This window comes from Meles meles, chromosome 11, assembly GCF_922984935.1.
Source record: "Meles meles chromosome 11, mMelMel3.1 paternal haplotype, whole genome shotgun sequence".
NCBI lineage: Eukaryota > Metazoa > Chordata > Mammalia > Carnivora > Mustelidae > Meles > Meles meles.
Genome location: NC_060076.1, coordinates 85,072,468 through 85,144,556, shown reverse-complemented (window position 1 = coordinate 85,144,556; position 72,089 = coordinate 85,072,468). Strand labels below are relative to the sequence as shown.

Here is a 72,089-nt window from a genome sequence, read left to right as displayed (position 1 = left end):
GAGCCTAGTGGCAACATTCATCCAGACAGAGAATACAGGATGAGGAGCAGATTTCAGAGGAACATAATGAGCCCTTTTTTTAGCTCTTTGTGAATGTTCAGAAATGGCAGCTGGTGTTGCATAATTGCAAAATTGGGGTTTAGCTAGTTATTGGCTTCTAAGAATATAAACGCATTCCTTCTTTCCTCTGGCCTACTCTTGGAAAAATGACACCAAGGGGTGGGGGGGTCTAAGGGTGTTTTTTGAGTAAGAGCCTATATGTAAATTTCTTTACATCTTTATCTTCTCTGCCCCTTTTCAATGTTTTGGTTGGCTGTTCTTATTATATAGGTAATCCACAATCATGGCAAAAGTTCAAACAAAAGGAAAATTTAGCAAGTAGAGAATAAAACCCTTAAAAACCTGTCCCAAAGATAACCAGTACTAATAGTTTGGTCTACAGTCTTCCATATTGTTTTAATGTTATATTCTTTTATTTAATCACTCATTATATTTTATGGGATCTTACTACAATACTGCTTTTTAATTCATTTACTCTATTTTTAATTTGGAAAATTTCAAATATTCATACAAGTAGAGAAAATAACATAACACCTAAATACTCAGCTCTTAGATTTAAGAGAAATTAGCATGCTGCCAAATCTCTTTTTTTTTGTAAGTAAAATTTCAGTTACAGCCAAATCACCCAATTCCTATCACTTCTCTCTCCCTCCTACCCCTACCCACACACTCTTTCTCTCTGCCTTTCTGTATTCCAGAGGTTTGCACTATCTTGAAGTTGGTGTGAATCAGCCCTATGCATGTTTGTTTTTGGGAATAATTTTCTCCATATGTATCTATCCAGAAAAAAATATATAGTAATATTTTCTATTAGCCTATCATTTTCATTAAATGTTTACACTCATGGTATCCCACTGGACCTATCATTTTTCAGTCTTTGAGATTTATCATATTGCTCCATGTAGATTGTTTACTTTTTAAAAATCTACTCTATGATACACAACCCCATGTTTCTTAGTATTATCAATAGTGCTATAAAGTGTATCCTCGAACATCTGGCCTTGTATACATATGAAAGTCTTTCATAAATGTGGGACTATGTGGTGTTTCCACACTCTACTAGAGATTGACAAATGGCTTTCCAAACAGGTGATACCATCTTATATTCCCACAAGCAATTTGTATACTCTTCTGATTCTTTTCTCACTTTGCCAATGCTTACTTTTTTTACATGAAAAATTTGGAGTTTTGAAATAGTATCTATGAGGTTAATTTTATGTGCTCACTTGACTGGGCCACGGGGTGCCCAGATATTTGGTTAGACGTTATTCTGAATGTGTCTGGGAAAGGGTTTCTGGATGATCTTAACATTTGATTTGATAGTAAATTGCCCCCCCCCCCCATTGGGGTGGGCCTCATCCAATCCGTTGAAGAAAGAATAAGGGAGAATCCTCTTTCCATGCCTCACTGTCTTCCAATGGGGACCTTGGTCTTGTCTTGCCTTCATAATAGTACTTGGGCTAGGAGTTATACTCTCAGTTATACTCTCAGGCCTTCTGACTTGGACTGGAACTGACCATTAGCTCTTCTGTGTCTCTAGCCTGTTGACTACAGTGCTTGGAACATCTCAGCATCTACAACTACATGAACCAATTCCTTTATAATGTATTTATATCTATGTCTAGCTACATATTTCTATATGTTCTATTTCTCCAGAGAACCCAGACTATTAAAATATCTCATTATTGTTTAAATAGACATTTCCCTTGGTAACTAGTAGGGTTGAACATCTTTTCCACATGTTTACTAGCAGTTTGGATTTCTTCTCATGAATGTTCTGCTCATCATTTTTTACCCACTTTGTATGTGTCTAGTCAGAGCCCCTCCAATCGTTCTTTTTCTCAGATACTTCACTCTGGGGATATCTGCTTCACCTTTATACCCCTCTGCCCAGAATTTTAAATGTCATATCTGTTTAAATATGAATTGCAGAAAATGAAGGCTAATTCAGAATAAAGAAGGGTTATGTAGACAGATGGGCAGTGTGTCCTCCTGTAAATAGGGGTTTTAGAGTAAGAGGAGGTAGAATGAATGTACCACCTCAAACTACCACCCATGGATGGTCTCATAGTACTTGACGACACTGGCAGGCCGTGCCAGCGTTCCTACCCACCACAGGGACCCAGACTGAAGGACAAAGGGGAAGCTATTGCTAAGGCCTGTGTGTAGACCTTGGAAGAGAACATACCTCACTTAAAGCCATTGAGAAAGCAGGTAATAGCCTCCCGAAGTGGCTGGTCTTTTGCTCCTTTGTATGGTTTACAAGGAACCTAAATATTTCTCAGAAAAAAAAAAATGTCACTCATTTCAACTCCCTTTAATGAGGATTTCTGTTTCTGCAACATTTTAGTGGTATTTATGTTGAAAGCTTACTTTTCAGACCTTCCCTCTTTTTCTATTTCTCTCTCTTTCATTTTTTTTTTCTTGTTTTGATTTGGCTATCGTCATGCTCTGTGCTTCATCTGGGTGTTCCTTGGCTACAAGGCAATTTTGAGATGACAGATTGGCGACCAGTTAGAGGAACAGGAAGAACTGTGAGCAGGGTCTTCTCCAGTACAGATGGTGGAGAAAAGGAGATAGGAGAGTGTGTTGAGAGATATTCATTCCCTGGGTGCCCAAGCTGCTGAGTGCTCCAGTGTGAGTGGCTGTCCCGATGGACCCTTGGCTCAGAACCATCACGGCGCCAACAGAGATGCGGAGCAATGACCTAAGCATCGTCGCAGAGACGGCTCCCACCGCAGAGGCCACGGTCCTTCACACTGCTCTCTTGCTGAAAATTCTCCTTTGCCACGGGCTCAACCCAGATGTAGTCGATAAGCCCTTTGCAAGCAATGGTTCTTTTAACAAAAGCACTTTCCTATCACTCTTTCCTCCAAGAAAAAAGGAATCACCCGGGCGCCTGGGTGGCTCAGTGGGTTAAAGCCTCTGCCTCAGCTCAGGTCATGATCCCAGCGTCCTGGGATGGAGCCCCACATTGGGTTCTCTCCTTGGCCAGGAGCCTGCTTCCTCCTCTCTCTCTGCCTGCCTCTCTGCCTACTTGTGATCTCTATCTGTCAAAAGAATAAATAAAATCTTAAAAAAAAAGAAATCACTGATGAAACTTGACAGGAAAGCTTATCAATTCACAGGTGGATTGTCAAAGGTCACATGCTAACCGTAGGCAGCCTGGACTGGTGCACGGTGCCAAGTGAATCCAAGGTAGAGAATGGTTATTTTCTCATCACTTTCTAGACCCATTCTTGCTCTGTGGTGGAAGTCATGAGACTCGTGAGGGACACCAAAGGTGAAACTGTATAAGTCATCTCCTCTGAGAAGGATTCTCTGACCACTCACCCCTGCTACAGTCCCTACATATTCTCCCACATCTCCCTATGCGTTAGTCAGGGTTTCATGGAGAAATAGAACCAATAGGATATATTGAGATATATAAGAGAAGATTTATTTTAAGAGTTGGCTCATGCAATGACAGAGACCAAGAAGTGAACCAAGAAAGCCAGTGGTGTAATTCAGCCAGAGTCTGAAGGCCCAAGAACCAGGAGAGCTGAGGTTTGAGGGCAGAAGATGGATATTTCAGCTCAAACAGATAAATCAAATTCACCGTTCCTCAGCTTTTTGTTCTACCGAGGCCTTCAACAGGTTGGATAATGCCCACCTTTCCTGGGAAGGGCGGCATTCTTTACTCAATCTACCAGTCTGCAATGAGCAAATGCTGATTTTTTCCAGAAACACCTCCACAGTATACCCAGAAATAATGATTTACCGTCTCTGTGGGAATTTCGTAGCCCAGACAAGTTCATACATAGGATTAACGCTCACATTGTGTTCACCTCCCATTGCTGGAATTAACGCGCTCACTGAGATTGTTCACTTATCTGTCTCCACCATAAAGCTTAGACCCCTAGAAAGATAGGACCAGTGCTGTTTGGTCCCTTCAAACTAGCACAGTGACCCCATGTACTTGTGGAATGATTTTGGAGTTGGGTGTAGTGAAAGGAGCCTCTGCCAACTGCGATGAGGCTCTAGAACTTCTTTGGGCCAGCCTCTCCCTCCCAGCCCCCACCCTGACCTCACTTTCACCTCCATCTCTTTACATGGAAGGAGATAAATAGTAACACACTTACACAATGGGTTTACATGCATTGTCTCGCTTACGTTATTATTCCACAATAGTAGATGAGGTTTAAAAACTCAATACCATGCTCTTAAATTTGCAAATCTTTGGAACAAGAATTGGGAACAATGGCAACATTCCGAGCTTCCCAGAAGGTAACAACGATGGGGATTTTTGTGGACATCTGAGAGAAGCACATGCACAGATGGTTTGCCTTTTATTGGCCCATTCTTGCCCAGAAGGCAACAACTCACTGAAACAAAGGAGCCTTATATTAGAAGGGTGTGGGGGTCATAGCAGCCTTCAGGGTGGTCCTTGTCCTTGCTCTGGTCTCTTTCTGGCCTGTCCTGTATTGTTCATCTGGTGACTTCACCATCCAGGGCCTGTGACATTTTTCTCCTCTAGAGTGGAAATGACAGGCCTATCAAACATGCGTTTCTGATTGGTATCTCTGAGTCAGGCAACGGGGTGGAGGGGATTAAAACTGGACTCGCATGTCTCTTCCCATCAGCTAAACCAGAGTTTGGAAGGACAGAAAGAACTCATTAGGGGACGGTTCCCAGGAAAATGCTTTTGGTGGAAAAGTCTGCGAAAGCAAGGCAGATTTTCCTTCGTGCCTAAAGAGAGGGCGTCTCTTGAGCAGGAGGCCTGAGGCAGAATCTCCGTTAAGACATCAAAGCCGGCTGTATTAAATCACTTCTAGAAAGCATCTCAGAACCAGAAAAAAAGAAGTCCAATTTCATAAACCAAGAACTGCGATCGTATTAAGCTCCAACAACTGTAGTATGTGGCCAAGAGGGTAAAAATACACTGAAACTCTCAGAAGCCCCATAAATGTCCTGAATAATCCCATCTTGGGTGCCAAATGTATCATCTTCCTCACTCTCCTCTCTTTTTCTGCTCCTCCTCCCTTCCTTCTCCTTTCTCTCTTTCCTCTCTGACCTCTTTCTCTAGACCTTCTTCATTCTGTTCTTTCCCTTCTCAATCCTCCCTTCCCTGCTCCATCCAATGCTCGGTGCCCTTTGTGTCAACAAACATGTACAGATCTCCCATCTGGGCCAGACACTGTGCTAAGCACCACGGTGTCAAGATGAGTCAGTTCTGTTTCTTGTCCGGCAGTAAGGGGTGTTTGTTGGGCTCTTCCCGGTTCTTCTTGCCCCTCCACGTGCTGCCTTCTGGAACATGCTCTATCTACTCAGCAGCCTTGGTATTCTTTTTTTTTCCCCTTAAAGATTTTGTTTATTTTATTATTTTTTAAAAGATTTTATTTATTTATTTGTCAGAGAGAGAGAGAACAAGCACAGGCAGAAAGAGTGGCAAGCAGAGTCAGAGGGAGAAGCAGGCTCCCTGACGAGCAAAGAGCCCGATGTGGGACTCGATCCCAGGACGCTGGGATCATGACCTGAGCCGAAGGCAGCTGCTCAACCAACTGAGCCACCCAGGCGTCCCAAAGATTTTGTTTATTTATTTGAGAGCGAGAGAGAGAGAGTTAGACCATGAGCAAGGGGAGGGGCAGAGGGAGAAGCAGACTCTCCACTGAGCAGGAAGCCTGATGTGAGGCTGCATCCCAGGACCTGAGATCATGACCTGAGCAGACGCTTAACCAGTGGAGCCACCCAGCCTTGGCATTCTTAATCTGTAATATGAGCAATTCTGATTTTTCTGAATTTTACCAATATTATTCTCAGAGAAAATTTTTTTAATCCTCCTGTAGCACATCCTCTAAGGATAAACAATGTGCTTTCATGCCACCAACATTTCAAGTCCAGTCCCCCAGTACAACCTCAGACTGCTCTCTTCCAGTAACATCTCTGCCTTGTGTGCCTCCTCTTAGAAGTTCCAGAGCTGCCCTTGACCCTGCCCTCAAGTGGCTTACTACCTAGGGGAGTCACATCTAGATTAATTGCTTTAAAATTCTTTAATCACTCGAGAAGTCAATACGAAAAGTTGCACAACTGATTAGGAAACTCCCACTTCAGCAGGTGGTGGGATCTGGGCCAGAGCGGATGGGCAGGGCAGAGAACAAGAAGCCGAAAGCTCTCAGGGCTCTCTGTGCAATTGCACAGAGGACCAAGGTGTCAATTAGCATGGGGACTAGCCAGGACACTGTGTAATGCCTCCATGTCTAGTTGGATGAAAAACAGTTCACCCTGTATGTAAATAATACTTCGTCTCTGTACCCACCTGATTGAAATCAGCTAACATTTAGGCAAAGAGGACCCTCTTCCTTACTAAACCTTTTGGCAAACTTTTTTCAGCTTTGTGCGAGGGATTAGGTTAACTCTTGCAAAACTGGTTCACCAGGAACAATGACTAAGTGGATTTTTTTTTTTTTTTTTAAGCATCCGGCATATTGTGTCTGAGCAGCTATAAATATATTTACAAGCTGAAATTCCAAGGAGGGGGTATTAGCTTGCTGGAAAACAAGCCGGCTGAATGATGGGCCTTCACCCAGCCAGCATACTGTGGTTTCATATTCATCGCCTGCAATTTTATTTTCCTTCTCAAGGACTTTGACTGGGTCATTTTCTCTTTCACACTAAGAATTTCTCTCCACCCGGCTCTCGTGTGTGTGTGTGTGTGTGTGTGTGTGTGTGTGTGTGTTCTGATCTCCCCAGGGGGTGGAGAGTGCCAGGCAGGTGTGCCCCTGTTATGAAATGTACTATCTACTTGTTTAACCAGTCCAGTGATGAAAGGCGACTGCCACACAGGCCACGCTGTAAATCTGAAAGCCCACAGACATGCTCTTTCAAGCAGGAGGTGTTTTGGGAGCCTGAACGTCTCAGGTCTTCGGACACTGCAGGTTCCAGTTCCGATCTTGGTGCTGGGGCAGGGAGAGGGTGTGGCAGGCAAGGACGTTGCCGTAGGGCAGTGTTTCCGACTGCGTGTTCCCCGGAATTGGCTACAGGAGGCATGCTGCAGAAGTGTTTAGTAAAATAAGGATTTCCAGTAAGGGAGTTTTTGGAGGTACTAAGTATGTTAATATGCCTTGGGCATAGTGGAGGATGAGTTATAAGATGTGTCATTTTTCCTAGTTTTCACTTAAGTCATGTCACGTGCCGCCTTCCCTGGCCTAGCATTCTGAGAAGCACACTTGTGTGCTGCCTGAGGGCAGGGAAAGAGGAGAATAAGGCAGGTACCCCCGAAAAAACCCTCCTCTGCTCATAGCTCCTGTTGATGTGGCTCAGTGGGTCACTTTCCACTTTCCACTATTGGGACTGATCTGGGGGAGAGCAGACCCAGCCTGGGGACTGCTGTGTATGGATCTAGGGCTTCTGGCATTTTTTCGCTCCTCTTCACACCTTTGTCCTATCTTGGCCCCACTGAGAAATCAACATAATCCATTTGGTCGCAGAGCAGAGCCTTTCTCCCAGGTGAGGGGCTGTCATCACGGTATATTTAGGGTTGTTTATGATCTGTGCGTCTGCCTTTTATCGAGTTCACTCAGTTGGGTCACCTGAGCACACATGCAGAGGGGTTCTCTCCCAGGTCCCTGTTTCCTCCCCAAGGCGCTTTCTCTGATGGAACCTAACCAACCCTCTTAATGGCCCTTGCAGTCACCCTGCTGTCCTTCCAGATCCCTGTGCCACCAGTTGGTCTCTGCCGTCTAGGACTCTGCCTCAGAAATATCAGACTTTCCTGTCTGTATGCCACCAGGCTCGATCCTGGCCGCTCTCGGTCACCCAGGCACCACGCCAGCCCGTTGACTCCACTCGGTCCTTTGCCTGGAGGATGGGCCCAGAGATTTCCACTTCTCCATGGCGCCCCCGTTGATTCTGATGCCTGCCCAGGATTGAGAAACACGGCTCTTGGTTCTGGGCACGCGGAGCCCTGTCCTTTTTCCTGGAGCCCCGCCTGGGTCAGGATTCCGGTTCCCCAACCTCTGCCTTCAGAGAGGGGGGGAAACAGAAGTATTTGTAAGGTCCCTATTGGGTCTCAGGTGCTTTAAATATGTTCTTTCATTTCGTCTTCACAACGCTCTTATGCAGTACACATTGTTATCTTTATTTAGGGAGGGAAAACCAATATTCAGAGAGTCTGGATTATTTTCCCAAAGGCTCACGAGCCGGCGATGGCAGCCCAGGGGTTCAGCGTCCAATCTGCCAGCGTCCAGAGTCCTCTTACTTGAAAAAGTGTGGTCCCTGGGCCAACAGAATCAGCCTGACCTGGGACCTGTTAGAAATGCAAGTACTTGGGTGTCATCTCAGACCTACCCAGTTTCTTTGGGGGTGGGGTCCAGAGATATTTTATCAAGTCCCCCCAAATGATTCTGAGGCACCCTGAAGACTAAGACTATGTATTCCCCTGCTCTATTGTCTTGTCTCTTTTCCTTATGTTTTAGTTTGGAAGAATTGCCATATTTCTTTCCCAGAAATCCCACTATCAGCTCACTATGCCGTTCCTCTTGTATCTTTCTCAACCAGTAGTTTCATTGTGCACACTCTGCTCATTTCCTTAGTGGCATTCATGGTATCTGCACAAGCAAGGGGCTCTAACCTAGCTTCAGGCTTTGCACCATCTTACCTCCGTCTCTTAAATCTTCCTTTGCACATTTTAAGACATTGAAGACACTGATTTCCAGCCCCTTTTTAAACTTGGGAGTACACTTGTATGTGGCAGCGATGGGGAGGTGAGGGACAGAAGACACACACCTGGAGTGAAGTTTGATCACACCAGCTTTTCATTACATGATACCCACCAGGGTTTGCAAATCCCTTCCTGTGGTCTGCTCTGAGTTCGGATTCGCAGGTAAAGGAGTACAAACATCCAGCGGCCTTGGGAAGTTTCATTTAGCATTGAACTGTATCTCTTTAAAGTGAAGCAAGAGCGGGGAGCTTCTGGAACATGGATCTGCGGATTACATGCCCCCTGCCCCCCACAAACTATACTCTCATTCAGGGTTGGATGATGTCCAAGTCAAACCAGAAACGCCCCCAGGCCACTCTTGCCAGAAGATTTGGGTTGGCCAACACCTCTCGCTGACTCTGCCTCTCTCTGGACATGCAGAAAGTCCAGGTTGCTCAGCAAAAACCTGATTACTCCGTACACCAGTTTGATCCCGTCTTCAAAAGAATTTCTGCTATTTGGGCGACATTTGAGAAATGAATTTATTCCATTATCTTACCTTCATACATAATGCATAATGACTGGTGCAGGACTGGTGACGGGTTAGCATTTTGGAGTTCAAAACACCAAAGTTTCTTTGGGTGGCCGAGGCATGGTTGTTAAATAGAATAAGGAGAAACAGAAGGTTGACAAGGGGAACTTAGTTTAGGGGTATTGATTGATTGATTGACTGAATGATTTTTTCCTATTGCATTTAGCTTTCCTGATTTATTCTTCAATGCCCTCTCTTACCAGAATATTCCATGAATAAATATTAGGTTCTATTCCTAGGCCATCTGTAGCGGTCATATTATTCTGTTCCGTGGCACACTCATGGGATTGTAGCTTAACTAGCATTACAGTTGGTAGAGAGAGATGTATTAGATCCATTTATATCTTTCTCTTCTTTTCTAAATGTATTCTCCCAGGATTAGAGTTCCTAGCTGTGAGTACTGTTGGGTCAGCTAAATACCAAAAAAAGAATTATAGATTCACCGTACAGTGACCTTGCAAGAAGTATCAGGGCGGCTTAGTTTCAAATTCTGCTTGAATTTCCAATATATTCTTGATACATTTTGCTTGGCAGTTGATTTTTCTTCTCATCACCCCTGTTTTCCCGGAGTAACAGCGCAGAACTCTATCAATAGAAGCCAATAATGGGGAGGGACTCAAAAGTCTAGCTGTTTTCATTAGTAAACTATTTGGGGGTAAACAGTTCACATTTTACATTCTCGTGCTCACAACACTGTACATAAATCTGACCCCCACCCCTCGGGTTCAAGAGAATATTTTAGAGATGATTGGCAGAAAATAGAATTAGCAAAACAGTGCTATCAATTTTCATGTTGATAAGATTTAGAAGGAATGATGGCATCTTATACTTAACAATGAACATACAGGGATTTCTAGAAGTTGGCAAACTGTAAGAAAAACACATTTAGAAAAGTGTACTATGATTTAATGTTCTGGCTCTACAGCTGATTCGCTTGTGTTTTTTTGTTCTGTTTTGTTTTTTTGTTTTTGTTTTCCCCTAAATATTTAAAATGAAATTTAAAGCACAGTTGATCTTGGCTTGAATAGGCAGCCTGGATATTAACTGGGGATTTAGTTAATATCTAGAAGTTGATCTACTTCTGATGGTGGGAGCCAAATAGCCCCCTTGGCAGTTTCCAAGGATGTTGACTGGTCTTTTTTAATCCCTCTTCCTGCCTTCCTGTTAGTCTCTACCTGCTCTAGTTGTATGCTAATTTGCCACACAGGATTCTGGTTTTATGGAATTGCTACTTCAATGTATATGGGGAAAACAAAATTTAATAAAACCCTTGATTTTTAAGATCTTGAGTTTTTCATATTAGATTTTTGGAGGTGAAGCATCATCTTAATTTATTTCTATTTTAATAATCTCCAAGGCTCAGGTGCCTGGGCAGCTCAGTCGTTAAGCATCTGCCTTTGGCTCGGGTTATGGTCTCAGGGTCCTGGGATCGAGCCCCATGTCAGGCTCACTGCCTGACATGGGGCTCGATCCCAGGCTCAGTAAACTCAAAGGCTCGGTAATTAAATATAAGTTATGGAATGCCCCTTTCCAATATCCTACTCATTAAACGCATATTAAACCTCAAAAATATTGAGTCAGTGGTCTACAATTTCCCATTCAAAACCTCCATAAAGCAGAGATAGAAATGCCCTTATTGTTTTTACAAACAGACAAAACCAGTAACAACAACAAAACAATTTTTACACTTATTTCCAGGATGCTATGTTGGCCTTTGCGTGGGTTTTATTCATTAAGCATGTTTTAATGATTTTTGTGGTTTTTTAAAAAGATTTTATTCATTTATTTGACAGAGAGAATTATAGCGAGAGAGGGAACACAAGCAGAGGTAGTGGGAGAGGGAGAAGCAGGCCTCCCGCTGAGCAGGGAGTCTGATTTGGGGTTTGATCCCAGGACCCCAGGATCACAACCTGAGTCGAAGGCAGATGCCCAACCACTGAGCCACCCAGACACCCCATAATCTTTATTTTTTAAAAGTAGATAAAATAGCTTCACCACTTTAACCCCTTTGCCTCTGCCTTTTGCCATACGACCATTGGCAGTCCCAAGAACAAGGGATGCACCCCAAATTCCAACTGAGTCAATTGTTTGACTACTCAACACCCCCTATGAGAAGTCTTATATAAGAGCTTTTGTTTCAGAATGAAGTACCGGGAAAATTTTCCTTCACCTAAGCAATAGTTTTTTTTCCTCCCAGGCAATAAGAACCATATAATTGAACATATTTTCCTTTGTGTTTAGCTGCCAAGAATCCCAGAGCCAAACTTTCAGTCCAATTTTTTATGGCCCACATATCTGGATTCTTCCTTTCTCCTTGATATAGATCTTTGATCCTGACTTGTATTTATAGAAAATATGCCATTATTAAAGAATTGCAGAAGTCTGAATAGGCTGCCTGAAATACTTATTGGTTATAGGTAAACCAATAAGTCAAATGTTCAAAAAACAATGCATTTTGGCCAGGAGATCACTTTGCAAATGGTCTTTCGGCTCCTAACCCAACCCGCAGAAACCTCTTTCATTTCTGGACACCTTTCCTGTGCATTTCCCACGTGCCAGATAGATGTGCTCCAGGCAGGGAGGTTTACAAGTATTAACAAGGTTCGGTCTCTCAAATTCGAATAATGCGAAACAAAACGAAATAAGCAGGTGAAGTAGCAATAAAAACGACTTGATGGGGGGGAGACTGGGGAAGCAACAATTCACTCTGCAGAGACTTGAGAGATAAAGAGATTTTTCAAAGGCTGCAGTTGAGGGCAGGTCATTTCAAGCCCAGGAGGCTTCATCAAGGAAGCATAATGTCACTGAATTACGGTGAGAAGTGACGAAACAGTGCTGTCCCAGAGCATTGTTAGTAAGTAATAGATTATCATTAATATTCATCCCCAAGGAAGACAGGTTTATCTAGAGGTGAGCAATATTTTTTAAAAGGGACTTGGTGGAATTTCAACTGTTAATTTTTTTTTAAATAGAATTGTAATTTTTTTTTTTTAAAGATTTTACCTATTATTTGAACAACAGAGATCACAAGTAGGCAGAGAGGCAGGCAGAGAGAGGAGGAAGCAGGCTCCCTGCTGAGCAGAGAGCCCGATTCAGGGCTCGATCCCAGGACCCCGGGATCATGACCTGAGCCAAAGGCAGAGGCTTTAACCCACTGAGCCACCCAGGCGCCCCTCAACTGTTAATTTTTTGAGGAGCCTCCATACTGTTTTCCAGTGGCTGCACCAATTTCCACTCCCACCAACTAAGCATGAGGGTTCTTCTTCGTCCACATCCTCACCACTTCTTAGTTTTTTTGATGCTCGCCGTTTGGACAGGTGTGAGGTGATATCTCACTGTGGTTTTGATTTACGTTTCCCTGATGAGCGACGCCGGTCCCACCTTTTCATGTGTCTCTTGGCCATCTGGATGTCTTCCTAGGAAAAATATGCTTTTCCTTTTCCTGGATGGGAAAGTGTCATGGGGACTTCCTGAATGTCTCTGGATCATGAGTAGGGCTATTTCTGACTTGGCAGTCAGAATGAAGAGAGGGAGCAATGCAGAAAGGAGAAGACCAGACAAGAAGACAAGGGAAGGAAAAAGTGATGGCGGAGATGAGCTGTGTTTTCCTAAGGCGGAGAGCGTGCATGAGGGTAAATAAAGCCTTCTCAATAAAGAATTTCTCTGGATTAGATCTGACTGAACTTGGGAAGGGTGGCGTGAATAAGGCATGGAAAGTTGTCAGTGGGGGAGCTCCTGGATCAGACTGTTCTGCTGTTGGACAGGAACGCAATGGTCATTTGATGGGAACACAACTTGATACGATGAAGCCATCAAGCATTGTAACGTGTGTTGTGTAGGGGTGGAGCGGGCGGGGTGCAGGTGGGGGGGGTGGGGTAGGGGGCGTGGGGGGATGGGAGGAGTCATGGCAGACCCCGGGGCTTGGCGGTATTGATGTTGGACTTCCACCCCACCACCCTGAACTGTTTGACTCCAGGAGCTAATTTACGACCTCAAGAAGAGCTGCTTGAGCAGAACCAGAGGGAAATTTCATAAACAGTGAAGGCAGTGATTCCTACTGGCTGTGCGCTTTTGGAAACAATTTACACAAGGGCTGATTTCGACATGCACTAATATATACAGTCTAGCTGGCGTTTTATATGGAAACTTTAATAAACGGTTCTAATTGGTGCCTCATTTACATAGATTAGAGAGTGCCACAGGCCCATGTATTAGGGCTCAGGGATTGGGGTCATTTAATGGCGATGCTGGCTTTATTCAGATAAATACCAATTTTAGGGAATCCTGGTAAAGTTAACCTGTTATGAAGTAAGCAGTTTTTAAAAAATTTTTACTCTTTTGTAAAAGTCTCTATTTAAGCAGTGATGTAATAGCAAGGCTTGGAGACAACTGCAATGCCCATTGGTAAGGAACAGATTATATAAAGTAGATCTATCCATAAAATTAAATATGCTCCTTTAAAATAGTAAGGCTTGTAATGCTAAGACACACTGCCTAAGATGTATGTTTAAGCTCAGAAATATGTAAAACAATGTGTAAATATTGGTATACTAACATTTGTGTTTTTAAAAAAAGAGGGAGCTGGGGGGTGTCTGGTTCACTCAGTCGGTTTAAGTGTCTGACTCTTGATTTTGGCTCAGGTCAGGGTCTCCGGGTCACAAGATGGAGCCTTGCATGGGGCTCCGCCCTGGGCGTGGAGCCTGATGTAAGATTCTCTCTCTCCCTCTGCCACTCCCCTACCTCTCTTAAAAATAAATAAATAAATAAATAAATAAATAAATAAATAAAGGAGAAGGAGTCCTATATACACATATCACTGAATATGCCCAGTATTTCTCTGGAAGGCCACAGAAGAAACCCATGACAGTGGCTGGCCCTGGGGAGGGAATATCAGGGATCAGGAGTAGGAAGAAGGAGACTTAATTTTTTTTTTTTTTTAAGATTTTATTTATTGATTTGACAGACAGAGATCACAAGTAGGCAGAGAGGCAGGCAGAGGGAGAGAGAGGAGGAAGCAAGCTCCCTGCTGAGCAGAGAGCCCAATTCAGGGCTCGATCCCAGGACCCTGGGATCATGACCTGAGCTGAAGGCAGAGGCTTTAACCCACTGAGCCACCCAGGTGCCCTGAAGGAGACTTAATTTTTCACTGCATTTCTTTTCATTCTAGACAGTCTCAACTTGAGCTTCTTTCACTCTTGTCCAGTGGCTTGAACTTGCTTTCCACCTCTTTCCATGATTCAGGAAAAGAGAACCCCTGTGTCAACATCAGACGGGGGAGCTTTGATTTTCCTGTCCTGTTTGATGTGGATTTATCACAGATTCCCCCACAGCCTGGGTCAGGGCGGGTATTGACTGACCTTGGCATGAAGTTATGTTGTTGTTGTTTTGTTTTAAAGGCTCTTCTTTAAATAGATGAATGAGAAGAACTCCCTTCTTCTGTGTGAAAGTGGCATAGTGAACACTGTGGGATGGATCTCATTCACCACTAATCCTTGTGGTTAGGTACTGTTGTGCAGTCTGTGTACTGTGCAACCACTTGTCGTGGTCCTAAACTGAGTCAACTTGTTAGCAAGAAATGTGAGTTCCAACCCCCTCCCTTGGCATATCACTAACAGAAAGCTAGAGCTCTAGGTAGCTCTTCCGTACTTTGCCATTTGTCCTTACAGTCTTCAGGGTGACCAAGTCCAAGGAACTACTGTAAGTCAGTATGGCGAATGATAAGAGTATCATAGAGAAGTATCTATGAAAGACTTCCAAAGAACAAGGAGGAGGCCATTCACTCTGCATGGTGATGGCTGCAACAGGTGAAGTAGTCTAGGTCAGCGGTTCTCAACTAGGTCTCTACTGGATGGAGACCAGGGATGCTGTTGAACACCCTAACTAGGCACAGAACATCATGTGTCCCTCCCCCCTCCCCCACCACCCTCCTCCCCCACAGCCAAAGAATCATCTAGCTCCTGATGTCAGCAGTGCTGCTATTGAGAAACCTGGTCATATGCTGTGGAGACAAATAACTTTAAAAAAATCCCAGTGGCTTCACCCAACAACTAATCAATCTGTCCAACATGGGTTAGCAATGCAGCCCTGCTCATCCTGGTCCCTTCAGGAAGTCTGGCTGAGGGGACATTCATTTCCAAGTGGGCTTCCACCATTTCTGTGACAAGGAAGGGAACTCAGCAGGTCATACAGTATATCTTAAAGCTTCTGCCCAGAATTGGCACACACGTTTTGGAATCACATTCCATTGGCCATGATCCAGCCCATACGCCATGCCTAAATTCAGAGCAGGTGGGACATGCATTTCCATCTTAATCCAGAAGGAGGAGAGAAGGGAAATAATTGCAAACTGTCCTCAGGACTCTCACACTGTTGGTAGCGGTGCAGTGACTGGCGTGAGGATTCAAGGAAGGCTTCTGTTCTTGTCACCTGTTGCTGCCTACTGCATCACCCCAAACTTAGGCGCTGAGGACAACAATCCTTTAATTTGCTCCTGGAGCTGAAATCGGGATGGGGCTGGATGGGAACAGCTCATCTCTACACCACGCGGCGTCATCGGGGCAGCATGAAAAGCGGGGGCCAGGCACGTCTGGCAGTTGGTGCTGGCTGTGGACCATGACCTCAGCTGTGACTGTCAGCTGGACCACCTACACAGGCCCTCTACGTGCGGCTGTTTGGCTTCCTCACAACATGGTGGCTAGGTTCCAAGGCCGAGAGTCGACGCTGCCAGTTTCTTAGAGCCTGAGTCTGGCAACTGGTACAGTGTCACTTCGTATTCTGTTCATCGAGGAGTTTCTAGAGCCCGGATTTGAGGGGAAGGAACACAGACCCCGTTTCAACAGAAGGGAGGCCACAGAATCTGGGGGCCATATTGCAAAGCCGCTTCCCAGGTCGGAGTCGGGGATGAAGAGATGGGAAGGTTTCTCTAGGTGCAATTTGGGAAATGAGCATGAGCCCAGGCACATTAGAGCTGAATTTATTCAAGCTTTTCAGCTGGTCCTGCTTCATAGCTACTACACCTAGTGCTGCCATCAACCTTGTAAAAACGTCTTGCTCCAACTCTGCCATATATATCAAACACGTGGAGGTGAACTGCAGTCTGGGTTTATTCTGATTTAATTATCGATGATTAAACATCGCTCATTTTCATGCAAACAAATTATTAAAAAAAATAAGGCTCCCCAAATTGTCTTTTAGATATTTGTTTCTGTAATAATAGTTTATTTAGTTTACCCCAGTTTGGGGAGTTAGTATGTGAGTGGCATTGACTCTGCTTTGGATTCGTTTTGCTTTGAACTTCATGGTTCCATGTGGACTTCAAAGCCAACTGGACCTGACCTGAAGCACTTCTTTCGGGAACAAGATGAGGTAGGGGTGGAGGAGTAGCATGAAAGGGTCACGATCCTTCTGATGTTGAGAATGACTACCAATAGCCACGTGTGTTCCTATCTCTCCCGAGTCTATCCTAGCAGCATTGTGTCTTTCAAGGTCATCTAAGCTGAACTTCCTAATTTTGCCCAGGAGGAAGAGGAGAAAGGGAAAGTGACCTCTTAGGGTTTTGACTCACTCTGGATCAGTAGGAGGAAGGGCAGCTGGTGGAACTGGAAGGGACCCACTGATAAACTCCAGGGAATTGGATGTTTCCCCCGCGTTCGTGCCCGAGGGAGAAAAGCTTCTTAGCGTCTGCTGTTCTGTCTTCTCTTGTGACCTCTGTCATAGCCCTGGGCTGCGTCTGTCTACTCCACATCCCAAGGCCTGGACCATTCCATCTGGCCTCTGATTATGCACTGACAGCTGCCTTTCTCCTCATCCTTTGTTCTCACTCCTTTGAATCCAAGGGGAAGTTGACCCACTGATAGCATTTGAATTTAGCTCATGAAAAATTCTATAACAAGTGTACTTGACAGTTTGATCTCTAGCTTCTCCCACACATTTGCCCTTTATACCCTGAGAGCCATAAGCTTCATTTCCTTGGAGCAGATTGTGATTTCAATGGAAAGGAAGTAACTGTGTGGCCTTCAAGCTGAGCCAGTTCTAACAAGAACCAAACAAAGCTTAATCCTGAGAGAGAAAGCTCAGGCTTGGGATCCGGCACTAGAAATCTCTCCTGCTGAACAGCTTGGAGATTAGAAAATCGCTGGTCGTTCAAAACCCAGCCACGCCGTTTACCAGCTGTGTGAGCCGAACAAGATGCTTAAACTGTGTAGACTCAGTGTCCCCTTACATTAAGGAGAGCATTCATTAGTGCCCACCTCAAAGAGTTGTCCCATCAGTTAGTAAATATTTGTTAGTGCATCCTGTGTGTATGACTTCTACAGTTTACAATCCAGGGAGGAAGAAAAACAGGAGTAAAATAATCACAAATAAGTATAAAATTAAAGGTAAATAAATCCATGAGCCATAAACTCCTAGATCAGGACTTTCTGGAGTGAGATGAGACCAATCAGTATCCAGTCCACCCGGCTCTTTCCATGACAAAGGGCTTGGGAAAGACTTCCCAAGCAAAGGGATGGATGCTGGAGCTCAGATTGCAGAATGATGATGAGGAAGGTTATGGAGCAAAGGGGTAACACAGAGCAATTCTGGGCAGGACAAGAGGTACAAACGAATGTAAGTCAGGAGAAAGCATGGGCCTGCCTCGCACTGAAGTTGGACATCAGCATGGTAGAACCCAGCGGCGAGTGAGTGAGGCTTTAAATGCTGGGATGAAATCACAAACTTGCCTCTCAGGTGGCAGGAATGTGGGCTTGACCCTGGCTGGTTTTAGGTAGGCAGGACCAGATTTGCATTTGAAAAGATCAGCCTGGCTGGGAGTGGTTCTTAGTCTTGGCCTTTAAAGTGAAGCTCTCAAAGACTTAACCTGGTCCCACCCCCCAGAAATTCTGAGGTCCTTGGTTTCCTGCGGATCCCAGTAGATTACAGTACTTGTCAGGGTTGAGATTTGTCCTGAAAGGAGGCTTTCATTGGTGCAGGGAAGAAAAATTATAGAAGTGCCACAGCAGCCGGATCAGAAATGATGAAACAGGGGCGCCGGGTGGCTCAGTGGGTTAAGCCTCTGCCTTCAGCTCAGGTCATGATCCCAGGGTCCTGGGATCGAGCCCCGCATCGGGCTCTCTGCTCAGTGGGGAGACTGCTTCCTCCTCTCTCTCTGCCTGCCTCTCTGCCTACTTGTGATCTCTGTCTGTCAAATCAATAAATAAAATCTTAAAAAAAAAAAAAATGATGAAACAGGTTCCCGGCAGAGGCAGGAGGCTTGGGGGTCTCGGACAGTGGTTCTTCAAGTGTGCTGGACTGCCAGCCTCCTGGAGGGCTGGTTAACATGCAGATTTCTGGGCCCCTGGATTCAGCAGGACTGCGGTGGGGCCTGAGAATTTGCATTTCTGACAAGTTCCATGGATATGCCTGCTTGGAGACCACACTGTGAGAATCACTGATCTAAAGAAAAAAGGTCGGGGGCGCCTGGGTGGCTCAGTGGATTAAGCCGCTGCCTTCGGCTCAGGTCATGATCTCAGGGCCCTGGGATCGAGCCCCGCATCAGGCTCTCTGCTCCGTGGGGAGCCTGCTTCCTCCTCTCTCTCTCTGCCTGCCTCTCTGCCTACTTGTGATCTCTCTCTGTCAAATAAATAAATAAAATCTTTAAAAAAAAAAAAAAAAGAAAAAAGGTCGGATTTGGCGGATAAAATGGACAGGGTTGGTGGTAGATTGTTATGCAGCTAAGTGTAAAGGAGGATTCAGGAACTCTTTTCTGTTTTCTGAACTTTGCAGTGGAACGTACGGCCAAGTCCTGTTCACAGGCATTCAGGGAACAGGTGATCAAACCAGAGAAGACCATGAATTCAGCGCTGCATGTGTATTTGAGTGTGCCCTTGAAAGAACTGAGTGGATATATCCAGTAGGACGTACATATGAAACTCAGAGGGAGGGTGATTAGAGATATAAATTTGAGGGTCATTGTAGAAATGCTTCTTGAAGCCAAGGACTTACCAATGGGATCATTCAGTTCTCTTCCTTTCTTTTGTTCTAATCCTCTGTTTGAAAGCTGTGGCTTCTCTTTTTCTTGGACTTTCCTAAGTGCCATAATCCTTCCAGCCTCCGTGCCTTCTTATCTGCTGTTCTTCTGTTTGGGAGAATGCTTCCTCTTCCCCCTTTCGTAACTCTGCTCCTTTCCCTCCTTTCGGTCCCACCCCCATCCCCCTCCCCAGCTTGGTCCTGTGTGGCATTAACAATCCGGTGCCTTTGTTTCTTTCTGTAGCATAATTCGGAGTTGGTGGCTGTGTGTTTATGCGTGCGATTATTTGCTGAACGGTCATCTCTCCCACGACACTCTCAGACAACACCATCGCTACCCGAGGGCTGGGCTCAATCTCTTTCACTTAGGAAAACCCTCTGAGACACTTGATGAGTATCCGGCATGTCAGTCACGGAGACGGTAGCTGTTTTAAGCAGTGGCGATTTCTCAGGAAGAGGGAGAAACGGTGAGTTTTGTGAAGCTGTTTATTCTGTGGTAAGTTTTGCAGGACTCCGGGTATGTGAACCGGCAACTGCGCCCTCTGGTGGAAGCAAGCGAATCAACAGCTATGATCCCGCGGACGGGGCTCCTTGTTGCCTGGGAGAAAAGACTCATCTCTCACACGTAAAAAATAAGGGTAGAGGCACCTGGGTGGCTAAGTGGGTTAAGCCTCTGCCTTCGGCTCAGGTCATGATCTCGGGGTTCTAGGATCAAGCCCCACACTGGGCTCTCTGCTCAGCGGGGAGCCTTCTTCCCCCACCCCAACCCCCACCACCTGCTTGCCTGCCTCTCTGCCTACTAAGTAAATTTTACTAGAGGGAAGACAGACTCTCTCTCTCTTTAGAGATCCAGTTGGAGAAAATTGGATATTTATGGAAAATAGTGTTTATTTTTCAAGAAGAGAAGCATTGGAATCGAAAGTGGCTTATTGAAAGGACTCCTGTCGAAATAAGGAAGTTAGAGGTCTCCGCCCAAAGTCAGAATCAGAGGAAAACAGGAACAGGCCTATAGCTGGGCTTCTCAGACTGCTTTGCATTTTGTAACTGGCCATTCAGCGAGGATATTGCTCATCTCTAGCCATCTGTCTCGTAAGCCCTGCAGGGTCAGCCTAGGGTATCAGTGACTTTCTCCCTTCCTTGCTCAACCTTGGGGCAAGGGGCCCTTCCTCTGCCAGAGGCGAGGTGTCACTAACTGATTATGACAGTAATTTGGGCTGTGTAATTCGGTGGTCTGAGAATGTGTTTATTAATTTTCTTTGTTTCTAATTTCTCTTATAATCGGGAAGTAGAGGAAGGAGGGAGAGAATCTCAAGCTGAGTCACTGAGCGTGGACCCTGACCCTGACCTTGATCCCACCACCCTGAGCTCAAGACCTGAGCCAAGATCAAGAACAGGGTACTTACTGGACCAAACCACCCGGTGCCCCTAAGCCAACTATTCTTGCCACTACCATTAGACTTACTGAAGGACATGAGCCAAATGGATTGATTCTGGGCAGTCACTTCCCTGGATATGATGTCCCTATTAGACAGAGCTTTTGTATCTGGCTACTTCGTAGACCCCTGCCCAGAATATATATTGTTTGCTCAAGAGTCTGGCATGTGCTCTTCTTCCACTCAGAAATGACCATTGTTGGCATTGGGTCTCACATAGCACAGAACATAATCACTGTATCAATTAAAGTGGCTTTCATGTGAATAGGCTTAAAGGAAGTTTATTTGTTATAAACTGGAAAGTCCAGCATTAGAATAGCCTTCGGGTGAGGGCTGGAGCCAGTGGTCCAATGCTGTCAAAACCCTATTTTTTTTTTTTTTCACTTCATTATCTACAATGTTGGCTTCACCTTTTTTAAAGATCTGTTTATTTGAAAGCGAGAAAAAGCACGAGCAGGGGAGGGGCAGAGGGAGAGCGAGACGAGACAAGCAGACTCCCATTGAGCACAGAGCCCAACACGGGGCTTGATCCTAGGACCCTGAGATCATGACCTGAGCGAAATCAAGGGTTGGATGCTCAAGTGACTGCACTACCCAGGCTGTGTTGGCTTTGTCTTAAGTTTGCTCTCCCTTTAGGCTCTCCTCCAGGCCTCCCTCTCTCCCTTTGCCTAAAAACACATCTGTTTTTCTCCATTTCTTCTTTTAAGGGCCCTGGGATGCTGATGACTCAAGGCCAAAGCTTGTAATTGCTTCTTTTTCAAGTCCCATCACCCCAGAAACTGGGTAATAGTTTTTCCAATCTCTAAAAGGAGATAGTGGTCCCATTGACTGAGTCCCATTGACTGAGTCCCATTGACTGAGTCCCATTGACTGTCATTGCTTTTTTGCACATAGAAGACCCGTTAAAGAGTGGATGCTAGAATTCTCAGGAATCTCTGAAGTGGGGGCATCTCACTGGGCCAAGGGAGCAGATATGCGTTACATTTAATTATTCATGTAGGTGTTTATTTAATTTTGCCTGCTAAAGATGGAAGCTAGTTTATTTTAATGCAACATAACAAATGCAATGAAAAGCACAAATCTTAAGTGTATAGTTTGATGAGTTTTGGTGTGTACACCAGTGTAACTAATACCCACATCAGGTAAGAGAGCATTTTAGCCCTTTAAGAAGCTCCCCATGCCTCTTCCTGGTCACCCAATGCATATATCTTCCTTATATTTATCACCGAGACCCCATGATAATAAAGATTTTGCCACACAGTATTCATTGATTCCCCTTCCCTTGATGTGTGCATTAAGTATTTTAAGCAAATCCCAAATATCACATCATTCTATTTTGATATGCATCTCTGAAAACAGAGAGACTTTCTTTCTTTCTTTTTTTTAAGATTTTATTTATTTATTTGACAGAGAGATAGAGAGCACAAGTAGGCAGAGCAGCAGGCAGAGAAAGAAGGGGAAGGAGGCTCTCTGCAGAGTAGGGAGCCTGATGTGGGCCTCGATCCCAGGACCCTGGGATCATGACCTGAGCCGAAGGCAGATGCTTAACCGACTGAGCCACCCAGGCGCCCATACATACATACATAGCTATAGGTAATACTATTATCCATAACTAAATGATAAGTCCTTGGAATTATTTAACACACAATACCCTTTCCAGTCTGTCCAATTGTCTTTGTATAACTTATTTGTTTGAACTAGAATTTGATCATGATCCAAAGCAGTCATCTCTAATCTCTCTCTTTCTCTGTGTTTCTCTCTCTTTTTCTCCTTGTTATTGACTTGTTGAAGATGCTGGTGAGTTGAGCTGTAGAATATCTTACTTTCTGGATTTGTCTGTTTCCCAGAGCTGGTGTCTGACTTGGTCCTCCAGCGGCCATTCGTTTTATCAACTGGAAGTAAGCTCTAAAGGTTTAATCCAGTCCAGGTTCAGATTTTTGCAAGGGTATGATGTTGTGTCTGTCATAGTGCACCACTCCATGAACTACATCATATCTGGCTGTTCCACTTTAATGATACTGACTCTTGCATTCAGGTATTCATCACCTGATCTCCATTTCCTTATCAACCTTTTATCGAATGGTTTCTGCATTAGCTTTAAATATTTGCTCTACAAATATTTATCAGGGCTGCGACTGAGTACCTTTCCTATATGAGATACTAGGGTTTAAAAAGGTGGGCAAAAGAGGGGCGCCTGGGTGGCTCAGTGGATTAAGCCACTGCCTTCGGCTCGGGTCATGATCTCAGGGTCCTAGGATCGAGCCCCACAATTGGCTCTCTGCTCAGCGGGGAGCCTGCTTCCCCCTCTCTCTCTGCCTGCCTCTCTGCCTACTTGTGATCTCTCTCTCTGTCAAATAAATAAATAAAATCTTTAAAAAAAAAAAAGGTGGGCAAAAGAAACCGATGGCTAACAAGTATAAAGACTGTTCGTGTATCCTCAGCCTATCAGTGTACCCCCCAAGATTGGGGGTGCCTATTTTTGGAGATTTCCTCACCAGGGGAGAATGGGAATGACAAATGCAATGGGAGCCCAGTGCTTCCCTCATGTCTAATTAATCCAATTACCTTTCCTTCCTCCTCTGTTTCTCATGCTGCTCCTTTCCCTTCATTTTCCGATCACTTTGCCCTCATACTGTGTTAGACCAAGTGTTAGACATACTGTTAGACAGTTAGATCAAGGATCCATGTTGGTGGTGTGTTGCGCTCCATTATCCGTGTTTGTGTATTGTGGTGCTTCACGGTGGCTCTGGCTTCACAGCAGATCATACAACAGTCTAATTTTGTCAAAGAAAACTGAGTCACAGAAACCGGATTACCCATCTAAGTTCAGCCTGAATAAGAAATGACCACTTCATCGAAAGTACCAAGTATCACAGCTTCTGCCAAGCAGCAGAGATTCTTCTAGGAAGAAATTCAGAAACCCATAGAGGAAATCTGTACCCACCTCATAAGGAATTGTTTACACTGTCTCCTCGGGGAAACTCAGGATAATATACATTTAACAAAGTCGTTTTGGGACAGCTTGAAGTAGCTAAAAGCTATATTTCCGTAGGTCTCCTTTGCGGAGTTCAAATGCTAAGGGTTTCCTTCCACTTTGAAGAAAATACATTACTAACTGGAGAGAAATGACAGTTGAAATATTAGGGGGATGGGGCGCCTGGGTGGCTCAGTGGGTTAAGCCTCTGCCTTCGGCTCAGGTCATGATCTCAGGGTCCTGGGATCGAGCCCCGCATCGGGCTCTCTGCTCGGCAGGGAGCCTGCTTCCTCCTCTCTCTCTGCCTGCTTCTCTGCCTACTTGTGATCTCTGTCTGTCAGAGAAATAAATAAAATCTTTAAAAAAAAAAAAAAAGAAAAAAAAAAGAAATATTAGGGGGAAAAAAAAGAAGAAAGGAAAAACCACTAGAGTCTCTGGAAGGTGCTGTGTGTGAGACAGCTGACTGTCTGGGGCTTGTAAGTCTACAGCATGGAAACATCTCGTTCCTACTTCATTTTGTGCATGTCCGGCCACCAGCAACCCTGGTAAATATTTGTGGTTTCGAATTTCACAAACTCCTACACCGTCGGCTTAGCTGCTCCTGTTACAGAGCCTTGGTGACAAGGATCACAAAACTGCCATGTGGGAGCCTTCTCAGATGACAAGATGTGGGATTCCTAATCGGACAGGCCTATTAGCAAAGACTTTCGGCTGCTGCCTCTCTGGAGAAGCACGTTTTACATCTGTAACGGGCCAGACTTCTGGCCACTGAGTTTTCTTCCTGCTCAGAGAAGGAAGGACAACACAGTGGCCTTCCTGTGCGGCAAGCGAAGTGTCCTGGCCAAGCAGGTCAGCAGGACACACGAGTGCACTTCAGCTCAGAGAGACTCAACTCTGGAGCCCCCAATCTCTGTGATAGATTTTGGTTTCTGGAAAGAAAAGGACCACCTTGAGGGCATCTGCCGTTTCCCCTGCAGATTAAGACTGAAGACTGGTAGTCGCCTTGTGTAGCAACCGCATAAACGGCCACCTCTTCCAAGCTTCGCCCCACGAGGCCCTGGGGATAAAGATGGGTTAGCACTTGGTATGGGCAGAGAGAGAGAATGCACTGATGATGATACCCGGATAGAGAGGCCACCGGGCCTCTGCTGCTATTGGGATCTGTGCTGGGTGGGTTCTGTTTGGCTCCCATCATGGCCATTAACGGTGATCACAACAGCATGAGTAGTGGGGCCCAGATGTCAGTGCAGAGCCTCTGTTTTCTGTCTTCTCCGGGATCTCTCCACTTTCCCGGGGATAAATGTCACTGCAGACCTGCTTCCTCCTTTATGCTATGGCGAGAACCTACTCTGTGTTCCCGGCCTCTCATTTTCCTTCAAGGTCCCTTTTCTCTACTCCATGCTGAACCAAATGCCGTGCTTATCCCCCTTTCTTGGAATGACATGAAACTAACACCCTCATGGGGCATTTATGGGTAACAGGTTGGAGAGCACAGATGGGCTTTACAGCCTAGCAGAGCAAACATCTTAAATGGAAAATGGAAACAAAATGAAACAAAATAATCCTCAGCCTGGGCCATGTTGCTTTCTTATTATGTCTTTGTGCGCTCTTTGACGTCTATAGACTCCCCCTTGGAAATGCAAGTAGATTCCTCTGATCTCTGCTCTGGGGACCGTCCTCTTTTCCAAAGACAGGGGAGTGTGCTCTTTCTCCACGAAACCCTCTACTGTTGGTCTCCGTCTCGGTCTCCTTGTCCACCAGTCCCTGCGATTGAAAGGGGGGCAGAGGGACTTATTTTGCAGGGACATTAATTATTTCCTCTCTCTGTTCTTCCAACTTGGAAGACAGATTCAACTGTCTTCTGACTGAATGAAAAATAAGTTTGTTTCTTTTTTTCCCCCCCATGATACTAGAAGAATAACGTAATGGAGCATTGTGAGGTGTTGATTGTTCTCTGTTATCTGTTATTACTAATGTCTTTGCCTCCCAAAGGTTATTGAAAACTGCAAATATAGTGGACACAGAGCTCTGATAATAGAATTACCGAACTCCTCAAGGCCAAGGGCCTGGTTTTAGGCCATGAGATGAATCCTGGCCTTATTATTGTTCAGAAGGTCAAATGGGTTTCAGAGTCTTAATCAATGAACCGTATAGAAGGGGTTCTGGGAGGAAAGAAGATGAGGTCTTTGGGGGGAGAGCAGAATTCATAGTCTGGAAACTGTTTCTCCCTACTTTCTTCCCACGGGGAGAGGACTTGGATTTGTTCTTCTCCTTGTCCTGTACACTTGGGGATTCCAGATCCATGTTTCCTTCTCCCCGTTTGCTTGGGTTCTGACAACGATCTCTGTATAAAGTTGCTTACTGATGGACCAGCATAGTGAGGGACACTGTTTAGGCAAGGGGAAAGGGACAGCAGAGACACTGCTTAAGTAGAAGAAGGAATACCAGAGGACACCCACCATTTCATTTGCAACGATAATGGGATTTCCTCCATTAAGTGAATGCCGAGGAAGGTAGATGGGATGAAAGCTTTCTCGCAGATATCTCCCCAAAATAGAGGACCCGTGGGTGTGTGGATCTCAGTTTCAGAAACTCTGTAGATTAGGGGCACCTGGGTGGCTCAGTTGGTTGGGCATCTGCCTTCAGCCCAGCTCATGATTCCAGAGTCCTGGGATCAAGCCTCTCATCGGGCCCCCTGTTTAATGTAGAGTCTGCTCTGCTTCTGAGTAAGGGACACTCAGTGCTCAGTAGGCAGAGAGAGAGAGCTCTGTGTTCAGGCCCACAGAAAACCCCAAAATATGGAAGTGTAGGGAAACCAAATAGGGGAACAAACCCCTAGGTAGACCAGCCTGCCTTAGGCATGGGGGTGGGTGTCTTTTTTATGATAATCACCTGTGACCAGCAAAGAGTTACCAGACCCTAAAAAGGAAGTAAGCCATTGAATGTGTTATCACGAGTCTTATCACTAATCCTTGCTCAATGATGGTATCAGCAGAGATGTTAGAAGGATTTCAGGTCCCTGGCTAGCTTTCTATGAAAGAGCAACCCTGAATGCTCTCTGTGGCAACCCCTCTCACTCGGAGAGCTGTTTAGTGACAGCTTTTTCTGTATCTTCCCTTACTGAACTTCTATCGCTTTACTCACTCTCTGTTGTCCATAAGATTCATTTGACTCTGTGAGACAAGAACCTAGTTCTCCCGCTTCCCTTCTGCCCTTCCCTTCCACTCGTGCCTTCTCTCTCAAATACATAAATGAAATCTTTAAAAAAAAATAAAGGAGGAGACTCAGCCCTCACAGAACTAGCAATAGGGAACCATCAATAGATTTTTCAAGGCCGACAGTGAGGAGCTGGGTATTTAATGGGGACTGGGAAGGGTGAGGGGTGTCACTGTCATTCCATACACATCTGTCCATTATTCCCATTCACTGCAACACTGGAAATGTATCTCTTGGCTGAAGGGAAATGGCTTTAGACGCAAGATGATCCTAAACCACCGAACAAATAGGATATCTCGAACAATTTGCAACTAACTCAAGGTGTTGTGACTCCTAAGCATTAAGGCTCCAGGGAAGGAACTGGCTCAGATTGCTGGCTGGGGTGTTCCAGCCCCCCTGGGCCAAATGCTTCAGGCTGAATGATTTAGCAAGAAGAAAATAGCAGGGGCACCGAACAAAGCCAAGCTGAGAAGCGAAAGTGTCTTCTAAATGCCCATCTGAGAACTTGTGAAACGGTAGCAGGGCTGTGAGGGAAGTCAGATGGAGAGTGGGGGGGGGCTGGGAAAGGAAAATAATTACCACAATTAGGAGCCAGGATCACTGCGTCAGCCGACAGATGTGGGTCAGCTGTTTTAAACTGCTACTCCCAGCTGACTTTGCTGCTTTGACTTCAATCTTGAAGCTATAGAGCTCATGACTTAGATCCTGGGTAAAAATTGGAGTTTCAATCTACTATCAGCTAACAAATTTAGTAAGTTTGGGACCAGAATATATAGTTTTTTGTTTGTTTTTTGAAAAAATTTTTAGAAAAGGGAAAGGGCAGAGGGAGAGGGAGAATCTTAAGCAGGGTCCGTGACTCTGAGATTCCAACTTGCGCCGAAACCTAAGGGTCGGACACTTAACAGCCTGAGCTACTTAGATGGTCTGGGGTCAGGCTCTCTTAAAGAAATGCGTTTTTGTGTCTGTCAGAAGACAGTGGTGACAAATAGGATGTTCTGTCTTGGACATGGCTTCTGCTAGAGGAGGATGACACTGAAATCTTGGAAGTGGCAGAGCTTCTGGAAATTCAAAGATGTGGGTGCTTCCACGGGTGAGAGAAGCTCCATGAGATCGCTGGGCTTTCCTGGGCTGATCTCAGGCTCACACACACATCTTGCGTTTTAGACCCGTGAGAAGTCTTAATTTACTAAGTGCCTCTTTGGTGCTGGGCTTTACATCAACTGTTGGAAAAACAAAAATGAAAATGGGCTTCTCAATGTCGGTGAAAGTGAAGTACAAGTCTTGTGGAGATCCAGACATTCAAACGATTATGAACATGATGTAGAAATGACCTCCAGAGGAAGCTCAGAGTCGGGAGGGGCTGACTTCCTGCTGATGGAGGGAGGGCTCCATGGAGGTGGTGTTAACTTCAGGATTGAAGTTCAAGCCTCAGGTCGACTAGACTCCAGATTACAAAGGCTCTCACTTGCCAGATTACAAAGGCTCTGACTTGCCACGTTTAAGGGAGCCATTTAAGTATTTTAAGCTGTACAGTGACATGAGTAAATGGGCACTTTAAGGAAGTCTCTACAGGGGGCGCCTGGGTGGCTCAGTGGGTTAAGACCTCTGCCTTCAGCTCGGGTCATGATCCCAGGGTCCTGGGATCAAGCCCCACGTCGGGCTCTCTGCTTTAGTGGGGAACCTGCTTCCTCCTCTCTCTCTCTCTCTCTCTCTCTGCCTACTTGTGATCTCTGTCAAATGGATAAATAAAATCTTTAAAAAATAAAAAAAAAGTCTCTACGGTAGTATACAGGGTGAAGTGACAAAATTCTACACTTTGGTACATTTAGTTCTAAGTAGTGATTTTACCTTTAATTGTGTCTACACCTTCTTGACTCTCTTCAAGCAACAGGACTTACAGACTTAGAAACCCTGTTTTACACCCCAGCACCTGGCTCTGTCACTGACTCAGCGCATGGACTTGTACAACACTGTTTACGGAAATAATTAAGACTAATGCAGTAGGGGCGCCTGGGTGGCTCAGCGGGTTAAGCCTCTGCCTTTGGCTCGGGTCATAATCTCAGGGTCCTGGGATCCAGGCTCGCATGGGACTCCCTGCTCAGCGGGGAGCCTGCTTCTCCCTTTTTCACTCCCCCTGCTTGTCTCTCTCTCTCTGTAAAATAAATCAATAAAGTCTTCAAAAAAATTAAAAAAAAAAAAAAAAGGACTAATGCAGTAGGCTGTGTACCAGTGTACAATCTCCCGACGACCACCAACACCGTAGGCTCTCTTTCCGTTATTTATTTTTTTTAAGATTTTTAAAAATTTATTTATTTGACACACAGAGAGAGAGATCACAAGCGGGCAGAGATGCAGGCAGAGGCGGATTGGGGGTGTGGGGCTGTGGGGGGAATAGGCTCCCTGCTGAGCAGGGAGCCCAATGCGGGGCTCCATCACAGGATCATGACCCTGAGATCATGACTAGAGCCAAAGGCAGAAGCTTAACCCACTGAGCCACCCAGGTGCCTCGCTCTCCTTTCTTTTTTTTTTTTTTTTAAAGATTTTATTTATTTATTTGACAGAGAGAGATCACAAGCAGATAGAGAGGCAGGCAGAGAGAGAGAGAGAGAGAGGGAAGCATGCGGGACTCGATCCCAGGACCCCGAGATCATGACCTGAGCCGAAGGCAGCGGCTTAACCCACTGAGCCACCCAGGCGCCGCATCGCTCTCCTTTCTTTAAATGAGCTTTTCCACTGTATCCCTGGGCCTTACAAAGTAGACACTTTAATACTAGATTTCCTGAAACACAGTTGTGTTTCATCACCTGTTGTGTAGCATCACCTGTTCTAGCTAGCAAAATCAAAAAAGATGGAAAGAGCTATCCTACAGAAATCCTGCTGTTCCAAGCCACTGCTATAGTTCTTTTTCCCCGTCATTTAGAGAGAAAACAAAAAACAAAAACAAAAAACCAAGCACATTCCTGCATCTAAATATTCACAAAACCCCAGAAGTTCTTAGCAATAAATTCTAGCAGAACATATATGTCGTCTTACCCTATATTCTGTAAGCATGGTTCTCGAACTTTGGTGTGTTACCAGAATCACTCACAGCGCTTCTTAAAACAGAGTTGGATCCTGCCCCAGAGTTTTTGATTCAGCTGGTCTGGGATCAGGCCCGCACATGTGCTATTTCTGCCCAGTTCCCAGGTGACGTCGCCATTGCTGGTGCAGCGACCCACATGGAAAACCATTGCTCAGAAATAGTAACGGCTAACTTTTACTGGGGACTTTCCATGTTCCAACCGCACTCTGTGAATCCCTTACTTGTATTAGCCCTTTTAATCCTCTTGGCAACCCCAGGATGCAGGCACTTCTGAAGGGTAGCTAAATTTGCCACCCCAAGCTATGCCTCCTGGGCATACGTATTATTTTGAGCTGATTGAGAAGCAGCAGGCACCGGAGAAACTCTGACAGAGAAGTTGCCCTTTTGTAAAAAAGAAATTTATGCTTACAAAGAAACTCTCCACTTATAAGAGGGTTTTCCTCTGGGTATCAGGAAGAGAAGGACAACGACTCAGTTACGAGAGAATCTGATCAATGCGGAAGGCACTAGGCTTAATTCTGCAAAATAGCTTTATCTGTGTTTATCGTGCATTTCCTAATAGCTTCCCTGTAACTGGTCTCGGCACACCTTTCTTTCTTTTGTCCCGAGCTGAAGATGGTATTGAAGTCAGAGTTCCGAGGGTTTCTAGAATGACTCATTTTCCGCTGGGGATCTCTCATGCATCATGAGGCACACATGTGCATAAGCTTCTGTTTGTTTTTTCCCCCATTCATCTGTCTTTTCCTACAGGGGTCTGAGCTAGAACTCAGAAGACAGAGGAAACATTATTTTTCCTCCCCGGTGACATTATTACAAATGAAGAAACTGAGGGTTGAGAAAGTCAAGTCACTCAACTCAAGGTCACTCAGCCAATAAGCGATGGACTTAGATTGAACCCAGAATTATATCCGATAATGATTCACTGTGATTTTCCTGTTAGGGAAGCGCACCACTGATCCAGAAACTACACTGACAGCACTTTGTTGCTGTGTTTTTTGACTAATGTTGCCCTGTTCTGATGTGAACATTGTTTTTTGTGAAAACATTCCTATCTTTATTTTATTTTATTTTTTAAAGACTTTATTTATTTATTTGACAGATGAAGATCACAAGTAGGCAGAGAGGCAGGCAGAGAGAGGGGGGAAGTAGGTTCCCCACCGAGCAGAAAGCCCGATGTGGGGTTCGATCCCAGGACCCTGAGATCATTGCATGAGCCAAAGGCAAAGGCCCAACCCACTGAGCTACCCAGGCGCCCCTATTTTTTTTTTAAGATTTTATTGATTATTTGACAGAGAGATAGAGAGCACAAGTAAGCAGAGCAGCAGGCAGAGGGAGAGAAAGAAGCAGGCTCTCCGCTGAGCAGAGAGCCCAATGCAGAACTCAATCCCAGGACCCTGGAATAGTGACCTGAGCCAAAGGCAGTGACTTAACCAACTGAGCCACCCAGGTGCCCCAACATTCCTATCTTTAGACAGAAATTTACTTTCTCCCCAATGAACATTTCTGATGATCGAGAAATTGCCAAATCTGCTGATTCATGACAAAACCAAAGAGCATCTACTATTTAGTCTAAGCCTTGTCGTTTGGGAGGTGGTGGGAGGAAAGATAGATTGTCACTCATGATTGATCATTTTCACTTTTTTTATTCAGTAGCATTTATAGTACTGTGTATGGGGTGGTCTCGATAATTTTTGGAGATCATTTCTTCAATTGTACAGATGGCTCGGCTCCATGTTTAAGACATCTTGGGGAACAAGGGTACGATCCTGATGCAGGGCTGTGTAAATCACTTTAAGTGCTTTGGTCTCTGACCATCTAAAATGGACACCCACTTTATTGGCTTATTAACTCATTTCTGTGGTCACTGAAGGCCCAAGCTACAACTTCATGCCTGACCACACACCAAGGATTTTTTATTGCTTGTTTTCCTGGCTTTTTGCCTGTTCTTTTGTCTCTGTCCATAACCATGTATGTATAATGTCCAGAATATTCTCTCTGTCTCTTTCTCTCTCTCACACATGTACACACATGCACAGCATTTTTCCTGGATAAGTTAAGTCAGAAATATTTCTTTCTGGGGTGCCTGGGTGGCTCGGTGGGTTAAGCCTCTGCCTTCGGCTCAGGTCATGATCTCAGGGTCCTGGGATTGAGTCCCACTTTGGGCTCTCTGCTCAGCGGGGAGCCTGCTTCCCCCTCTCTCTGCCTGCCTCTCTGCCTACTTGTGATCTCTGTCAAATAAATCAATAAAGTCTTTTAAGAAAAATTAAAAAAAAGAAATCTTTTTTTTCTTTTTTTAGAGGTTTTTAAAATTTATTTGAGAGAGAGAGCACAGGAGCAGGGAGAGGGAGAGAAAGAGTCCTCAAGGAGACTCCCCACTGAGTGTAGATACTGACACAGGCCTCCATCTGGGGACCCTGAGATCATGACCTGAGCCAAAATCATGAGTGAGAGGCTTAACCAACTGAGCCACCCAGGCGCCCCTAGGTCAGAAATATTTCTATGTTCTGAAGCTAAGTATAAAACATCTCCTCCAACCATGGCCATGTCATGTTTCATTTTAAAGCTATCTTCCCAGAATATAATGGGAGGAAGGGCCATCATCACTTGGCAATAAAGTTTCCTGTAATTATAATCTCATTATCAAGGAGAAAACATTAATGCTCAGTATGCTTTTAATTTAATGCCAGTTTTCACACATGAAGACACATCATAGTTTCTGGACAGTTCAGACAACAAGAGAAGACATTGCAATGTCTGAAATACTCACTGAGAAATTAAACTAACTTCAAGAAATTAATGGGATGCCTGGGTGGCTCAGTTGGTTAAGGTTAGGACCTGAGTCTTCGGCTCAGGCCATGATCTCAGGGTCCTGGGATCGAGCCCCACATCGGGCTCTCTACTCAGCGAGGAGCCTCTCTCTCTCTCTCTCCTCTCTCTCTGCCTGCTTCTCCGCCTACTTGTGGTCTCTGTTTGTCAAATAAATAAATAAATAGATAAATAAATAAAAATCTTAAAAAAAAATTAAAAAAGACTCATAGGAACAGGAGAATGGTGGTTGCCAGGAGCTAAGGACAGGAGAACTGGGGAGATGTTGGTCAAAGGGTACAAATTTGCACTTACAAGATAAATAAATTGTGGGGGATATCATACACAGCATTGTGATTACAGTGAACCAAACTGTATTCTGTATTTGTAAGTTGTTAAGAGACTAGATATTAAATGTTCTTGTCACAGAAAAGGAACGATGATTATGTGACACGATGGTGGGGTTCGCCGTGGTGGCAGTCATACGGCAATACGAGTGTATCAGATCAGTACACGTTCACCTTAAACTTGCACAATGTTATATGTCAATTATAGCTCAATTTAAAAAAAAAGAAAATAGGCAACAAGTGTTGAGGGAAAATTTTGTAAAAGAGATTATTTTTAATGTATATATATTTTAATCATTATTTATATACTGTTTTCTTCCCTTTAAAATTAAATAATGTGGATGGAAACAACAGACTCCACAAATAAATAGTTTCTGGACCGTTCAGACAACAAGAGAATTATTTGTAACATATGCCAAAAACAATACAGCGTTTAATCACAGCACAGATTTAGAAAGGCAAATCACTTGTCGCCCTATTGCAAGGAAGTCAAGTAATTAGGTGATGTATTACTTATCTATTGCTGACTAACAAATTACCCCAAATTTAGCAGCTTAAGCCATCATTTATTACCTCACAGTTTTTGTAGGTCAGGAATCCAGGAGCAGCTTCTCTGGGTGATTCTGGCTTGGGTCTCCGCACTCATTTGTGAAAGCTGTCATAACAAAATACCACAGATTGAGTAGCTCAAATAATAGAAGCTTATTTTCTAATGGTTCTGGGGCCTAAAAGTCTAAGATCAAGGTGCTGACAGGGTTGGTTTTCTCTGAGGCCTTTCTCCTTGGCTTGTGGATGCCGACCATTTCCATACTATTTCACCTGGCCGCCCCCTGCGCACACCCACCTTGCTGTTTCTTTTTGAGCGCAAATCACCTCCTCTTATGAGGATACCCCTGGGATTAGATTAGGTCCCACCCTAATGGCCTCATTTTAATTTAAGGGCCTCTTTGAAGGCCCTCTCCAAATGCAGTCACCTATTGAGGTAATGGGAATTAGGACTTCAACATATGAATTTTGAGGAGACACAATTAAGTCCACAACAACCTTTCATGAGGTTGTAGACAGCTGTTGACTGGGGCTGCCATTGCATCTGACAGACTGCCTGGGGCCAGATGACCTTCCAAGCTCCCTCCTGTGGTTACCGGAAGGCCTCACAGTTCCTTGCTGGCTGATAGCTAGGGATTTCCGTTCCTGCCATGTGGGCTTCTCTGAAGGCAAGCCAACTGATGTCATGACATGGCCACTGGCTTCTCCCAGAGCTAGTGATCTGAGGCGGAAAGGGAGAGAGGGAGAAAGAGCACCCAAGATGGGATATTCAGTCTTTTTACAATCTAATTTTAGGACCGTCACTTCTGCATATTCTATTAGTCACACTGACCAACCCTGGTAAAATGTGGGAGAGGACCATACAAGAGTATGAATACCAGGAGATGGAATCATTGGTGGTCATCTTTAAGGCTGGCTACCACAGTTGTACCAAAAATAAAAATTCATGTATTCTGAAAAAATTTATGTATTTATGTTATTTAAGGTATTCTGATCAGTTCATGGAATATGACAAAGTATTTTTAGTGACTGTGATAAAGATTATGCTTTCTGGGTTTGAGTTATTTTTACCAAAGAGACTTTTGAAGTTCTTTGTCAAACAAATTTGTAAATGTTGTGAAGATTAGTGCCCTCAGGTGTATCCTAAATAAAAAGCACCAGAAGTCAGCATAGTAGTCAAGTCCAGCCTCTAATGCTAAAATGCCTAGGTTTTTTGTTTTGCTTTTTAGGTTTCAATAAATTTATTTTATTTTTTTTGTTAGGTTTCAATAAATTTAAATCAATTTTATTGGGATATGATTTACATATAATAAACTCTAAGTATTTAAAAGGTATAAACTTCCAGCTACAAAATAAGTAAGTCACAAAGACAAAAAGTGCAGAACAGGGAATTTTAAAATATAATAAATTTAAAAAGGTACACTTAAGTGAGTTTTAACAAGTGTATATTCTGTGAAACCACTACCATGATCAATATCCAGAAATTTCTGTCACCCCCCCAGAAGTTCTATCAGGCAAACAGTGATCTGCTTTCTGTCAGTATAGTAGTTTATATTTTCTAGAATATCTTACTGGTTCTGTTTCTGTGGAGAACCCTGACTAATAGGCTTGAGTCTTAGTCTAATATTTTCAAAACCAAGTTTGAAATATCCAGCAGGGTATACTGTTAGAAGTTCCAACTCTGTAAGTGCCAAGTGGATTTTTTTCCCATTTTATTCATCCATCGACTTACTCAGTCAACAAGAACTTACAGGATGTCTATCACGTGCTAGGTAGATATGCAAAGTGGGGTTCCGGCCTCAATTCACTGAGTAGTAGAGTCAACAGATACGGTACAAAAATTAAGCCTCACCATTCCGTGACAGGAGTGTAGGGAAGAATGGTAGTTTAGAGAGCGTGGTGGTGCACTCTGCAGGGGTGAGAGTAGGGACCTCTATAGGGAAGGCTTCCTGATGATCAGTAGGCTTGACAGGGAGGGGTTCACCAGGTGAGGTAAGAGGAGCTGTTGGGGGAAATATTTTCAGCAAAGCAAAAAACATGTACCAAAGAAGTACATGAAACAGCTGTGGTAATTAAAGTGGCTACGTATTCAAAGATTGCAAGGGTTAATCATGAATTCCAAATATGATGAAATTACAGTTATTAAGGTTTCCAGTTTTCTCTCCCCGTGTGCCCATTAAAAGGATTTTGGTACAACTCCTTCGTCCCTTTCCCTCTCCTGCCCTCCGTGGAAATCTTTCTCTGTCTCTACAGTTGGAGATAAAAGGGAGGGAGGGACGGACAGATGAATGGATGAATAACAATGAGGAGGAGGAGAAACAACTAGTATTTTTTCAGCGTGCCCTTTGTGCCAGACCCTAGTCTAAGCATTTTATATGCACTGACTCCTGTAATCTTCACGACCACGTGAAGCAGATGTTTTTCCCATTTTACACATGAGAAAGCTGAAGAACAGAGATTGAACACATTGCTCAAGTTCTCGTAACTTGTCAATGCCAGAGTCAATGTTCAAATTCACACAGTTTATACTGCTTATATATAAATCACACACACACACACACACACACACACACATACATACATATATAGAGATGGTGATATAATTTAATATAAGGAATTGGCTCACATGATTATGGGGCCTGATGAGTCCCAAGCTCTGCAGCTGGCAAGCTGGGGAGCCCAGGGATGGTATATCTCCAGACTGAAGGCTGGCAGACTCAAGGCTCAGAAAGGGCCAATGTTTCCCTTTGAGACTGAAGGTGGCAAAAAACCCATGTCTCAGCTTCAAGGTAGCCAGGCGGAAGGAATTCTCTCTTATTCAGCATTTTTTGTTCTATTTAAACTTTTAACTGATGGGATGAGGCCCACCCATGTTAGAGAAGGCAACTGCTTTACTCAGTCTATTGATTCATCAGACCAGAAACACCATCCAACACACCGCTGCTCATGTCTGACCAGATGTCTAGGTGTCCATGGCCCAGTCAAGCTGATACAAAACTATTATAAGGACTAAAGCCTGTAGAGAACTGGTAGGACTTCATGGAGGAGAGAGTTAACACTATAAGATTTTGCAGGCCAAGTAGGAATGGCTAATGAAAAGAGGGACTGGGGGGGCACCTGGGTGGCTCAGAGGGTTAAAGCCTCTGTCTTCGCCTCGGGTCATGATCCCAGGGTCCTGGAATCGAGTCCCATATTGGGCTCTCTGCTCGGCAGGGAGCCTGCTTTCTTTCCTCTCTCTCTGCCTGCCTCTCTGCCAGCTTGTGATCTGTCTGTCAAATAAATAAATAAAATCTTTAAAAAAAAAAAAAAAAGAGGGGCTGGAACATTTCTTTAGAAGCCGTACCAAGGCAAAGGCCACGGGAAGTTAATTCTCATCGGCAGAATGACAAAATTGAAGTAGATGACTTTGAAGCTTCTTCCAGGCCTCAAAGTTCCATTATTTCCTCAATCTGAGGTTTCAAATCTGAGTAAATGGGAGCATTAAGAGAAATGAGTAACATAAGAAGGTTTGAAGGGAAATGGTATCTTATTTACTAGTTGTGTGGAAAACTACTTATTCACAAGATTTTTAATTCTCCAGGAAACGTTACTGGTATTCTACAAGACACAACCTTCTGAAACTGCTTATTTTATTTGCTTTCCTTGTATTGTTGGGGGCATGATTTATTATTAGGACCTTTGGAGAAAATTTTTTCCTTCAATCAGAAGTACGTGCAAAGGAGCTGGTGCAGCCTCTCTGGAGGACAGTATGGCGGTCCTCAAAGAGTAAACAATAGAGCTGCCCTACAACCCAGCAATTGTACTACAGGGGATTTACCCAAAGGATACCTAGTGATCTGAGGGGACATCTGCACCCCAATATTTATAGCAGCGATGTCCACAATAGCCAGACCATGGAAAGAGCCCAGATGTCCATTGACAGATGAATGAATAAAGAAGATGTGGTTCATATATACAATGGAATATTACTCAGCCATCAGGAAAATAAAATCTTACCGTTTACAATGACATAGATAGACCTAGAGGGTGTTTTCCCAATCAGAGAAAGACAGTTATCATATGATTTCACTCAAATGCGCAATTTAAGAAACAAAACAGAGGATCATAGAGGAAGGAAAGGAAAAATAAAATAAGACAAAATCAGAGGGGCAGACAAACCATAAGAGACTCTTAACTACAGGAAACAAACGGGGTTGCCAGAGGGGAGGGGTTGCAGAGATGGGGTAACTGCATGATGGGCATTAAGGCAGGCACGTGATGTAACGAGCACTGAGTGTTATATGCAGCTGATGAATCACTGAACTCTACCTCTGAAATAATAATACACTATATGTTAATTAACTGAATTTAAATGGGAAAAAAAAGGGAATAAAACAGTACCTGCAAAGGATACAAAGAAGAAGTGGTCAAGGTACGAGTTAAAAATCCTAACTAGGGGCGCCTTGGTGGCTCAGTGGGTTAAGCCTCCGCCTTTGGCTCAGGTCATGATCTCAGGGTCCTGGGATCGAGCCCCGCATCGGGCTCTCTGCACAGTGGAGAGCTTGCTTCCCTTCCTCTCTCTCTGTCTGCCTCTCTGCCTACTTGTGATCTCTGTCTGTCAAATAAATAAATAAAATCTTAAAAAAAAAAAAATCCTAGACTAAAAAAAAAAAAAAATCCTGGACTATATAGTGCTATGGAAGCCGAAGGAAGTCAGTCAGGAATGAAAAGGATGAGGGCAAGACTGTTCCAGAGAGGTTAAGGCTGATGAGATTGGGAAAAGCCTATCAGATTTGGTGATTAAGATACTGAGCTCATGGGGTGCCTGGGTGGCTCAGTGGGTTAAGCCTCTGCCTTCGGCTCAGGTCATGATCCCAGAGTCCTGGGATCGAGCCCCGCATCGGGCTCTCTGCTCAGCAGGGAGCCTGTTTCCTCCTCTCTCTGCCTGCCTCTCTGCCTACTTGTGATCTCTGTCTGTGAAATAAACAAATAAAATCTAAAAAAAAAAAAAAAGATACTGAGCTCGTTTTTGTTGAGGACTGAAAGTCACAGGAAGCTGAGCAAATGGACTCCTGTTGGTGCCCCGATACGATGACGTTGACGTGGATTCCGAAATCAGGGTATTTAAAACGTTTCTATCAATGTTCAGCAAATTTGAGGACTGAGCAGAGAAGGTAGAGGACTGGGAGGGATAGAAGGGGCCTGTCTGGTACTTGGGTTCAAAGGTTTAAATGGTGCCAACGGGTTTAAGAATTGCAGCTTGTTAGGAAAAAACAGCATTGACATATCTGACTCTGGGATTTTGTTTCAGAAAGGAGGCAAGTGAAGTGAGAAGGCCAGCAGAGGAGTCAGAAGAGGATTCAAAGTGCGATCCCTGTTTCAACTTGGTAAGTATGTCAGAGCCAGGCCAGTCTGTGCTGATCTTAATATCTTCCCCTACTAAAACATCACAGATACTTGACTTTGATCAGTTTCAGTCATTAGGGCTCTAGGCTGGGTATTTTTTGTTTTGCCCCCCCCTCCCCACCTTTACCCCCCTCCTCCAGCTCCATTCTCCATCTGTGACCTGGGAGACTGACCTGTAAGGATCCCTTCAATGAGTTATCTTGTCCTCTGGCTTCAGTTTGATTTGGCTGCTAGGGAACACACGTGTGAGATGGGAGGGAGGGAAAATGTGAGGGAGATGTTTATTCCTCTGGTTCCCTTCCTGCAGGGTCGTCTTATTCTCTCCCCTTCTGGCCTCCAGGTGGTAAGAACACCCAGCTCTCTTAGCCCTTTGTGATTTCTCTGTACTGTGCCACACCTTTGAAATTGCCTGTGTAACTTACTCTGCATATGCTCTACTTCCTCAAATTACCCGAGTTGAATGTTCCATCTGGAGCCTGTCTGACACAAGTTTTATATAAGATTTCATTATAAAAAGTCGTCATCACTAAAAAGATGCTTGAAACCAGTAGACTAGGACAGAGGTTGGCAAACTTCCTCTAAAGAACCAGATAGTAAATATTTTTGGTTATGTAGGTCATACAGTATCACACAATGTCACCACTCCCTGACACTGCTGTTTTAGAGAGAAAGCACCCAGGGATGTTAAATAAATAAAGGAGTATGACTGTGCTTCAATAAAACTTTATTTACAAAGATCAGGATTTTGGGGTTTTCCCAAATCCAAAGTGGGTTTTCCTTCTGCCCTATACAGGCTGCAGTTTGACTGATCCTAGATCTATAACAAGCAGTCTTTTGTCCAATCTATGAGAGTGGTTCTCAATCTGGGAAGATTTTGCCCCCCTAGGGGATGTTTGGCAGTGTCTGGGGACATTTTTGATTATCACAGCTGGAGGAAGGGGATACCACTAACTTTTCTGCACGGGGCCACTCCCCACAACAAACAATTACTCTGCCTAAAACATCAGCCCTCCTGAGGTTGAGAAGTTTGGTCTGGAAGAGGTTAAGTTAGATTGTCAGTTTGCTTACCATGTCATTGTGACTCAGTGAAAAAAATCACATAATTAATTCTATAGCTGTTCCCCCCCCCCCCCCCGGCTCCAATTTCAACGTTCTTTTACAGTACTTCTTAGAAAACTGGGATATAATATATTTAAAGGAAATGTGATGGTGTCCTCACCAAATTTTTTATCCCTCAAATCATTAGGCCTATTAATCTACCTTAACTTACTCTTTTTGATCCTAAATGTCCTTTGCATAGATAGTGAAAGTGTTTATGCCTCTTTGAGCAAAATTGTATCTGTCTGTGTATCCTGAAGCTTTGTCTTGGATTTCCTTGGCTTGCTAGTTAAGAGTGAGGACTGTCTGGTGAAAGGGTTACATTTGGTCCAAAGGAATAATTATGAACATGGTGTAAGTTTGGCAGTAGGTGTGTGGAGGTCAGGCTGAACAGTGGATTTCAGAAAGAGGGTGTGTTATCTTTGTGTGCAAGTCGGCAGGTGGGCTAGTGGAGAGAGAGGCCATTAATGAAGATCTCAAGAGTTAGGAGAGGTGGGACATTTTATTCACAGGGAAAGGGAAGGAAAATGACAGTTGGGAAAATGAATGGTTAGGAAAGGGATATCAGGGGAATGTGGCCCTGAGCTGGCTCTTATGATTATAATCATCCAGGCCTCTGTGTTTCAGACTGACCACCTTAACATTTCCAAAAGGGGAAGCAGAGAGAAGGATAAATCTGACATGACTTATTGTACTGTGAGTTTTAAATGAACCTATATATTACCCCAAACTACTAAACCAGAGCAAAATTGCAACATTTGTATTCCTGGAACTGAATTGATATTTCTTTTGGCTAATGTCCTTGTTTAATGACAGGAGAACACAAATTTTGCCCCCCTCCCCACATTGTCAGTTAGTGGACAAGTTGAAGACAAGGACACATGAGTTCTGTGTCTGGGTGACATCATAATTTTGATCAGCTGAACAGCCTGGCAGTGGCCTTGAAGAGATGCTTAGCTTTTGGAAATCACTTTTTTATTGCAACCAAAGCTATTAGGTTTAAAGGTCCATAAAGATGAGATAAACAGTCATGAAGGCCTTTGAAATTCATACACAGTGTGTTAAAGGATTTAACCATTGTCCCTTAAATATGGTGATGGCAAAGCCATGTCCATACGCTGGCAAAAATCAAATCATCGTCTGCTTAATGGGGAACAAAAATTTGGAGAACAGTGGGTGAGCTGTTACTTATATGTGATATCAGAGTTATTTTTGCAAACTCTTCAAGGGAAGACCCTGACTTTAGCGTCCTGCAGTGGAAAACAGCCTATATCTTTATTCTTAAAATTAATTTTAGAGCTCCCGTTTTCCTGGTGGGCACTTTTATCATTGCCGAATTTGTAGACTGATAATTCTTATAAGATTGTAAGATCAAACTGTAAGACCACTTTAGGCTAATTCTGACCCTGAATACGAATGGAAGAAATACAAGCTCTCACTCAACCAAACTGAGCCAATGTATTACATACACAATTTAATATAAAATCCTGGCTGATATTGGTATCTCTTATGTGCCAGGCAATATACTAAACAGTTTACATGGTTTAGTATTTTAATTCTCCTGATTAGCCCAGGGGTATGTACAGTGATTGTCACCCTCATTTTACAGATGGAGAACCCTGAGGTATGAAAGCATTACATCATTATCTCAACATCACACAGGAAGTGTTGCTGTTGGAATTTGCACACTGGCAATTTAATTTCACAGCCTATACTTAACCACTTTTTTATACTGCTTTCCTCCTCTATGTTTTTGGCAGTGAATATGAGAAGGTAATTTTGAGGGCCTTATGGTAAGTTAGATATTAATAATCCAGTAATAAATTATCTGTCTATAGTACAAACAAGCTCTTTGGTTTTGGGGAAATCATAGAAACTTGCATTAGTAAAATGAGGATTGTTCTGAGTGGTCTAAAGTGTCTTTTCTACTCTTAGCAGGATTCCAAGATAGTGTTATAGACTTTTAAAAATCATATCCTTCAATCAAATGGTCATCCTTTTGGTATTAAATTATTTGTAATAGACACTTTCCAAATTTGGAATAATTTTCCAGTTCTTCTTTGACTTCGTTGGTTTAGATGTTTAGATGGAAATAGAAATTCCACAGCAAAAAGGGAGAATATCGTGTAAGTCATTCCTCTTTGTTTAAAGGGTGTTTGGCCGGTATAGAAAATTAACAGAATTTTGGAACTGTAAAGGGCCATGATCTAACCCATTCACATGCCAGATGAGGAAGCTGAAATCCAGAGAGGTTCAGGGACATGTTCAAATTCACAAGGCCAGCTCAGAGTAGAGGTCGGTACACTTGTCTGGATCCAGATCTCAGGCCTCTCCTAGCACATCACAATCGATCACTTTTGCCTTCATTTCCCCAAGTTATGAAAAGCCACAGCCTATTTTAGTCTGGGTGTTTTAGTGGAACAGAGAGATCTGAGTTTGAATCTCAGCTCCACTGCTTATTAGCTGTGAAACATTGGGGAAAGTTAAAATGAAAATGTGTGTGCGTGTGTGTGTGTATGTTTATATTTCTATTTCTATTTATATATAATGCCTAGGGTTTATATGTAACGTTTAGGATCATCAGACTGAACCTCAGAGCTGAGTACGGCATACAATGGGGTCTGCGTTAGTACTAAGCAATGTATCTGTAATTGTTGAATAAGAACATATGGGAAAAGAGGTCAACCTAGTTTGTAATTGAGACCAAATGATGGAATGAAGCTGGTCTGCTGCGGTTTTCAGTCAGTTGAATAGTGTTAAGTGGTGAGAAATCAAACCATAAGAAGGGCACAGGAGGGTGGGGGAACCAGAGTCCAAAGAACCTGTCCCCCTTCCTCCCAAATCAGTATAATGGTCACAATGAAGGGAATGGCGCCACTTTATGAAGGTCATTATTATTATCTGTCAAGTTAAATTAGTGTTGTTGAATTCAGCGTTCTTAGCATTGTAAGCCTGTTTGCTTTGAGTTTGTCAAATTTTCTAGTTTTATTATATGAGAACTGCAGTCATAAGTAGCTTATGTCTCATTTTGTATTACATATTTAAACAACATTATTATATACAAGATTAAACAAGAAATTAGAGAAATAGAGGGTGTTTTCTTTTTCAAGAACTATTCTTACTCTTTTTTTTCTGGGCATGAAAAATGCTTGCTTGTCCAGTATGAGTAAAGAAAAAGATAAAAATGTAAAATTAAAGAAATTAGTAAAAACTCTATTATAGGTTGGGATTTTTTTTAAAATATTTTATTTATTTATTTGACAGAGAGAGAGGTCACAAGTAGGCAGAGAGGCAGGCAGAGAGAGAGGGAGAAACAGGCTCCTCACTGAGCAGAGAGCCTGATGCGAGGCCCGATCCCAGGACCCTGAGACTGTGACCTGAGCCGAAGGCAGAGGCTTAAACCACTGAGCCACCCAGGCGCCCCATAGGTTGGGATTTGAAACATCACCATAAATTCATAATGCTAGGGCACCTGGGTAGCTCATTCAGTTAAGCATCTACCTTCGGCTCAGGTCATGATCTCAGGGTCCCAGGATCGAGTTCCGCATTGGGCTACTTGCTCAGCAGTGAGCCTGCTTCTCCCCCTGCCTGCCACTCCTCCTGCTTGTGCTCTCTCTCTAAAACAAATGAATAAAAGAAAATAAATTTATTTTAGAGAGACAGCATGAGAGAGCTAGGGGAGGGAGGGGAAGAGGGAGAGAATCTTTCAAGCAGACCCCCCAACTGAGTGTGGAGCCCCTGAGGGGCTCAGTCTCACAACCCATTAGATCATGACCTGAACTGAAACCAAGAGTCAGAGGCTCAACCAGCTGAACTACCCAGGGACCCCCAAAATAACAGTTCTTATTAATTCACAGTGATGTGAATGTAATCACATCATAGATGTTCATAGCAGCATTGTTAAAAATAATAAAATACTAGAAACCATCTAAATCTTGGAAAATAATATGTACTCACATGAGAGTGTCATTTAAACTTTGTTGTAGAAAAATAATTCATGATTTAGAAAATGTTTAAGATACATGATTAAGTAAAAATGCAGGTTATAAAACATCATGCCTATAGTATATTTCAGTTTGGCCAAAATAATATATGTATAAATATGGAGAGAAAGAAAAGTGGATGAACACACAGTGGAATCACTATATCTGCATGGCAGGATTATAGGTGATTTTATTTATCTTCTCTTTGTTTTCCAATTTTCTATAGTTAGCATGAATAATTTTGTATTTCCTAAATATAAAAAAAAGTAACAAACTTTAAAAAATTTTTAATTTATTTTTTAAATTTCTTTTCCAGAATTCATTGTTTATGCACCACACCCAGTACTCTGTGCAATACATCCCTCCTTAATACCCACCACCAGGCTTACACAACCTCCCACCCTCCGCCCCTCCAAAACCCTCAGATTGTTTTTCAGAGTCCACAGTCTCTCATGGTTCATCTCCCCCTCTAGTTTTCCCCAACTCACTTCTCCTCTTTATCTCCCCATGTCCTCCATGTTATTCCTTATGCTCCACAAGTAAGCAAAACCATATGAAAATTGACTTTCTCTGCTTGATTTATTTCAGTCAGCATAATCTCTTCCCGTCCCATCCCTGTTGATACAAAAGTTGGGTATTCGTCCTTTCTGATGGAGGCATAATACTCCATAGTATATATGGACCATACCTTCTTTATCCATTCGTCTGTTGAAGGGGATCTTGGTTCTTTCCACAGTTCAGTAACTGTGGCCATTGCTGCTATGAACATTGGGGTACAGGTGGCCCTTCTTTTCACTACATCTGTATCTTTGGGGTAAATACCCAGTAGTGCAATTGCAGGGTCATAGGGTAGCTCTATTTTTAATTTTTTGAGGAATCTCTACACTGTTTTCCAAAGCAGCTGCACCAACTTGCATTCCCATCAACAGTGTAAGAGGGTTCCACTTTCTCCACATCCTCTCCAATACATATTGTTTACTGTCTTGTTAATTTTGGCCATTCTAACTGTGTAAGATGGTATCTCCATGTGGTTTTGATTTAAATCTCATTGATGGCTAATGATGAACATTTTTTCATGTGTCTGTTAGTCATTTGTATATCTTCTTTGGAGAAGTGTCTGTTCATGTCTTCTGCCCATTTTTTGATGTGATTATCTGTTTTGTGTGTGTTGAGTTTGAGGAGTTCTTTATAGATCTTGGATATCAACCCTGTGTCTGTAGTGTCATTTGCGAATATCTTCTCCCATTCTGTGGGTTGCCTTTTTTTTGTTGACTGTTTTGCTGTACAGAAGCTTTTGATCTTGATGAAGTCCCAAAAGTTCATTTTCACTATATCTTGAAAGTTGCTGTGGCCGATGTCGAAGAGGTTACTGCCTATGTTCTCCTCTAGGATTCTGATGGATTCCTGCCTCATGCTGAGGTCTTTTATCCATTTCGAGTTCATCTTTGTGTATGGTGTAAGAGAATGATCGAGTTTCATTCTTCTACACATAGCTGTCCAATTTTCCCAGCACCATTTATTGAAGAGACTGTCTTTTTTCACTGTATATTTTTTCCTGCTTTGTGGAAAATTATTTGACCATAGAGTTGAGGGTCCGTATTTGGGCTCTCTACTCTGTTCCACTGGTCTATGTGTCTGTTTTTATGCCAGTACCATGCTGTCTTGGTGATCACAGCTTTGTAGTAAAGCTTGAAATGAGGCAACATGATGCCCTCAGTTTTGTTTTTCTTTTTCAACATTTCCTTAGCAATTCGGGGTCTCTTCTGGTTCCATACAAATTTTAGGATCATTTGTTCCAGCTCTTTGAAAAATGCAGATGGAATTTTGATCGGAATGGCATTGAAAGTGTAGATTGCTCTAGGCAGTAGAGACATTTTAACAATGTTTATTCTTCCAATCCATGAGCATGGGAAAAAAATTCAAATATTTTAAAAAACAATAACATATGAATGGAAAGATCTATTATTTTTCAGAGTAGAGATAATACCTGTGTTCAGATTTTGATACCTGGAGTAAGAAACTACTGATCTAGGTAAACATTTTAAATTTAAACTTAATTAAATTAAATTTTTAAAAAGATTTTATTTTATTTATTTGACAGAGAGAGACACAGCTAGAGAGGGAGCACAAGCAGGGGGAGTGGGAGAGGGAGAAACAGGCTTCCTGCAGAGCAGGGAGCCCCACACGGGGCTCTGTCACAGGACCCTGGGATTATGACCTGAACTAAAGGTAGATGTTTAACAACTGAGCCACCTAGGTGCCCCAACTATTTTAAATTTAAAGATGAGCAAAGGAGACCCCCCAAAATTGAGGTGACTTGCCCAAGAAGACCATCTTTACCAAGCAAAACAAAGAAAAAAATCAAAAGTAGAATATGTGATTATAGTTTTAAAATTACATCTGTATTACTTTGAAGTTAACCTGTATTCATATTTGTGTGCACACATCTTTTTGCTTATCTCCCAGAGCTAGAGAAAAATGGCCAGACTTGGAATAAGTGAATGTTCCAGGGCCTGATGAGTAAGTGACTAAAGATTGACCTCCAAGATACTCAAGGTCTGGTCCGTGTAGATTTATAGTGATTGTCTTGCACCTCAAGAGGTATTTTCAATGCATTGGTGTAACTAGCGGCAGTTCAGCATTTCAGAGAAATTCAGCCTTGCAGGGGGATCTTCTCAAAAGCCTCCAAGTGATTTCCAAGGAGACTGACACCATCAATCAACAATCCTGAGTCAGCCAAGGAAAGTCCTTTGGCACAGGATGGGAATGCGTGAGTGTTTACACCAGGCATTTTAAATTCATTTTCCGCTGACTCAAAACATAAACCAAAAGTATTTGCGGGGCAACAGAATATAATTGACCACAATTTAGGGCACAGAGAAGAGAAACACCCAATGGGGAACAGGAAAGAAGCCTGAGTGGGGAAATTATCTAATGAAGCTTCCCTAACTTTGCATTCAGAGAGTTTTATTCTGCCCCCATGTCTGTTTTCTCATCTTATCAGACCTGAGTTCTGCTCTGATTTTCTTTCGATGTGGGCTGAGCTGAGCATGCAAGGGAAAGCAAAAATAAAGGTCTCACAAAAAGCCAAGAGTCATTGCCAAGGTCTGGGAAAAGGAGTGTGGGGCGGGACTGCTTAATGAGTAGGGTCTCCTTTTGGGGTGTGGTTATGGTTGAAAACACTATGAATATGCAAGTTACCGCTGGATTTTACACCTTAAAGTGTGAAAATGGGGTATTTTATGTTATGTGAGTTTTACCATAAGAAAAAAAAAATCAAGGCCTCAAATGCATTGCACTAGGAAGAATGATAAGAGGAGGGCTGGGGAGGTGATGGCATCATGGCTGTGGGAGGGAGAGGGAAGGTGAGCTGGGGTTATAGAGACCAGGCTGGAAGTAGTGGGACTTCTGGCTCAGACCTGAGTCCTGATTTTCTTTGATTCATCGATTTTTAGTTCTTTCTTAGCACTACTTCAGCTTCTAATTAAGTTCACCCAAGATTTATACAGATGTCATAAGCAAGCTGTCTTATAGTCTAATGTAGCTTACAGTGTTTTTTCCCTGAGTATGTTTTGTTTTGTTTTATTTTATTCTGTTCTATTTTATTTTATTTCATTTTATATAAATTCCTTTAGGTATGTCCCCCATGGATCCCTATTATTTTATATTATTCCTGCTTCATTAATTTATGATACATGCCTGATAGATGAAAACATTTGTGTCTGCAACACTTGATTATTTATTTATTTTTTAATTTTTAAAAAATATTTTATTTATTTATTTGAGAGAGAGAGAAAGAGAGCACAAGGTGGGGAGGGGGGCAGTGCAGAGGGAGAAGCAAACTCCCCACTGAGCAGGGAGCCTGATGTGGGAGGCGGGCTCCATCCCAGGACCCTGAGATCATAGCCTGAGCTGAAGGCAGATGCTTAACTGACCCAGCCACCCTAGTGCTCCTGAAACACCTGATTTTTTAGGAGCTTATGCATGTGGAGCGCAATGCTAGATAGAGTTTACTAAAATGGACTCTTGCTTCAAGGAGTCTTAGGATGAAGACACAGTGCAAATGGTTTATTACAACTTGGGCAGCGTAAGTGCCCAAATGCTAACGCAAAGTAAGTATATTGGAAACAAAGACAAATGCAGAGATCATGTAATATCTGATTGCCTTCCACTTCTGCTCACTGCATTGAGAGTTTATATCAGCGAAAGCAGTTAAAGAAGACAAATGGTATTAGTTAAGAAGCTGGGAAGAAATACCATCAAATCTGTAACTAATAGTCGTTGGGGCTTAACATTTTATTGTAACACACTTTTAGCTTGGGCACGAGAAGTGTTTTCCATCCTTAATGAAAACAGCTTTGGCAAAATGAAAAATATATATGATTGGATTTTTAGCAATCGAACAGCAATGCTCTCAGGAAATAAAACTCTTGTTTATTGTCTCCTCCCACGTGCTTACTTACTTACTGATCCTCTCAGCAACCCTGCGGTTTAGTGTGTCAGAGGAGAACCTTGCCATCAGTGGGGGGACATTGTGAACATCTCCCGTTTTCAATTCCAAAAAGCAGACATGACTTTTTGGCTTTCTTGAATCACATTTCTTTCAAGAATCAGTATTACTTGTAGATATTTTCATGTTTCATTTAAAAAACATTTCCCCCTATTAGAATTTTAGGTTTACCTCTGCTTTGGTAGCCATTTGAATGAACAAACAAATGGAAATTACCTAGGGAGACTCCAAAGAACAGGAATAGAGAACAGGAGCTGGCCGTGCTACGTTAGCGCACTCCCTGTCAAGCATTTGTTCCAGAATATCACACTCCTACAAGTGCCCAGACTGTGCTTATTCTTTATATATTCATATTCTACTGGAGTGAACATAAATTTGCACAGCGTGATAAAGAAGCTTTATTATTCTATATCCAAAGATTTTAAAAGTTTGAATCTTTACACTCAGTAATTCTGCTTCCTGGAATTTATCCTAAGGAACATAATCATAAGATAGCCACAGAAAAATTGTGCGAATGCTAATAATAGTTTCAGCTAGAACAATAATGTAGTTAAATAATAGTTTTAGTTTTAGTTAGAACTTGCAAGGTGCGGGTTAGCAGAGTATAGTCTCTGAGCTCCAAATTCATCCTTCTTTGTCTTGCTTTGTGTTACTGGAGCGAGGTCTAATCGGCAATTTTTTTTTTAATTTTTATTTTTATTTTTTGGCCAGCCGCCTGCATAGATGGTTTCATCAATAGAGGGCGCTGTAAGAAGTAGTTGCGGGAAGGCACTTTGAGGTTTCATCCTCCCGGCAGAGGTTGTGAGAGCACAGTAGCAGTATTAAGGAGGAACTCGAGCTGCTCCCTCTGGCCATTTCTCCCTATCAGACGCTTTTTCCGAGCCTTTTCATCCCTCTGTACCCACCGGCAATCATTGGCCATTTCCTTAGAGCACCTCGGGCTCGAGGCACAGAGCAGCGAAGGCGAACCAGCTTCTACTCAACCCCACTCAGCCGCAACGACGAATTGCCTTTACAGCCAAGCGCCAGCCTGGGCTCTCATGATAATGAGCGCATTACTACACTTCCTTTGCCTTCACATGGTAAGTTGGTTTTAGGCGGTATTGCAAGGGACGCCATATTTTAAAAATTTTTTCTTTTTTATTCGAGTGTTGTTGACACGCAGTGTTACATTAGTTTCAGGTGTGCCACATAGTGATATGAGAAGTTTATTTATTTATATTTTTAAGGGATGCCATATGGATGCATCAAATATTCTTTTTTTTTTTTAAATGGGACTGACTCCTCTTTTTTTTTTTTTTTAAGATTTTTATTTTTTATTTATTTGACAGAGAGAGACCACAAGTAGATAGAGAGGCAGGCAGAGAGAGAGAGAGAGGGGAGCAGGCTCCCTGCTGAGCAGAGAGCCCGATGTGGGACTCGATCCCAGGACCCCGAGATCATGACCTGAGCCGAAGGCAGCGGCTTAACCCACTGAGCCACCCAGGCGCCCCTGCATCAAATATTGTGTAGCACTTGGTATCCTTGAACGGTGGTGTTGGTAGACGCACTGGAAGGAAGAGAAGGCAAATGGGTATCCAGAGTATGTGTTGATTTTGGTAAGGACAAATTGCTAGCTGCTGTCAAGAGAGTTGGGTTCTGATATAATTAATATTCTATTGGCTGGCTTGGTGAGTTTTCCCCGAAGAATGGTGCTGTGTCAAGGGCTTGGCATCAGACTCTATTGCTGACAGGTTGGGAACCCAGCAGTGGGAGCGCGTTCAGCACGGGTGGCCTCATTTGCAGCACTATGACAACTGTGCGTGGGCTTCTGGCACAGGCCCTGGGATGTCTGAAGAGGGGGCTAGCTAAGTGTCATGGTATGGGTCTTCCTGTGCACATGGTCATGGAGGGTCTTCTCTGTGGTGTATGCTCTTCTGTGGGCATTAATGTGACATTGGCTTTTTTTTTCATTCCCACAGGTTCATCCACATACCTCTTTTCTAGACTTCCTTTTCTCTGGTCATCACATCTTTTTTCCTTGGAACGTGCAGAAAGGATGCTATGTGGTACACAAGGCTAGTTTAGTTTAGAAAAGGCCTTGCTGGTTTCTTGGGAAAAGCTTGTTCTGAGAGCTGCCAGTGCTCTTCAGTTCAAGTTCATCAGGAACAGGTTGCATTTATTACTTGTAGCAAGGAAGAATGAACATCATGGGAACTGTGAGGTGTTTCAGGGAGAAGGTGTTAGAAAGGACCTGTTATAGAATTTAGGATTTGGTTGGGTGATAGGAGGAAGGTTTAAGGAAGCATAGATTTGGAGTTCCTGGGTGGCTCAGTCAGTTAAGTGTCTGCCTTTGGCTCAGGTTGTCCAGGGATCAAGCCCCTGGTTATCCCTGGTTAATCAGGGCTCCCTTTTAGCAGGGAGTTTGCTTCTCCCTATTTCTCTGCCCCTCCCCCTGCTTGTGTGTGCATGCTTACGCGCGTGCTCTCTCTCTCTCTCTCTGTCAAATAAAAATCTTAAAAAACAAAAAGGCATAGATTTGGTCCAGACTGGATGTTTTCAGAAAGTGGGGTTAATTCTGTGGTCAGATATTTTATAAATGTTATAGTGGCATTTTACCTGTGCTTAAACGACATTATGAAGCGGTCTTATTTTATCTTATGGTCTCAGAGTAACCTTGTCTGAGGTCAGTATTCTATGAGATTGTTTACGTCCAGCAGGAGAATAATGTAGCCTGGCTGTGGATGTCAGATCAGTTCTGAACATGAGGACATCACTTCCAAACATGAGTTCTTTTTCAGAGCTCTCAACTGTCAGGTTAGAAGCTTGGCCATGTAGACGAGTCTCCACATGGACTGTTCACGTACATACATATAGAGAGAAATGGCCCAGAATTTAAGACTTCAGCTATTCAGATCGTCCATCCTGGGTGACTGACATGTGAATGAAGAAGACTTTGGGATGATCTAAGCCCCAGCCATTGTCAGGTCACAACTGCTGAGACCTTAGTGCAGTGAGAACTGGCTAGCTGAGCCCAGTTGACCTCCAGATTCAGGAGTAGAACAACTGTCAGGAATTTGTACCACTGTTTTGAGGAGATTGGTGCAGCAATAGATAACTGATACAGTTGTCCTGTAAACAGCTCTATAGGCCTGGAGCTCAGGAGAGAGACTTGACCTGGCGGTATAGGTTAGGAAGTCCTTTAGCAAGGAGAAAGCACTTGAAGTCATTGGAAACAATGAAGTCACGGGGAAATAATGTACACTGAGAAGGGGAAAAAAGGCCTAATGATGGCACCATTAGTGAGGGGATCAAAAAGAAAGAAGCATTTGCAGGAGACCAAGAAGGACTAGATCAGGTGATATAAGATGACATCCAAGAGAGATGATGTCAAGGAAGTCAAGACTGAGTGGTTCCAGAAAGAAGGGTGTTTGCCACAGAGTCAAGTGCTGTGGCTAGAGATCAGATAAGACAAGGATGAAAAGTGTCTTTGAGTTTAGCAACAATGAGTTTGCCTTGGCAGCAGAAGTAGGTTCTGGGAGGTCGGGGTCGGGGAGTGGTGGGGCCAGGAGTGATGCCGGCAGAATCCAGATTGTAGAGTTAAGGAAGGAAGAGAAGAGGAGAAGGAGGGGACCAAAGCCTGAGCTTTTCGACTACAGACTACATCATGTTGTCTTTTTCCATACTATTTGTATATAATTCTTTCTCTACTATTCAGTAACCCATAGAATAATCACGTCATGTCTTGAACCCTACAGTTTCACAGGAGCATGGATTATATATATAAAGATAGATTATATCTTTACGTATATTTAGTGTTATACTTTAACCTGTAGTTTCCAGTTACAAATATATTATTCCATGCGTCTCTGCGTGTCTGTCATTATAAGCAATTCAAATATCCTATTGTTTATTTCTCTTATAATTAAAATAGTTTATCATTTAAAATAGTAACCTCCACTCAGTGTTCACTGGTGCCTTGTCATTACTTCAGAAAAACAATTTCAGTTTAAAAGTTATAAACTCTTGAGGCATCTCTGTGGGAGGACTAGCTTACTTTTGCCAGAGAAGTCTGGGGAAAATTACTCTAGTCATAACCTGCTAATTCGTGGCCTGATTGTCAAGGCTCCCATTCCAGTTCACCCTCCTGGGAGGCTGGATTGGGACCTTGCTTATCCAAGTGGGGGGTCAAGGCCCCCTTGGTGACAGTGAATGAGTTGCTAGAGTTGTGGAGAGAAATTCTTCTCAGTTCAACCTGTAAGTTGATGTTGCTATAGTGGCCTCATTTGGCTCCGCAAGCCTCTTTTTCACCTCTTTTAAGGGGAAATCTTACCCCATCTTTTTTATTATTTGCTCATGGGTTTTTTTTTTCACAGATGTGTGGGGGCAAGCACTACAATGAAGATGGGAGTAAGGACTTTATTTATTTTAATTTTTTTAGATTTTATTTATTTATTTGAGAGAGAGAGAATGCGCAGGGGAGGAGCAGAGGGAGAGGGAGAAGCATACTCCACACTGAGCAGGGAACCCGGCACAGGGACTCCATCCCAGGACCTTAGATCATGACCTGAACCGAAGGCAGACACTTAACCGACTGAGCCACCCAGGTGCCCGGGAGTAAGGACTTTAAGTGAAGAGTTTACAGTTCAAAGGACTTGAAATTTATACGTCAAATGTCACTTTCAAGTGAGGCTCTACACGTGGACAGTACACAATAAGCAGATTTTGGAGGATGACATGTAGGGTACATTTGAAACTCCTGTTGCATTCCTCAGCTACACTTGCTGGAGTGTCTTGTAACCTTGTAAATATCACCACAGAGTACACTGTAGTACTTAAAAACATTCCTTTGTTAGATGCAAAATCTACTGTTATTTTTGAAAGCCATTTTTGGCATTTCTTCTTATGTTGGAATGCCAGAAACCACTAAAATGGAAAATTCCTGGCCATTTCTCAGCATCTGAGAAGGCCTGCGGCAATAACTTTGACTCTCTGTGGAAGGAATTCTGGGGTGTGGAGGATGATCTCCTGAATGCTCAGAAGGATTTGAAAAGGTAGAAAGAAAGCACTGTCTATGAAGCCCGTGTTTACGCCGCACACCGTACTAAGGGCATCGTAGTTTACATTGAATCCTGTGTGGTATGAAGCCGAAAACACACAGTGCTGGGGGAGAGGGTCTGAGCTGTCATCAGAAGGGAAACCGTGGCATGTGGGACATAAAACCAGCTTGTGATGGGGGTTGGGTTAAGGGTAGGGAAAAAAGATCTTGGCAGATTCATTCTGCACAAGTACTTGTGTTATCCTCACTTAGGCGGTCTTTGTGACTTTTTCTCTAGGTTCATCTGGTTGGCAGATGGATGAAAATGTCTTTTTAGCCCTAAGGAAGGCACACAGAAGGCATGCGTGAATCGTGGCTGTTTGATAAATAAAAGAAACTGAGCTTCAGAGGGCTTTTGGGATGTGCGTGCATGTGTGTCTGTGTGTGTTTGTGTGTGTGTGTGTGTGTGTGTGTGCACACGCTTCTGCTGTACATACCACCGGTATAAATCTGATTTTTAACTGGAAAGATTTCACATGCTTCTCTAGTGTGGCCCAAGTGGATATATTTTTAGAAATGAAAAGTAGAGCATGTTCCAAAAGTTCCTTTCTTCTGCCATCAGGGACAGCAAGACTTTATTTATAGTAATTTGAGGTCCCCACATACCTTCAGCAATATTAATGGGGCAAACAGAAAAAAATTAAGCAGTTGATGATAAGATCATGTGTTATTTTACAGAGAACTTGATTTCTCTTGCCTTTGGAAAATATAGGCCTACTTTTCGCAACTGTAATCAGAACTAATTCTTTTCTACGATTTCCCTAAAAGCAAGAATATGGTCAGTGCCACTGACCTTGTGTCTTGGTCTTCATGCTTCAAAGAAAAATACATACATAGTATCAGATCCTTTGAATTCGGTAATATTTATTGCAAAGGAAATATATATGGAATGGAAATATGCATATAATGGAAATACACAATAATAACTAGAAAGATGTCTACATTTAGCCACTATTATATGCCAGATTCTTTACATATATTCAGTACCTCATATTCAAATAATCCTATAAGGTACGTATTATAATCACTCTTTGTTTCAATGGAGTGTCAAAGATATTAGGTAATTATTCCAAGGATGGTGAACTGGCTTGTGGTTGAACTAAAAGTTTGAACCCTGGTTCCGCTGTCCCTGATGCTTGTATTCTTTCCACTCAGTCTCTCCCTCAAAATCCTGACAATTACTGTGGATGACAGAATTGGATAACTAAGAAGGCCACGACATTTATTATTCGGCAGTGTCCATATTGAAGGAACCAGTTCCTGAGCTTCTACTTTCTCTTAGGCATGACGGTAAATGATGTGGAATCTAGAAATCAAAGATCGGGTGTTCCTGCCCTTGCGGAATCCGTGGGCAGGAGGGAAAGTCTGAAAAGAATATTAGTGATTATGATGTGGAATGTCCGAGGCTATGAGAAAGGTAACAGCAAGCAACTGCTGGGGCCTGGGAAAGACCACAGGCTCTGTGCGCATGTGTGGTGTGTGCATTTGGGGTACATTAAAGGGCATTCCAGACAAGGGAACAGCATGTACAAAGTCAAGGGCTTGAGGGCTTATGGCTTATATGAGAAACCACAAATTTTTTGCTTTGACTGGAAAATTGTAGTTATAGGTGACAGGGTGATGAGAAATGAGAATATTAGGTCTTGACATTGGTGACATCAGAAATTCTGCTACTTATGATGACCATAGACTTTCAAAATTGTCTTGATAAGATAGGTATTTTCCTTCTGCTTTTGATTTCTCTCTTTTGACGACACACTGTAATAGTCACAGTATTTTTTCCAAAGAGGAAATGCAGTTAGTACACAAATATATGGGGGAAAATAGGGTTACTGGTTATGAAAGTAAGTTAACCCAAAGAAAGAATAAAGCTAATGAAAATATCTGTAATTGGTAAGGACAAAATGCAATAGGCAGAATTGTGTTTTGCTGGCTGGTCTATAAATTGATTCAAATTTTTGTATACAAACACATATTAAGATGTTTCAAATGTTTATACCCTTTAATTCAATAACATTAGTTTTGAAACTCTATAATAACAAAGTTATTATAAATATTTATTGCAAGTCTTTTTAATGGCACATCATTAGAATCAGCCTAAGTAGCCATGGTACATCATTTCGATGCAACTTAATGTACCATTAAAAATTATGTTTATGAATAACATTTAAAATGCATTTCATACAATTCTAGCTTAAAAAGTGGGGTACTGAAATATATATACATGTTATATATATATGTAATATATACATATATACATATATATTACATTATATATGTAATATATACACACACATATATACATATGAAATATATATATACATATATTCCCCCCCACTCCTCTATACTCTCTGAATGTGTACATTAAAAAAAGAAACTGGAAAGAAATCCACAGAACGTTAGTGGTGGTATTTGGGTTTGGATAGTAGTACTAGAGATATTTTTTTTCTTTGTACTTTTCATGCATTTTCCACATTTCCTTTAGTGAATTTTTATAACTTTTATGAAAGAAGTATTACTATATATTTTTTTGTTGATGAACAGGAAGCAATATATTATAGAGTCCCATTTTAGTTTATGTTTCCTGGTGTCTGGTAAACTCCTATCTATAGCTGTGGCTGGGTAGCAAGTGAATGATGATTTTTTAAAAAAAAATTCCCAGTATTGGCAAACTTTCTCTTGGCATAGCTCTGCTGGACTTGTGTGAGATCTTCTCTCTCAAGCCACTTGCCTCTTAGACTTTCTAGAAAGAGAATTCATGAAAAATTACAATCTACCATCTACAAATGGCTACGTGCCGCAGGACCTACTAAAAGACATTGACTCTTTATTTTGTGAACGACCCCTCCCAGGATACAGTGCCTCACAGCCCATCTCACATTAAATGCAACCTTCTTCCACTGCTGTTCCCTCCAGGATGCATGTCTTTGGGAAGGAAGGAGCTTGGGGAAGCAGAGATGGCAGTCCAGTGACTTGGAGAGTCCGCCTTCCACATACCCTACTTATTTCGAAACATCGAATCTGAACACAAGTCTGCTTGTCAGGAAGGAATAATTGCAAAAGACCTCAATGAAGCCTACCCAAATAAGAGCAGGAAGCAAGAAAACATGAGTGTTGTGAAACAGGAGCACAAAGCCGCTAGGAGAGAACGAGCCAAGACGAGAAGACATGAGGTTTGCGGGTTGGCGCCCTTGTGTCTTTCTGCCCCGTATCTTCCCTGTGCTTTTAATTCTGTCACTCATAAAGAACCCAGCAACGTGTGGCTCTTTGATTCTACGGTATATAGGAACGCATTCCCTTCAGGCCTTGTTTCTCAGCCAGGCATGATTTTGTCTCCTAGGGGACATTCGATGAAGTCTGCAGACAATTTTGGTTGTCACAACGAGGGGCTGCTGCAGATGGCATCTGGTGTGCAGAGACCAGGATTATGGCTAAATATCCCACAGATCAGAGGCCCAGCCACCCACAGAAAGAATTTGGTCCAGTATATCAATAGGGCCACGACTGAGAAACCTACCCTTAGAGGAGAAGCCTAGAACTTCTGTCGAATTTTTGGTTTAATCAACGAATGAGAAAATTTATGGGAAAAATAGACACAAATATCAGCAGTCCTCCATGGTGTTCAGAATCCCTTAGGTCAGACATTTGCTGCTTACCAGTGTTAGCCGGTCTGTCTGCTTTCTGAAGTTGAGAGATTTCACCGAGACATGGTTATTCAAATTCCTGTTATTTTCTCCTTCAAAACCCTGTTTTAATTGCCTAGTGTGGAGATGTCTGAGATAGAGATCCCTTTTCTTCTTTTTTTTCTTTAAGATTTTATTTATTTGAGAGAGAGAGAGCACTAGCAGGGGAGCAGCAATCAGAGGGAGAAGCAGGCTCCCCACTGAGCAGGGAGCCCAGTGTGGGCCTTGATTCCAGGACCCTGGGATCGTGCCCTGAGCTGAAGGCAGACACTTAACCGACTGAGCCACCCAGGTGCTCCAGAGCACCCTCCCCCCCCACCCCCGAGTGCTAGACCCTTTTCACTTACTCAAGACTTGCCTCATCAATCCATCGTTCACACCAGTGATTCAAGAAGTAAGAATCCCCCAACCTCCCCCCCCACACCCCGTATCTGCCTCCATCCCCTGTTGGCGGGTTTTCTACATGCTCCTCAGTGTGCTGGAAATGTAGCAGCTCCTAACAGTTTCATAGTTAGAACACCCTAATCCTCTGAGCTCTTTCCTTAAAATTAACCTCTCTATAGTAAGTCATAACAATTCAACTGTGAATCATTCTTCTAGTGTCAGTATAGAAGACTAAATGATGACAATATTAGAAGACTTATTTTCCAAAGAGCACCAAGGGCCTCATGGATATCCGGCAGTAATAAACACAGTCTGTTTTCTACCCACGGTCCAACAGTGTCAGATACATGGCTTGAAAATGATCCTGAAAAGCAAGTGGACAAATAATTTTACTAAAGAATCCTAGAAAGTCATTGGCAAAATCCCTTTTATTCTAAGTAGTCCAGGCCATGTTCTTGGGTGTAGAAGATACTGCATAGATATTTTCATAACTGGAAAATTCTAAGAGAGTGGGTATTACAGTAATAAGGAACCCCTGAATTTTTAAAAAATAAATATAGTCTAGAGCAGGAATAGCCACCGAGTAAATTTCGAGATGGAATCTGGAGGAAATTTTTTGACTTTCTGTGATTTTCAGAGTTTGTTTCGAGGTAGTGTAGGTAATGATCATGTCCCCCATTCTAGAGACTTCGTTTAGGACTCGGCTTAAATGTAACTTCTTAGAAAGCCCTTTCCTGGTATCCTGATGAAAATATACCTTCTCTCCTCCCCCCATTACCTTCCTATACTATTCCAACCCCTTTCTCTCCTATAATTCTGATTTTCTTTCTAAAAAGATCTTACCTATTTGCTTACGCATTAATCATCTATCATTCCCCATATGCTACAGTGGTTGCTTTCATTCCATGAGTAACTGAAGCCCGAGAGCCTGGGAATTATTTTTAAATCCTTCTTTTCCTTATTCTTTCCTACAGTTCTTCTGTTTCATCGGCCAGTCTCAAGACTGTTCTAATTCCAAACATGTCTTGAAGTTGTCTGCCTCTCTGTGTCCACTGCCCTTGCTCTAGTCCAAGGCCATCAACACTAAGTGTGCCATAGGAGCCCCTGCCTGCCATGCCACCTCACCGTACCCCTTCATAACCTATCTGTACAGAGGAGCTGGAAAAACGTAATAAAAATACAGACTGTGTGTTCTCTATCCTGCTGAAACTGAGCCTGGCAGAGATGGGTTCTCAGTGGTATTGGGTGGAGGGTGAATGACAGCAATAAATGAGCAGGGAGAATGAATTGGCAGAAAGTATCCCTCTGCCTTACCTGACAGAGAGGGCTAGGGATACTAGGTTAAGGTCACAGCGCTACCGCATGTCCGATTTAGGACCAAAACCTGATTTTTCTAAGAATGGTCAAGGGTTTATTTAGAGAAGACACATTGCTGGGTGCCTGGGTGGCTCAGTGGGTTAAGCCTCTGCCTTTGGCTCAGGTCATGATCTCAGGGTCCTAGGATGAATCCTGGCATTGGGCTCTCTACCCAGCAGGGAGCCTGCTTTCCCCTCTCTCTCTGCCTACTTATGATCTGTCAAATAAATAAATTTTAAAAAAAGAAAAAAACATTGTCGTCTCTCCTCATTCTTTCTTACTCTCAACGAATAAGTAGCATTTTATTTTATTTTCATGCACAGTCATTGTTCATCTTGATTGGAAAATTGATACCTATTTACTATAATAGTTGTTAAATTACTGGAGAGCATGAAGAAATTAAGGAGTAATTCATAATCCTCCTCTGCATGAAACTCTTACTTTCATCTGTCTTTCTCATTTTTCTTTTATTTTTTTCTCATTTTTATTTTTTAACACAAGTATGCATTCATTTTTATAATCAGGGAATATAGAGCATTATATTGCTGTGTGAAGAATTTCATTCCTGGGAAATAATGGCTGGTGATATTTTAATGAAATTTATTCTAATATTTAATGGGTTTGCTTGCAATTTGTAGGCTATGAATTTCCATAATGTATGTAAAGACATTTCAGAAGGTGCTAACTGTAAGTTTAAGAGAGTAGGCTTCCTAATTTTAAACATGGCCCACGTAATTAATAAATATAAGAAATTTGCATATAACTCCTAATCCCCTGAATTCTAATAGCAACTGGTTCTAAGAACAGCAAAATATTCACAGCTATAGAAGCCTGTTTCTTAGAAAAATCCTTTGAGAAAGGGAACATAAATTTTACAGCTTTTCTATCAGGGAATGTAGCAATACTGTAACACTACCTATATATCCATATCTATCTATCTTCAGAAACCACATAAATATATATATATATAATAGCTGACATTTTCTCAGAGACTATCTCTGCAGGTTGTTTTTGGAAAACAGCCCTGAAGTAATTTATAATTTTTAAAAAAGATTTTTATTTATTTATTATCAGAGAGAGAGCATGTGAGCTTGGGGAGGGAAGAGGGAGAGACTGTTCAGCCGCAGACACCCTGAGCAGGGGCTCGGCCTCAAGACCCTGAGATCATGACCCCAGCGGAAATAAAGAGTAGGAACCCTAACTGACTGAGCCACCCAGTCACCTCATAAAGTAATTTATAAACTTCTTCACTGGTTTCCACCTACTGGCAGAGTCACTCATGTGAAATATATGCTTAAAATGTGTATAATTGCTTTAACATTTGTAATTAAAATAAGCGTCCTTGCCTAATACATAGAGGAATACATTAAAGAAATTTTAACATCAAAGTTATGCTTTCTTAATTAAACAAGAAGGACTGTTTACTTTGAAATTACGTATCCTACTCAAGCTGCCTTCAAAGGTAATTTTGTTTGCCATTGTCCACATTTTAAAACAGCTACTGTTTTCTCATTGTTCACCTCAGTTCTTTAGGGGCTATCTGTCTCTCACTCCAACAACACAAATGAACCCCAATTTACATCAGAATCATTTTAAATAGGCCAAAGAACTAATTTCTTAGCCCAGTTTTTAAAAGCATTGTGCACCTGTATATAAAAACTGTGGCTCAGTCATGAAGCATTTGCCGCTGGCTCAGATCATGATCCCGGGGTGCTGGGATCGAGCCCCACATTGGACTCCCTGCTCAGCAGGAAGCCTGCTTCTCCCTCTCCCACTCCCCCTGTTTGTGTTTCCTCTCTCTCTATCTCTGTCCGTCAAATAAATAAATAAATCTTTAAAAAAAAAGTGTTTAGCATAGTGTCTAGCACAGAATAAACACTCGGTAGCCTGACAATGTCTTTGTGATCATTGCTTCTGCTGATGACGGTCTTGATAACATAGATGAGGCTAATGGGATGCCTACATTATGCACCACGACACTATCCCTAGGGTGACTCTCTGTCATAGCTGGGGGATTCCTGGGGGAATCATGGTTTATGTCCATTGTCCCTGTGTCCTCTCCAGCTTCACATTTTAGCCCTCTCAAAAGTGTCCAAACTTGGGTGGTCAGTTGTCTGGTCACTGGCTAAAGTGCAAAAGGAACCATGATGAGAAGGCCCAGGACATCATCACCCATCTCGTGATATGGTCTCAAGACTGCTCTCTCCAGGCCGAGTGAGAGGGTGAGCAGCCTGAATGGCGGCAAGCTTCCCAAATGTGGGAAGGGACATTTGAAATTCATACACACTTACACTTTGTAGATGAAGAAACAGAGACCACAAGACTCTATCTCCCATCACCCTTCTGGTCATGGTATTTTTTTACTCGGGATTTGATTTTGGATAAAAATTTAAAGACATTTCTTAGACACGCCCACCTTCTCATTCAGCAGACAAGGTGGACTGGGATTGTGGTCACAATGATGTTTGCAGATGTGGATAAAACTAGGGACACCTGAGTGGTGGTCTTTTCCATAACTGCTATGTGTGATTTGAGGTTGTAGGCACTACTTCCATTGTGGCCTTTTCTTTTCTCTTTTCTTTTCTTTCTTTCTTTTCCTTCCTTCCTTCCTTTTTTTTTTTTTTTTTTTCCTTCAGGGTCTATCTAATCTGCCAACTCAGAACTGTCCAGGTAATTTCTTTGTCACCCTCCAGTCTGGCCCATCTGTTCCTTCTATAGTTTGTCAACGCACTTCAGTGTAGTCCTGTAATAACTTGAAATTGTGTTCACACTATCTCCTAGGTTTTCGTGACCATGTCAAATGGATGCACCATGTCACAAACTCTTCACCATCCTCTCTTAGAGAAAGCTAAGTGTGTCTCCAGAAGCTCCTGGATTTAGTACTGGCTATATAATTTGTGGGGCTTAGTGAGAATGGAAAACAGAGGGCCTCCTTTTTTAAAAAAAAATTATTAAGAATTTCAAGATGGGGGTGCCTGGGTGGCTCAGTGGGTTAAGCCTCTGCCTTCAGCTCAGGTCATGATCCCAGGGTCCTGGGATCAAGCCCCGCATTGGGCTCTCTGCTCAATGGGGAGCCTGCTTCCTCCTCTCTCTCTGCCTTCTTGTGATCTCTCTGTCTGTCAAATACATAAATAAAATCTTAAAAAAAATTTCAAGATGACGAGGCACCTGGGTGGCTCAGTTAGTGAAGCGCCTACCTTCAGCTCAGGTCATGATCCCAGGGTCGTGGGATTTAGTCCTGCCTGAGGCTCCCTGCTCAGCAGGAGTCTGCTGCTCCTTCTCCCTCTGCCTGTTGCTCCCTCTGCTTGTGTCCTCTCTCTCTCTGTCAAATAAATAAATAAAATATTTAAAAAAATTTTTAATGTTCTGCAAGAGCAGAACATTACATCAAGCACTTGTCCCTTCTGTTTCTGGAGTCCTGTGTCCGAAGATGCTGTACCTGTGCAGTTGTCCCTGCTTGCAGCTTCCATCGATTAATTTCCTTCACTCTCCTTCCAGCTAACAGTTATGTGCATTTATTATGCATGAGGCACTATGCTGGCTATTGAAAATAAAAAATACGCTTGCTTTTAGATTCTAATATCCCTACTTTTTAGATTCCGATGGCTAATATCCCCACGAGCTAGATGAAATAGCACACACATTTTGGCTTTATTTTTGTTTCCTTCAGATCACATGCTCAGCTGTAATTTCCTGGACATCAGCCTTAAATTGCCAATCCTCTCTGCCGTGTTCTTGTGATCTCTGTATTAACTGCAGGAACCTGGCAGTCTCTATTTCCCTGGATCTCTTACCATCCCATGCTTTGCCTGTTCCGTTCCTATAGACGAGTTTGTTCCCAGCTGGGTAACAGATCATGCCAATAGTAGAGTTTGTTGAAATGAGTTTGAGGCGAGGGTTCCAACTCTGATGTCTCCAGGGATTGGGGAGGTAATATGCCATAAAAAGTAAAACCACCACATAGAGATTGACTCATGATGGCAGAGAAAAAAGATGCCTACTCAGCTGCAGAAGATTATTGCCATGTGAGATGTGGTCACAGTGTTGTCAAGTCTTCTCAAAGAGAAGTTAGAAATCTAAAAAATTATACACGATGCTCTTTTTCTGTTGCCCATTAATTTCATTTTTAAAAAGACTCAGTACGGGCAGAGAAAAAGAACCGTGCCCCAAAGCTGACCCAGGAGATGTCAGTTTCTAATTTTTATTTTGGCTCAGATTTATTGAGATATGATTCATATGTAATTAAATTCACTCTTTTATGTGTATAGTACAGACAAACACATTTGTGTAACAACCACCACAAGCAAGATATAGGACAGTTCGATCATCCCCCAAAGTTCCCTCTGCCTCTTTGTGGTCAGTTTCTCCAGCTCTTGAACTACTGGTACATTTTCTGTCTTTATAGTTTTGTCTTTTCCAGAATGTCATAGAAATGGGATCAATAGCATGTAGTCTTTGAAGACAGACTCCTTTTACTCAGCATAAAGCATTTGAGGTTTATCCATGTTGTTGTGTGTATTTGGGTGGTTTTTATCTAATTTTAAAAGACATTTTCTGGGGGCACCTGGGTGGCTCAGTGGGTTAAAGCCTCTGCCTTCAGCTCAGGTCATGATCCCAGGGTCCTGGGATCGAGCCCCACATCGGGCACTCTGCTCAGCAGGAAGCCTGCTTCTTCCTCCTCTCTCTCTCTGCCTGCCTTTCTGCCTACTTGTGATCTCTATCTGTCAAATAAATAAATAAATAAAATCTTTAAATAAAAAAAAAGACATTTTCCCTCCCTTCCTCCCTCCTTCCCTCCCTCCTCCTTAGTCCAATTTATAAATCTGTTCTTTTATGGATTGAACATTTGGTGTTACCTCAAAAAAATTCTGCCTAATCCATAGTCTTCTATTTTTTTTTCTTCTAGACTTTTTTATATTTTTAGGTTTTACACTAGGTCTATGGTCCATTTTGAGTTACTTTTTGTATAAGGTATAAGATGCAGATTGAAATTCTTATTTCAATGTATGTCCAATTGTTCCAGCATCGTTTATTGAAAAGACTATTCTTTCTCCACTAAATTGTCTTTGCACCTTTCTTGAAAATCCTTTGACCATATGTGGGTGGATTTATTTCTGATTTCTCTCTTCTTTTCCAGATGCTTTAGATAGCCTTTTGGCTTCTCAAGTTCCCTGTCAGTCTTGGGTCTCTCCCCTAGGCTCTACCCATCCCTGGGATTTGTCAGTTTCCCCCAGATCAGCAACAGACTCCCAACATCATAAGTGTCTTATCTTACAACTGGCTTCAGGATGGGCATACCAGGTACTGGGGGATAGACTGGGGTATCTTGGCTTTCATTCCTACAGTGAATGTGGTCTGATTAGGGCCTTCAGAGACAAGGCAAACAGATACAGTCAGGAAGGTCCATTTGGCACTGCAACCTGGGTGTTCTCCCCCATGAGAATACAATGCTTTTATCTCTCCAGTACCAGAGAACATATTGTAGCATTGCCATCCTACAAACTCTGCAAACTTTTATCAGTGAATTTGCCTTTGCATCAGAGTAATCAAACCGGTACTGAGGAGAAAACACCAACTGGGAACCCCAGCCAAGAGTGGTAGCTGGAAAGCAATATAAATTGCCTGGGGGCCTAAAGGAATAGGAGAAACCATCTGAGAATGGCACTGAATGGGTATTGTGCCCCTTGCCCATAGTGTTTTCAGTAGCCCAGGACAGCTAGTAAAAGAAGGCAGATGGCTCGTGGCCATTGACTGTGGATTACCAAGAAATTAAACAAGGTGATGACCCCATCAAACAGCTGTGCCCCACATTGCATTTCTGACTCCAGAAGACACTGTGGCAGAGACAACAGGAGAGAGTGCCCCTAAGATTTCGGTACCAGCTTTGGAAGGGGCAGAAGTCTGATTATCTCATAGACCGCAGCTCCTAGCCCTGTCTACAGCGCTCCTCCAGGTAAAACCTCTCATGGAATTACAGCAAGTCATGGGAAGAACTTTCCTCCTCCCAACAGATGGGCTGAGAGTATGTTCCCCTGACCCTCTGCTGTGGCTCAGACTCCCACTTTGGTTAAGTGCAAGGCTGTTTGCAGCAGGGTCACTCTGCCCACCAGCCACTGTCTCTAGAAACTCAGGCCCTGCTTGGCCCTGCTGGTATGTAGAACCTCCAAATGCCCTTCTTCTATTCCTTTGGTAGCCCCTGCAGAGAGACAAGGAGGGAAATTCCTCCTGAAGCCAGGTGTACAGACGGGTCTAGTGGGGCAAACCACCGCAGGCACTGTAGTCACTATTCAGCCCAACACTGACACCATCTGGGTGATGACTACTCCTGCACCCGGGGTCATTAACCCTTTCCCCTCAAAGTTAGGCTATTAAAAAGGATTAACCTTAGGGCTTGGACAAGGGGTGTATGATCATGAGTAAGTCCTCATAGGGGCAGGAAACGTGGAAAGACATTGGGTTTGCCTGCGAGAGCCTGAGGCAGTCCTTACTTTTCCATATTTTGGCTTATAAGGCATTGATGCACCCTGGCAATCAGGCAGCCCATGCCTTAGTTTAGGCATAAGCCTTAGTAACTGACCTTTCAGTAGATACAGCAGATGGGGTGCACGGGAAGAGTAGCCACTGGAGTGCCCAGGAGGGATGGCACATTGCCAAGATGCTTCATGGCCCTTGAAATACAGTGCCTTGGTCAGTGCAGTAACGAATAGCATGTCCTGTGTGATCTGAACAGTGCCCAAGGCCACTACCATAGGAGCCTGGGGGTCACCCACTGGAGTTCTCAACCAGCAAGGGATTGGCAAATTGATAATATTGGCCCCCTGCCTCCCAGGGAGGGTCCTAAATACGCCTTGGTGTCTGGATACTACTTATCTGGCCCAACCCCAGCTTTCCCCTGTTGCCACGCAAGCCAGACTGCCACCATTAATGGATTAGAGAAACTGAGTCCTGTGTATGGATACCGTTGCTGAATGGACAGTGATAAGGCTCATGATGTCAAGACTGGGCAAAAGAACTTGACATTGAACAAAGATTCCATTGCCCCTATAACCACAGGCGGCAGGTTTGCTATCAAGGAAAGGCATGGTAAAGCAGCAGATTAAATTACTAATAGGTAAAACCTCGTTGGCTGGCCACACGAAAGTAAATCACCTGCTGAAACACACATTCTAAGTGTATGGACGCTGCAAGAGATAGCCCTGGCCCCGACTTTCAACTGTGGATCAACAAGCTACACCGCTGAAAACACCACGCCCCTTTGTGCAATGAAGGGATTCATTGTACTGGAATGTGCAAGAGGACATCCCACCTGGGTGGGTCAGTTACTTTGTATCTCTGAGTGAGGAGGAATTGCTCAGTTTCTACCAGAGCCCATTGTCCTGCTGCAAGCTGGACACATTGAAACACACCCTACCTGTAAAGCAATCATGCACCTTTGAAGGAGGGGGAAATATGGGGGTCCTAGTTTAGCATAGTCCACCCCCAGTCCATCTCTTTATGCCTGACGGTGTTGCCTCCTATGACCAACACGCATGGTATGCACAACCAGGTCAAGTTCCTAAAGCTGCAAGCCACATGAACCTCTAAGAATCAGACCACAGGGGTAATTCCCATAGAAGGGAAAGACTTCCCATACAAGTTTGTACTGAGTGCCTGTCTTTTCGACTTTAAACTTCTGTGGCTTCTGTGGTATCCAGTCACAGGCTTACGACAGAAATATCTTTCTACTGTGGACCCATTTGTATGCCTGACAAAGGAATCGGTCTAACTGCTGGACATGTGGGCAGGTGTCCCTCTGGAGCTCTGCAGGACAGCCCTGGTGGGTATCTCCCTGCCAGGCTGGGGATTGGAAGGCTCTAATGCAGTACATTAAGGGAGAATTGGCACTAGGATTGGCACTCTAATTCATGATATTACCAATTCTGACCCAGACATCTGGTTTGTGGCACACACTATTAATAACATTGGGGATAGGTATTTTTTTCTGTCAATCAGACTACACAGACAGCCTATCTAACTGCGCTCCAGAGGGTCCTAAACATACCACCATCAGAGCCATGGTGGCGACATTCAAATTTGGGATGGGCTCAGGTGGCTTACCCCAGGTATCGAACATTTGAGCACTCATGTGCTCCTGTGTTGAGAACAGAAGAACCCGCTCTAAACACAACCAACCCAGTTGTACCAGGAATACAGGATGGATATCACCAGAACCACGCAGTCATTCTGTCACATTGAAGGATATGGACTGGTTTGGTAGTGACGGGTCACGCTGCTCAGGTATTTATTGGGTGATCCCAGGTGGGTCCCAGTGGTTGTGTAGCACAAACCTTTGGACATGGTTTTCATCCGGGTTGTTGGGTTGCTGCACTCTGGGTTTTCCCTGGACACAGGGAGAACCCACCTGACAATAACAAGAGTTGCCAATTTCCTTTTCCTCAAGGAATTGTACCATTGTACCAATTGTACAATCACCGGGCCACCATCTTTCTTCCCTGTATTGGCTGGGAGGACAGGATAGCACAGACGGCAGCCCTTACTAAATTCACCCCACAAGCCTTACATGATAGCTGACAAAGCCTATCCTTACTGAACCCTGAAATGTCTCTAGTGAGAAAAGCTGTCCGCCGAAACAGGATGGCCTTGGTCATCATTACCGCCTCACAAGAAAACACTCGGGCCACCATCTCAGCAAAATGCTGTGTGTTCATAGCTGAGGAGTCGCTCAGGTATCATCTTTATTGAAGCACACATGAGGATACAAACAAGCACTCCAAATGATCAGTCTGCCTAGCGCAGACTTAATAAATCAGTGCTTTGGATCACAGGGCTCTCGGTGGTGGTGGTGGGGGGAATTGTTACTTACTTTGGGAATCATTACCTTAATCTGTGTATCTTCATCTGCAGTGTCTGCCTGCAGGTGTAATGAGTCACCTCCAAGCTAATGAAGCCCCAGCTGAGCATCAGGGCTCATTGTGAAAGACGGGAAATTTGTAAGATCCCGAGAGCCAGTCAAGAGGGGTGGAGTGTTGGAGGAGGTCATCCAGAGGTCAAGACTGCTGGAAGACCCTCAAGCTGGGCCCAGGGCAATTGGAGGCCCCGCCCCCTTCCCCTATTTTTGTCACGTCTGCTCTGCCCACCATTCCCGCGGTTGGAATGGCGGCTGGAACTGTTTTCAAGGACACAGTCTTGAGAGAGCAACGCGTTTTTGAGACCATTTGAACCCCATTAAGGCCTCCGTATGAGCTTCATACCTCCGTATGAAGACTTTGGTGGTTATGTGCAGAGATTTACTTGTCTTGAGGTTGCCCAAGACAAGCCTCGTGAGTACATTACCTTGTTTCTGTAGAATTGCCACCTACCAGGATGCCTGGGTGGCTGAGTGGGTTAAGCATCTGTCTTTGGCTCAGGTCATGATCTCGGGGTCCTGGGATCCAGCCCGGAGTTGAGCTCTCTGCTCAGCGGGGAGCTTGCTTCTCCCTCCCTCTCTGCTCTTCCTCTCCTACCGCCACCCTAGCTCATGCTCGCTTTCTCTCTCAAATATATAGAACCTTAAAAAAAAAATCAAAAGAAAACAAAAAACTTGCCATGTACCCATCTTCAGTGCCCTGCCTCTTTCTTCCATCTCTCCCACCAACCTTCCCTGGACCCGGGCCTGTTTCAAGTTCACCCTGAGGAACTCCAAGGTTTCAGACCAACGTGCCCTCTCTGTTAGTGGTCTTGATTTGTGTTTCACTAGATGACATTGGGTATTTCTTCATATGTCTGTTGGCTATATCTTTTCTTTTATGGAATAACCTTTTACATTTTTATTCATTTGTAATTCTTTTTTATTTATTTTTTTCTTTTTCATTTTATATCTTTATGTGTGAAATGTTTGTTCATATCTTTTGTCGTTATTTTTTTTCCCTTTTAGTGTTCATGTCTTGTTGATAGTGTTTCTTATACTCTTACGAAGTGCTGTGTGAGATATAAATCTAGTTTCTTTGAAACGTCTTTAGTGAATAGAATTTTTTAAACAGTGGAATCCATCAATTTTTAATGTGATAATTTCTGTCTTTTTTTCTTTTTTTGCACAATTTTGTGGATACAATATTTTTGTTATTTTACTCATGAATTTGTGATGGTTTTTATTAGAATTGTGTTTAATTTTATATATTCATATTTAATATCAATTAAATTATATATTATTCTCACTGTAGGTTATATGTCCAGTGATTTACAATAATGTTTCTTGATGTCTTTATAAATTCTCAAGTTGAAGAACCAGTCTGGGCATCTTTATTTTTTAAATTTATTAATCTTTAAGATTTTATTTATTTCAGAGAGAGAGAGAGACAGAACACAAGCATAAGTGGGGTGGAAAGGAGGGGGAGAGGGAGAAGCAGACTCCCTGATGAGCAGAGAGCCCCATTCGGGTCTCCATCCCAGGACTCTGAGCTCATGACTGGAGCCAAAGTCAGAGGCTTAATCGACTGAGCCACCCAGGCATCCCTGGGCATCTTTAAATATAAGTTCTTATATCAGCTCTATCCTCTTTCACTGTTGCCATTAAGACCTAGTGTCCGAATAGGGAAGAACTAGGCAAGTGTCATTCTTATGGAGCTTTGTTTTAAGCCACGATTTTGAGTGAGCTACACACTACTTTGCCTAGAATCTATGTACTAGTGTTTCTGTGCCCAAAGGGTCAGATGTGGGCACAAGTCCATTTGTGAAGCCAAAAGCTACTCTGGGGTAAATGTGCCGTGGGGATCCATTTCAAAACACTGCTTCCTCTTGCCAAGGTCAGTGGCTATCACCGAAGTAACCAGAGAATGCCAGTGTCCTCGCTCTCAAAAAGGCAGTCTCTTTTGCAACATTAAATTACAGCACTTTCTGCCCCTTCCTTTCTTTTCAATGGTAGAAATCTTTTTTGTTTATCATTTAAAGTCAAAGATGACCACCTTTCTGTGAGAAGATTTGATAAAGAGCAAAGTTTTAAAATTGTGTTCTGCAACTTCCTCTTATAGCCAATTTTATCCTCCACAAGTTGAGAAAATAAATACAGTGTCTCCAGGTTTCCCCACATTGGAGGCTGAGGGCTACGTTGAACGCTCCATAGCCTTGCACTCACCTGAACTCCAGAAGTAGGAGCATCTTGTTTATTGCCTCATTTCATTTACCAAGTACACTTGGTGGTCAGGGTTTCTCTGTAAGAGTCAATAAGCGCACAGTCACACTGCCCTTGGTATCTGTAATTCGGATAAAGTCCTAGAATGGAAGTCATCAAAACAAGGCAGGTTAGCTCATACACATGGGGCTGAAGCCAGATTTGCTTTGAATACAGCTTACACGATCAGTTTAGTTTTATTTCAGACACGAGCCCCAAATACAACCCCTTTGACCTGAGTACTCCATCCCTAAATGGCAAACTAAACATTCATGAAAATTTAATGGCGAGGAAATTAGTACCTTCTTATGTTTCAGACTGTGAAATGGCACCAGGGAGCACTTTCAGCGACAGGCAGAAGTGTGTGGATGTGCTGGACCAAACCTGAAACATTTGTCTCTTCAACCTGTCATCCTTCGTTAAGTCAGCTGGCAGCTAAGACACTCTGAGAGGACACCGCCACAATGCCACCCAAGAGAGGTATTTCAAAATAAACACCTGATTCTAGAATACTCTACCTTTCTCAGAGATTGGGAAATTTGAATAGTACCCCCCCCAAGTTTTTCTTCCCTCTTTGCAGCTTTCCCTTCTTTTTATATTTGTGTGATGAGATACCTTTTGTGTCTTGAGAATTGGAAAGGGCTTATTTTTTCCTCTAATCTCTTTTCTTTAATGCACATAAGCTTTCATCAACTAGTAAGTGCTCAGACTTCCCTTTCTTTTATTCGGGGAGATGGTGAAGGAAGCAAAATACACTGAGGTTTAGCCAACAACTGAAATTGGACGTTCTGTGTCAGATTGGTGTGGGGGGCAGCTTTGTGAAGGGGACCAATTCTGTTGCAGTTTGTGAATTAAATACATGCACTTTGTGAATTAAATACAGCTCTGAATTAAGGAAAGCTGGAAAGGTAAAGGAAGAGAATTAAGGCAGAGAAAGTGAAGAAAAGAGGCATAAAACCCTAGTGTGCGGATGTATGTGAAAGGCTGAATGACACAATGACACTCATTTTTGGTTGCTGTGACTCCATAGGGGTACATTCTCGGTACCCTGGAGATAGCGTGTGGCATGTTTGGCCATCATCCTGTGATGTTTACCGAGCTTACATTGGCTCTGTTTGCAGCCTAATTTCAGTCCCTAAAAGACAAACTGGTAGAATTTTCAACTATGGAATAACCTGGAAATACATGTTTGCTTTTCAGCAATCCAGATGGCCTTGGTCCTGGTCCTCTCTTCCACTGACTTGTTGAAACTTAGGATGGAAAGTGGAGAAGGAGATTTCGCTTAGAGATAATCTATTAAAGTCACTGAGCTTCAGGCTTGTGTCTTGAGAAATGTAAGCGGGATCCTATTTAATAAGCTTAGTTGTTTTATTGACTTCAAACATCTGGACAGGCTTAGGAATATCATTATCAAAGTAGGTCAAAGTTTTCAAAAAACAAAAACAAAAATAACCACTTTTTTGAGGCTCTACATGTATTTCCAAAGAAAATGTTAGAAATGGTGCAGAGATGCCTAATTGGCTTTTAATAGGGTGGGATTGGTTTTCTATTAATAAGGACAGGGCTTAAATCAATAAGATGTTCGATTTCAAACCCTTTAGGATTTTCCAACCTGGGGTCCTCAAGTTCCTGGTTGTAGTAGGCTCATTTCAGATCTAACTGATCTTACAGAAACTTGGAATAAGGCTGCACAAGCTCTCCTAGATACCAACCATTTCATTAAACAAGTA

At 43.0% G+C, this 72,089-nt stretch overlaps 1 long non-coding RNA gene across 1 annotated transcript; it reads left to right on the top strand.

Annotated features, from left to right (window-relative positions):
- Positions 1-39,026: 39,026 nt before the first annotated feature.
- On the top strand, positions 39,027-55,134 carry LOC123952762. The gene is made up of 3 exons (XR_006820708.1): positions 39,027-39,103; positions 49,425-49,795; positions 54,946-55,134. It is a non-coding gene; the product is annotated as an uncharacterized LOC123952762 (long non-coding RNA).
- Positions 55,135-72,089: the final 16,955 nt, after the last annotated feature.